This window comes from Amphiura filiformis, chromosome 6 (assembly GCF_039555335.1).
Source record: "Amphiura filiformis chromosome 6, Afil_fr2py, whole genome shotgun sequence".
NCBI lineage: Eukaryota > Metazoa > Echinodermata > Ophiuroidea > Amphilepidida > Amphiuridae > Amphiura > Amphiura filiformis.
Window position 1 is genome coordinate 73065232 of NC_092633.1, and position 72089 is coordinate 73137320.

At 35.0% G+C, this 72089-nt stretch overlaps 1 protein-coding gene across 1 annotated transcript; it reads right to left on the bottom strand.

Moving 5' to 3' along the window:
* Window positions 1-12634: 12634 nt before the first annotated feature.
* Window positions 12635-33430, bottom strand: LOC140155995 (uncharacterized). Its single transcript, XM_072179052.1, has 4 exons — window positions 33296-33430; window positions 31338-31555; window positions 22683-22885; window positions 12635-13611 (listed from the first exon to the last, which is right to left on the bottom strand). The coding sequence occupies exons 1-3, from the start codon at window positions 33392-33394 to the stop codon at window positions 22747-22749; spliced, it is 456 nt and encodes a 151-aa protein (XP_072035153.1). The 5' UTR covers window positions 33395-33430; the 3' UTR covers window positions 12635-13611; window positions 22683-22746.
* Between the last annotated feature and the right edge of the window lie 38659 nt (window positions 33431-72089).

Consider the following 72089-nt stretch of genomic DNA (forward strand, 5'->3'; position numbering starts at 1 on the left):
TCTTGAACTTGCATAGAAGGATTACAACTGTTGCTTTTAGACAAAAAGTAGTAGAGACCATATGTCACTGTCTGACACCAGTGACAATTTCAGTTAGAAAGGAAGTCTGTTGATCCCAATGATTGCTTACATGAATAAAAAGAATTTGGGTACATCCCACATTACTATTTGTTGCTTACTTGTACAAAGAGGAAACTAATTGGCTCTGAAAGACCCTGCACATGTTTAATCTCAAATCTCGAAGATATCTTTGCCCCACATATCCAAAAAGCAGACCTTACCCCTCTACAATTGATTTTTGGAGCCTACATGATTTGGGGCACATTTTATAGCCTATCTAAAATGTTGACCTTGTTGCAACAAGTTTACTATTTTTTGCAGCCTTCCTGATTTATGGGGTGCATTACCCCCACCCTACAGGCCAGAACAGCATCACTGAACCACCTACAGCTGAGTTTTCTAAGATATGAACATATAATTGAATACATGAATACAAAAGCCACCTAAGTCCATGCGAAGTTATTTTGAGAGAAAAACCTGTGTATCATTTTAATTCCTTCAGTTAGATTTACCTGGTCAATATGGTAAGTTTTACGTGCAAATGAGTGGATTAACCTGTATTAGGTATGACGATTAGCATTTCAGGGACTTCGTGGGGTTCATTTTAAATTTTGGACTTGGGTGGTTTTTTGAATCATATACAAAGACAACAATGTTAGAATGAGATTACCACTAGTAAGATAATACAAAATAAAGCACACAGGTATGTATAATGTTGATAAGCATTCTGCCATGTAATATAAACCACACACTTTCCTTTATTAAACCCATTTTTTGTTCAAAAGTCATTCTCCAGCAATGAATGTGTTACAAGACTGGAAATCATGGAATTGGGTGATTCTTTCATACATGCTATTTTTCACATGCCCAATAGACACAGAGGATGAATTTGAGTTGTTCTTTTATGCATATGACAGGCCTATGTATAGCAACAATTTCCCATGCTTAACTCAATTTGGCCAAAGTATGGACTTAGGTGGCTTTTGTATTCATATATTCAATTGTGAACGGTTCAATTTTGCTCTTACTCTCCTCCTCATATTTTCTTAGCCACAGTATACAGCATAAAGTGTCGGCATGAAGTACATGTCAGTTTTTTCAGGAGTATTAAATACAGTTCCAATGTGTTAATGCAGAAGCAATTAATTTACTTTAAATAGCGCTATTAATCAAATTATCATCAATTGATCGAATATATATTGACTTAGCAACTTAACAACAAGTTTGGGTTTTTTTTTGCTACCTTTGGCAGGAATTTATTTTTCGTCGCCTATGGCGGTGAATCTTTTTTTTTTTTAAATTTCAATGTATACCTTTATACAGATTTGGGTGGAGAATTTTTTTACTAATCAGGGAGGCAAATTTTTTTTTTTCATCTCACTAGTAGTAGGGATGACCATGAAAATTTGTAGTTTCTCCTGTATTGTAGAATCATACCTTATATTAAAGAGCTCATTAAATGGAGCATTTCAGTCTTTAAATGACCTCAATAGGATAAATGGTTCTGAAGTTATGGCCAATTTTATATGCGTGTTTTGAATAGGCAGTTTGGACAGATTATGGACACCAAGGAAAAATGGCACAAAATTTAATAATTTCCAGTTTCAAATTAAGTATTTTCAAAACACACCTTTTCAGTAACCCTTGAAAATGGATTACATGATTTATAAAAATACTCACAAGAAGAAATCGTTTATAAATACGGGTTTTCATGAATGCATTCGGAGATCTGGTCTTGTGAAATTGCCTTTTTGTTCTATATTATTTTCTTTGTACAAATCCAAGATGGCAGTCATGGAAGAAAAATTATGAACAAATTTGACGAAAATAATGTATCACCAAATTGTGACAACTTGTTATTTAAGTCACAAAACATGTAATAAAGTTGATTTGTAGTGACGATTTTTTTGTGCGAGGTGTCCGAATTTTGCATCCAAGGCCCAAGAATTATCAAAGTCCAAAAAGTGCAAAATTCGGAAACCTTGCATAAAAATTCGTCACTACAGATCAACTTAATTACATGTTTTTTTACTTAAATAAAAAGTTTTCAAAATTTGGGGATACATTTTTACATGAGACTCATCCATGCGCTCAGTTTCTCATGGAGTGTTAGACATATGAACTATGTGAATGTTAATGACCGCTAGCTGAAGTGAAATCTACAGTATATCTGCATCAAAATTTGATTTTACTGCAAATTTTCTCTAAATTCCAAGTTATATTGGATGAGTCAAGTTTTGTATATTATAATAATATTAAACCAATTTCATGTGCAATATTAAAATATTACCATGGTCATTGCAGAGTACATTGTGCATGTAGGCCTACGGTACTGCATAATTCTGAATCCGATTAAAGAGGGTCTAAATTTCATCATCCAATATGCACCCCTAAATAGTAATGAAATTTTATGAAATTGCACATGGAATTAGATAAATATATATAGTATAGTATACAAAAAGTTTACTCACCTAATATTTCTTGGAATTTGGAGAAAATTCACAGTAAAATCACTCTTTTATACAAATAACCTGTAGATTTCACTTTAGCTAGCTGTGGACGAAAAATTATGGGGAGTTGAAACCATAAACTCGGTTTTACCAGAGGGGGACTTCCTGTCAGCTGATTGGCCAAGTTATAGATATATTGATTGATATTTAGGGGTGCATATTTGGACTTTTTCAAAACATGTTTTTGCCTATCTGACAAACAGCCTGATAATAATAATACTGGATGCATTGTGTGTGCACTCAAGCGAGATCCATTGGTCAGTTCAGTAATATAGTCTCTGCATGGACAACCCCATTGAAATATGTGTGCGTCCAGTGCTGCATGGTAAACACAAAAGATGTCCAAATGAGTGGGCTGTTGTGCTGGTCATCCCTACTAGTACTAGTAGGCAAAATTTCAATTTTGTTTTCCTTCAAAAAACTCCCATGTCACCCCCTGGAAATCTAATGGTGCGCCCATTTGTATCAACAATACATCCTTGTAGCAATCATATAGGCCGGGAATATAGAATCTAAATGTACTACTCAAAGTATGTTTTAGATTAAAATACCAGGCAGGTATGTTAGTACTTGTCAGAACATTATACTCCACCTGCAAAATCTACGCAAAGTTTGTTTTTACAAAAATCGAAATTCTTGCGATAGATTTGTATGGAGTTAAATATTGTCTGCAACTTTCATCTTTCAGGAAAAACAGATCAGGATTCATCATCTGTGTGGCAGTGCAGCAGGTTGTGCCCATAGGGAGAATATTGCAACAACAAGGGATTCAAAGAACATGTCACCCTATTGGTGTGGAAAATTATAAAAATAGCAGGTATGACCTGGAGGCTACTTTACCTTGGTGTGTTAACTTAAAGGGTATAATAGATCAAAATATAGATGATTGATTTGAAGTATGAGCGAACATTTCACCACAGGCTATTGTAAGTATATTTACATGGTGATATACATATGTTAGGGTGAGGCAAGCAATGTGAAGCACTTTACATTTTATTTGAACCCATGGCCACAACCTACCTAACAAATACTAATTACACCCACCACCATGCCCTCAAAGATTAAACTCTGTCTGGATGGTATCGTATCAGAGGGGTACACCATCTTACTAAACCTTTGTGATATGACCAGAACAAGTAGATTGAGAAAAATGTCATGAAAAGCCCATTTTCATATATATTTGCATCAGAACTTTAATCAGCTTTTGTTTGATGACCATTTATATGCTACCGTGACAAAAAAGGAAAGGTTATAGTGTATATATATATACTGTCATGAGAGGTTTTTGCTTTAAATTAGGGTCCATCGGTGAGATCAATAATGAGTACTATTTACTTGAGGGGCGCAACCGTAAAGGCAAATAGTACTATTGATCTCACCGAGGGACCATAGCTTTAACCAGAACCTCAAATAAAGACAGTATACAGTAAGGAAAAGAATTATGGTACCAGTTGTATTCACCCCTGTATATCCTAAATAAAGACAAATATGTGACGTGTCATGTCAAAAGGAGACACTTTTGGGCAGGTTATCAATTTTGAGGTTTTTACATATCTTAAATATAGGATATTTTGCTCCACAACACCGTTTTCTCCAATGAAATCGGGCATTCCTAAGTGAAGATATTGAGTTCGTAAGTTATGGTATTATAAAATTGGAAATTGAGAAATCGGCCTTTAAAAAATGAGAGTAGGAATTACCTTGAAAAAAAAAACAAGATGCCAGTTATATTCCGGTCTGAAAATATCAGACAATATTGTAAACATTAATAACGTCACAAATTCGCAACAAACCCAAATTCTGAAAAAAATCAACCCGGGCAGATTTTTGGCTATTTCTCCATTTACGATCCTGCCCAAAAGTGTCTCCTTTTGACATGACACGTCACATATGTCAAAATTAAAACAAGCAGTCAATGCCTGTACTCTTTAGCTCTGATTTTTAAAAAGGTCTTAAAAGACCTTTTTTGTTGAAATTGGTTGAGTAAAGAAACGGTGATCCAAAACCTAATAAAGATACGAAATAAAAAGTTGCACTTTTCTGTTCTAATCAATGAAAGCACGACGCTAGTTTTTCGTGTTAATCAATGAAAACACGGCGTTTGTTCTCTTGTTCGCGAACGCTTTGTGTACAAATCAATAGGGCATGCAATGTGGCAAACTGTAACTTTTAAATTTGCATCTTCCTTGGGTTTTTGGATCGTCGTGTCTTTATTTCTTGAACAATTTCAACAAATGAGGTCTTAAATTCGAGTTCCAATTATGACATTATATGCCTTTGTTTATGGTATAGGCTACAGGTGGTGAATGAAACTGGCACCTTAATTATTTGGCTTACTGTATATTTGTTTCATATATACTTCATTAAGAGTGATATAGTTGACCTGTCTGGTTTATATTGTGTGTCTTAAATCAAGAAGATTAAGTATGGGACTTATGGGAATTATTAATTTGTGATGCTTCTGCCAAGATGTCACAAGACAATTCTCGAAATGAAATATATTGATATTAATCTGTGATGTTATACGGCCCATCGAATACAAGCCAAACTATATGTCCAAATACGGTAGTTGTGAGTGTGTGAACTCTTCCGCCACATAGAAAGCACACACACGCAAGTCATTGTTAAAAGTACTATTTACTTACGGTAACTATTTTTGGTTATATGATCCATTTTTAACCAATCGATGAACAAGAATATATTAATGAAGTATATCATTGAAAGTGATAGGAATTTAAGCAATAACAAACATCAAGATTTGAATGAGAAATCACCTCAGAACTCAAAAACAACTATTGTGACATTGTTCTCGCTTGGCTTGGTATCCTATAATGCCCATATCTCACTTCAAAGGGTGCAGTTTGTACATTCAAATCAAACCTGTGTTTTTCTTTTTAATCTTTAAATAAATATCAGACCAAACAGAGGATTTATGGCAGCAAATGCATTCAATATGATCTAGGAATGAATCTACTATGAATTGGAATAAACATTGGAGGTATAATCAATAAATATGCAAAACCAAGGGATCTTGGATTTTGACCAGGTTCACATGCATGTTTAAGGGTAGATGAGGTATTGTTGGTCGAAGCAACCTAAAAAATCTATATTCATTATCTAGATCAATATATTATTGAAAATTAACACCTGATGTTTTGCAAAAGTTCATTCTACAGAACGTATACTTTGCAAACTTGCTTAATTTATTGTTGTTAATGAGTTATGTACGTTTTACAAAAGTGTTGTTGTTTCAGCCCTCTTTAAAACGTACCTCAAGAACCGCAGCACCTTTAAAAGTATATCTGTCATATTTGAATTCTTCTACACGCTCGCTATGAATTGAGCAATGCAGTTTTTGCTATAGCTCACTACCATTGGTAATATGCTGTGAACTACCAAATCCCAACAGTTTAAAATAATTAATAACCTTAAATTTAGTACTGCTAGTTTTACTAGCAGTAAATGGTACAATCAGGTACCTGGAAGGATATCAAAATCAAAATTTGCTATATAAAAGCAATATGTAATATCATCAAGACTTTAGAACTTGAAAATCCAAGTGATTAGGATTTAGGATTAGGTTTAGGTTTTGTGGGTTAGGATTAGGATTTAGATTATTATTAGGGTTAGGGTAACAAGCATGCGCACACTGACACTGTTGTACGCACCCCTACACCACCACATACACAATAAAAAAGGCTGTACAATCATACATATTTTCATGGTTATTTATTTACTTATTTCCAGTGTTTCATGACTTTCATTGGTCTGTGTTTTTATTCAATTCAAAATATTATAATGATATTATCACATTTCATCATGATTCGGATTATCAATAACATTTATACTGATATATAATAAAAATCCAAGTGTATGACACCTGCCAACAATGTAAGAAATAAAGCAGTTCTGGGAATACAAGACTCGCCTATGTAAGTTTGAATGTTACGCAAGGAATTCTGATTATTATGGTTAAATATGAATAAAAGCATCGAAATCAAACCTAACACACTTACTCCTTTGACCACAGATAATCTATGATGACCTTGAATTCCAGCTTCAATTTGACTTGTGTTCAATTCTACTCAAAACATTGAAATTAAATCATGATTCTTGAAAGAAAACATTGAAGCTTTTTCTTTCAAAACATGCAGAGTGCAAATCGATGAGCTCGATATTTGTTTTTCCATACTTCTATTACAACAAAATCTTTGTCACCTACAGGTGATATTGTTTGTTATCTGAAACACCCGTAGACTATTTTTCTTTGGAAATATACCCATAGCAATTTCTATATAGCAAGTATTCGAATTATTGATAGATTTTGACAACACTAGCGGTTATTGCAAACTTCAGCAAAGCTGTAAATATCCTTCTGGCCTTCATAACTTCTAAAAATCGATAATAAAAACTCTAAATAATAAAGTTTTTTATTTCATACACTGCCTGCATATTTGTACAAGGATATCGTGCATAATTTAAGTAAATGGAAACAAACATTAAATTTCATAAATAATAAGACATAAATTTACCAATTTAAAATATTTCAGTTGACCATCACACATAAAGCAATTAAGGGATACCCAAACTTTGGTCAGGGAAGTGGTAATGTCATACTGTAGTATGTAGTTACTAGGGAGAACTTGAAATTAAAGCTACACCAGTAAAGTTGAGAACGATTAAATCTTTGTGGATGGGAGTCTCAAACATACGATGAGTGCACATTAAAGTTGGCATTTAAAGAGGATGATAGTAAATTCAACATAACTTGTTAAACAGTACCCTCTACACACCACTTATAACCTGCCCTGGACAGCTTTGAAAAGGTAAAACTAATCAGAACCAAATAAAGTGCATTACAATGACTGATTGTCCCTTATTTATGCTGGAGCTTGTGTCATTCCCTCATTTCAAATATATAGTTTTGGTTTCTCTATTGTTCAGAAACCAAAAATCAAGGGATTAAAATGTGGAGATGAACTGGTATGCAATCATAACACTATTGTGCTGGGAGGACACAAGAGGGTATATATAATCAAAAGTATAATGGCCTATAACCATACGTATATAATAGCCTATTGTGCTAACATTTTCATTATCGATATCTATTAACGCGGGCGACTTTTGCCGTAGGTGGCACACTTCCATGACACCATAAATTACACCGAGATTCCGTTTGTAAGTTATGGATATATATACGAGACCTAGGCCTACATGTAGAAACCATGTGCATATATTGAGGGGGGGGGGGGGGGTTTGTTTATTTGTCTGAAATATAAACGATGCATGATGATGCAGATGATTTGATTATGAATTAGATTATTTCCCGGAAAGCACAACCCATACCTCTTACCTATGTTCCCTCCGCCACCTATATATAACCACCTCCTCCCCCTCCCCACACTCGATATCGACTCTTCCCTATTATTCCACTAAACTCTTGAGCCTCCCTCTCCCCCTCTTTCCCCTCCCACCCCCAATCCCCTCCTCCCTCACTTTTTCTTCTCCCCTTACCCTTACCCTTACCCCCTCCCCTCACACACACACACATACCCTCTTTCCCTGGCGATCTCTTCTATCTCTCTCTCTCTCTCTATTCTCCAATAAATAAATTGAATAAAAGTTAGTTTAAACCAGCTTTCTATGTGGCTTTCTATGATATTGATCTTCCGTCATGCGACGTGCACATAAATAGAGTTGCGTATAATAGTGTTTATAACAATGAAGTCATAATCTGTCAAGTGGCTATTGTAATGTCTGTGGAAATATTTCGATGGTCTATATATTTTCACAGTGAAATCAGCTTAGGCTAATTCGTAGTCTCAAGTCAATGCTTTCAAACTAAATCAATCCTTTCAAATGTAGACTGCTTTGTTCGACTTCTCTGCTCGTGAATATTGCACTGCGAAATTTAAACATTTCTTTTGTATACTTAGAGTAGGTAACTTCAAATCAAATAATTTTACGATCCACACCACTTATAAGAAACTGAAACCAAAACCGAAACTGACTGACACAAATGTTCGGTTTTAAACAAAAGGTAGAAACAATGAGTTCGATATCTTATGATTCAAGTGGTTAGGCAGGACAATAGGAAACCACGTGACCAAAACCAAAACCAAAACTAAAACTATATATTTGAAATGAGGCATTCTATGCTTGAGAAACAAAAGAAATTAAATAGTGTGAAAGTTTGCATCATTTAATACAAATAGTTATAGTCACATCGTTGACACCTACATCTTACAATATATTGATTTATATTGTTCACTCGGTGTAGGTGATGCATATGGAAAAAATTGAATCAAATACAGGAACATACTTCAAAATGAAAAAGTATTTGCAAATAGTCGAGTCATATGGGAAGTCACACACTTACACCATTTCATCTGATTTCCAATGGTAGAGGATACAACATCTTCAAGTAAAGGTCTGTTCCAGTATTTGATTTAATTTGTCAATTTATATGTGTCATTATACTTACAATAAAAAAGTTTTACCATTTAACAATACAAATATTGAATGTTTATGAGTACAGTGGTAAGAATATTTCCACGAGGCGAAAAATTGAGTGTTCCATTCAACAAAGTACTTCAAACAAGTTTGAGCAGTTTAAGCACTTACCAATGAAAAATGAATAACTTGCACTTTATCCTGAACCTGTACTATACATGCTCAAACAAAACAATAGATTGTTGTACACTTTCACTGTGACATTTTACAGCTGCAGTTCCATTTACATGGTCCAAGGTTATTAGTTACAACAGAACATGATTTGTCTTGGGACAAACTTAATTTTTTCCAGTTACAGTACATTTAGTTTATATTAGATAAATGTAAATCATATTACTTCAATATCTTGTATCTTGCACACCGCCATATTCATAATTGAGTAAACACTACTGTTTCCTCACAGTATTAATTTACAAAGCTTTCTTTTATGGAACATGACTGGTTTTCAATAAATTGAGCTAGCTGTGGTGTTGTCCCAAGCATACAATGATACTAAAAGCATGACTAGTGATTTGAGGTTAAACAGGATAACAGTACAAATAGATCATGACCATAGACTGTAGTAATCATATATGCTGCCTTTTTGCAGCAAAACTATTTGCACAGGCAGATTGAGTTAATAATTTTCTGTTGAAAATTATTAATTAAATGATTGCTGGCTTTTCCTCCCAGCTACATACACTTTAAGTACATATCATTAGATTTATAAAGTTTACTTCGAGGAATGTTAAATATCAAAATATCAATCTTTAATAATTTGCCATAAAATTTGTATTATATCACAATTTTTTTTAAATCCAAAGTATTTGACATAAGAAGGACAGCCTTCGTATTCAGCATGCAATTCGATATGTCTGAGGTGCTCTCATGTCCCAAAAAAATACTGTGCAAACGTTGCTATCCGAGCCCTTAAGCATACTCTCCCTATCCAAACTGGTCTAACAGTTGAAAGAACATAAATTATACATCAACTTATCGACAACAAATTTAAATTACAATTTAACTAAACTTACAGTTAAACCCACATCCTTGAATGCTTTCAGAGTTGCTTAGCGAGACAAATGCATGTACGTACATAATATTAAAGCACCAACGCCTGATCTATATTGTCCAATTAATTGTCTCAGTTATACCCTTCCAGACAAGCAGACATCCCATAGTCACTACACAGAGATAACGGTTGGGTAATGAGACCATGTATCTGAATCAAGCTTACATTTTCATGTATTATGTTTTCTTAAAATGCAATACGGTATACCACAGCTTCACCCAATATCTGTTTGCTCCAGAAAACCATTTTGACCTTTTCCTGTATTGAGTCACCAATCAAGAAAATCAATATTACCACATGTAATGGATTATCTTCAAATGGTTTTCCGATCACATTACTTGCATAAGTCTAACTTAAATCTGTAACAACTAGACACGAATGTACATTGTAGTGTTTGTCACTCATCCAGAAGGTGATAACTCCATTGATATGGGAAACAAAGTCTTTGACAAACATCATAACATCAATTCAATAAAACAAGATACGTTACTCACACAGCTATTGATCCCCAATCATGAACTTCAATTTGCTATATATGTAGATAGAAGATAATATGACCACTGCTGGCCTTGAAATTTGCTTGAGATAACAAAAAACTTGTACGCAAAATCGCTACCTTCTACAAATTTACGACTGTCAATTTAGTATCAGAAATTGCCAAAATCTCCCAAGCCCTCCGATAACCAAAATTCCGTTTGCAGCCTGACAAACTAATTTACATTCAAGGAAGGGATTGTTAAATACCTGATTACTTTTACTTCTAAATGTAACCCTAAACACTTGTATATTTTAACATTTTAACAGTCAATTAGTAAAAACAAAGGGATTGAAAACAAATCACAGAACCAAACAACTTATAAAAACGATCTTCCACAATATTTCAGCACACAGCACTCCCAGCTGCTATTGCACTTACCACGTCCGTGCATGCAAGGTACAACTTATCTCAACAGCTCAAGCAGAGAATTTTGTTTCTGTAGGTCATGGAAGTGTAGAGACAGCTATGAATGATGAGATCCAAATTGTCCAATGGCCATCTGTCTGCCATCATGTAACATGATATACATGGCTTACATGCAACTCTTGCTCTAATTATATTCACTCTATTTGGACTGCTTTCTATGCAATATGGAAAAATCAGTTATGTTTGAATTTCAAATAAAATAAAGTCTATGCCACAATTGAATATATGAATACAAAAGCCACCTAAGTCCATACTTTGGTCAAATTGAGTTAAGCATGGGAAATTGTTGCTATACATAGGCCTGTCATATGCATGAAAGAACAACTCAAATTCATCCTCTGTGTCTATTGGGCATGTGAAAAATAGCATGTATGAAAGAATCACCCAATTCCATGATTTGAGTCTTGTAACACATTGATTGAAATCCAGTATGTATAAAAGTCCACTTGTAACACATTCATTGCTAGAGAATGACTTTTGAACAAAAATGGGTTTAATAAAGGAAAGTGTGTGGTTTATATTACATGGCAGAATGCTTATCAACATTATACATACCTGTGTGCTTTATTTTGTATTATCTTACTAGTGGTAATCTCATTCTAACATTGTTGTCTTTGTATATGATTCAAAAACCACCTAAGTCCAAAATTTAAAATGAACCCCACGAAGTCCCCTGAAATGCTAATCGTCATACCTAATACAGGTTAATCCACTCATTTGCACGTAAAACTTACCATATTGACCAGGTAAATCTAACTGAAGGAATTAAAATGATACACGGGTTTTTCTCTCAAAATAACTTCGCATGGACTTAGGTGGCTTTTGTATTCATGTATTCAATTGTCTAATCCATTTATTAAGCAAATATGCTCACAACTCTCTATAGCATTAATGAAGCACAAAATTAGGTCAAAGAAAACAGAAATGGACAAATGTTTGCACATTTACATGCCAGCTGAAACATTCACCTTTAAATTCAATGTTTGAAAAGACTTTCACAAGAATCAGGTTTTCTTTTAAATAATTTTAATTTAAACTTAAGCAAACATAATAGCAGTTACAATTTGTTCCCAAGTTGTTTTAACAACATAAAAGTGCACATTCATGAATTCCTGGATAGACAAAAAGGTACATTTTTCAATATGCATGCCATCCAAGTGTGTATGCATCACAATGGTGTGTTAATATTTTTACGGAAAAGCTTCTTATTAGTCTAAGTGCTACTTTTATTCTGGCATTCGCTCACCTCCTCAGACCCCAAAAGTATCGATGCTGTACAAAAACACTTGCTAAAAGCATATGAATAATAAAACAAGGGTAAAAACTAGTATCCATAAAGTTTCCAATAAAAATAACCTACTTTCCTTTCACTACACACATTCTGTAAACACTTCTGTATGCGCTTTTACAAGAAACAACAGACGAGGAGAGAGAACTAGTGGCAGAGACTTGATATATAATATTATGCAATCACGGATTCAATAGAGAATTAATAACTAGAATTTCACGATTCTTGGGTTGTGATTGATTATTATATTCACAGAATATTTGCAGGTGGGTTTTATTTCAAGAAGTTTCCATCCTCTCCAGGTTCGTGTCCCCGGTTCGTGTCCACAACTTGGAGCCCAATCGGAGCACTTTTAGGATTTGACCCCATACAACCTTTGACCTTGAATGGCCCCCTACTTAAGTTCGGTTGGCATAGGTTTGTTAGAAGCAGACATGGCCAATAATCTATCTGATTCTGTGGACCAATGAGCCTTTTACAATTTTGGAAAATGACCTCAAAATGACCTTTGACAAAAGAGTTGTTTCTTATGAAGTACTTTATCATTTGATACCCCAAATTATTGAGTTTCAGACAGAACCACTATAAAAGGTGTGTGTTTTTACCTGTGATGAAGATATCCAAAGACACTTATTGTAGCTAGGTACAGTAGTCTTGCATAGCAAATGACACTGAATGATTACTGTATATTTGTCATAAAGTTATTTGTTTGCTTGTTTGTGTTAATTCTTTTAATAAGTTGGTTATTCTCATCGTGTTATCAATATTGAAGTATAAGATGCATTATGTATATGGCAGATTATTTATTTAATATTCACACATACATGGGCAATAGTATATTGATCTTATAGTTTTACACCAATATATATATATAAAAGTTTCCTCCAATAATGTTCTTGTAAAACTGTGTAACAAACTGTCATTTCCCTAGAAAGCCAAGCACTTGCATTTCTATGACCCAAATATAAATAGGATAACAAAATGACACCTAGTAGTACTCCCGAAGAAGATATTCCTTCTTCATATTTAATAACATGCGTAGGTGCAAGTTTCTCATCTTACGATATTGTTTCTTTCTTTCCTGTTATATCATCAATTTTAGATTTAATACTGATATGGGTTGTGTTGAGGTGGTTGTGGTCCTGTTTGAAGGGACCCTGGACATCTGACTTTGTAGCTGACGAACCAAATCTGCTGTTTGCTGTTGCTGGTTATGTTGTTGTGCCTGTAGGGAAAAAAGAATAGCATAAAATTTAACAACTTTCTGATAACTACTTATAAACAATTGATTGTCTCCACTCATACTATATAGAGTCAAATGCTAAAAGAAAGCAATATTCAATAAATGCAGAAACATAATTCTTCGCAAAGTAGGCATGTAAAAAAAAGTATAAAAAGTGCTTTCCCTAAAAGTGTTTTAATGTGTTCCTCCCAAGGGGTATAAGATGTTATTGTTTTCTCGATATAAATCTAAAAGACAGTAATCAAGAAGTTAATTGATCAAGCACCAGGTGGTGGTCGGTCACAATATAGCACTTATAGCCAGCCCCAGTAGCTAGCTCATCAATTTGCCATCTATAGATGATGAGAATGTCTAATATCACATGAATATATTTAAATTATTGATGTTGAAAACACTCTTACAATTTCCTTATCAAAATATATAACTTGATTATAAAAAAAAAATACCATACTTAAAAAATCCACTCCAACCAAAGTAAAAAATTGAACTAGAAACATCGCGGTTTTCGACGCAAGGCGTCAATTGGGATGCTTCTACCATGGGGCGATTTGAATTCAGAAAAGGTGTTTTAACTCTCTTCACGCGGGTGTCGACTGCAGACGACAAGTTTAAAAAAAAATTCAAAATTCAAAAATTTCAGAAATGTAAATTTTCATGACCATATTTGGAATCAGCATGAAAATTGCATTAAAATGAGTACAAACAAGCCTATTATTGGTTGAGTAGTTCTTAAGATAGCTCTTGATATTTTGAGAAAAAAATTAAAAACTTGAACTTTTCCGTTGAAGCGCATGGCTAGCAGGCAGAGCATTAAAAAGGCAACTCAATGGAAAAGTATTATTAGCTCACTTTTCAGCACTTGTAGCTAGTCATTGATTTTTAACTTATATTTTTCCACATCATAAAGGCACACTTATGGTTTTCCCAATTGATATATGTCATATATCTCAAATATGTATACAAAACCAAGTAATATTGCAGACAAGTCTGGAAATAGGAACATTAATTAGGCTACACAGGAAAGTGTCTCCAAGGTAATTGTCTTGCTCTTTTTATTCATGAAAGAATGGTTTAGTACATTAGCCTATGAATCCATAGAGCTTCATATACCATGCATCTTATGCTATAAACTAAAGCAACAACTTGGGGTGTTAATTATTACAAGTAACATAGTTAATTACAAATATCTTCAACTCATCTATCAATCCAATTTATTTACCATCACCTGATTATAAGCACTAAATGAAGCAGAACCAAGCAGATCTATATCAGGTGCAATAATACAATCGGGTAGATTTACTGATATTAACAAACATTAATACACCTAGAATCAAGTATTTCTAGAGAGTATTGAAAGTGTCTAATTACACTCTCTATATTATGTAGCTAGTCATTGATTTTTAACTTATATTTTTCCACATCATGAAGGCACACTTTTCTATGGTTTTCCCAATTGATATATGTCATATATCTCAAATATGTATACAAAACCAAGTAATGTTGCAGACAAGTCTGGAAATAGGAACATTAATTAGGCTACACAGGAAAGTGTCTCCAAGGTAATTGTCTTTTTATTCATGAAAGAAAGTTACATGAAAATACTGTTTTACAGTGGTTTAGTACATTAACCTATGAATCCATAGAGCTTCATGCTATAAACTAAAGCAACAACTTGAGGTGTTAATTATCACAAGTAAAATAGTTAATTACTAATATCTTCAACTCCTCTATCAATCTAATTTATTTACCATCACTGATTATAAGCACTAAATGAAGCAGAACCAAGCAGATCTATATCAGGTGCAATAACACAATTGGGTAGATTTACTAACATTAATACACCTAGAATCAAGTCAAGTATTTCCAGAGAGTATTGAAAATGTCTAATTGCATTCTCTATATTATGTGGAGTGTTTTCAAAGTGTGCCCATGGCATACGATTGATTTATTTTCCTTAAAGTGGATGCATTTATATTGCTTTTATTTTCAAATATATTTTCAGTGATAATTTGGCAATAAAATTGACAGTGTATTTATTAACTAGGCTATTACTTATTGCTTGAGAAATAAATGCCTTGGTACTGAATGTTGACAGGCTGTATATGTTGATGATAAATGCACAAGCTCCACCCATGGTACACTACATGTGTATTTATATAATCAATTTCTTTCTCAACAAGCAAATGTGACACCATTTGTAACCTATAACTAATATTTGGAAGCAAACAATTCATGAAAAGCTTCTAAATGCGGTAATGGTGATTGATCTATTATTGCCATGCAATGATTTACCTATCAACTCACCTGGTTATTTGGATGTTGCCTTTGCATGCCCATATATCTCTGTTGTTGCAGTAACTGTCTGTGTCTATTCTGTTGTTGCTGGGGAGTTAGTTGATGGGTCATAATATGGCTGACCACCTTGAGGTCCACCTGGCATACGCGGTTGGTTCACTGTCTGCTGTACCTGCTGCATACTGGCTCGCTGCTGTAGCTGATGCTGTAGTCTGTAAACAGTTAGAAGACAGTTGCATGCTGATATATATTTTGAATTTGAAAAAGCATGTTAATGCAGAATGGAGACTCATATAATTTGCCATAAAATTGGTATTATAACGTGAATTTCAAAAAATCTAAATTATCTGATATCATCAGGACATTCCTCGCATTCAGAATGCAATTCAACATGTCTGATGTGCTCTCAGATCCCACAAAACTACTGTGCAAATGTTGTTTTCCAATTCCTTAATGTATCCCATCACATAATGCCATCATTATAAGATATCCATAACCTGCATTTGCATCTTTACAAATAAAAAAATATGATTGGATTGTATGCATTTAATTATTCACAAGGATATGAACTTAACAAATAATAAATACCGTAGCAAGACTCTAACTTCAAGGATCTTTCAAGGACTCAAAATTCACATTTCAATCCATTTTGAACAACATCACAATCAGCAATATCTGAATTGCATGAATATTACATTATGCAAGTAAAACATTCACACCTGAATATAACAAAAATTGAAAGTATGGTATATCAAACATCAAGATATAAAATATACATATTTGTGTCAGAAACAAACTATGCATAATTATAACATTAACAAAACTCGAAGTTAACCTTTTATAACACTTTTAATCTAACACACATTATACCCAGAATGGTACTCATTACTCAATACTATACCCAGAATGGTATTCAATACTACAATTTACAAAATGCTATCAAAACAAATGCCATCAAAACAAATACCTTATCAAAACGGCTCTGTGCTAACTTCTTACTACTTAATTCCTCATGGTATAATAAGAGTCATTGTATCTGAAAGGCTCTAGTAACTGTCATTCATCAGGATGTGTTATAATCTATAACACTTTTGAGAAACTTTGTGAAATTCTCATTGGTTCCTATTTGAGTTATATGAGCTGATTATAATCGACATGCTGCTTACAAAAAAGAGACTGACAGCTGAATCAATAGATTTAAAGTCAGGTAATTCCCTGCAAATGATATTTTGTATACATTTCATTTCCTTTACATTTATTTCATCTTTTTATCATTATCAGCAGCTCATTTAGGTGTAAAGGATGCACTCAGGATCGCATTTGTCAGGAAATTTAATTTTCACCATATCTTTTACAGTAATCAAGACAAGAATAATATGAAAGTACCATATTGATTTCATTATGTACCCAGAATCCTTTGCATCATTTCCCATCAGATTGGGAAGAAGATGGGTGTAAAAATACAAAGCATTGTGTTACGTCAAGCTAGATTTTTGTACAAATTGGAACTTCATAAAAGATTAAACTAGTATTTAGCAGTTTTCAGGATCATTATGGCCAATTACTAAATAGCCATAAATATAAACTTAAAAAATATAAACTCGTATAATAGTAGCTAGCACTATTATTTTTTTATTTAATCATTCTTTTTTTCTGATTTAAGCACATGTAACATGTATATATTATCCAAATTGGACATGCCAAAGCAGTTTTATTTAGTAGTTTCACCACATACAGAGGGTATTTTCCAGGCAGACCATAACACATACAAAATAGTGGTATTTGAACCCTGGGGACACTCAAGTTTGGTTTGGGTAGGGGTGTGCTGCTGAGAATTTGAAAGTGGACACATCAATATACAAATTTTTCAAGAAATTTGGACCCATCGATATAATAAAAAAAAAGTTTTCACCACAATTTTTGTCCCATCCGTACTAGAAAAAGGGGTCACTGGTATACCAAGAGGCCAAAAGTAAAACCCATGTTTGCGGCACGTCCCCGTATGGCCATTTATACTGAGTATCCCCCCCTGAATTTGAAAAAGTAATCCTGTATAAAATGTGTGAATAGCGTACTTCTATGAAAAAATATCTTGTAATATGCTTGCAATGGTTCTCAAAATTTTGTGTAGAAAATGTGCTGCTGTGCATGAATTAGAGTAAAAATCATTCAAATATATTAAAAAGAATAAGATGTGGTTCTTATTTTACGGTACTAAATAAAAGTTCACAATTGTTCATCAAAGTTCCAGGTATGCAATGGCGATCTTCAAGCACACAGTAGAGGTGACGTCTCTGTCCAGTCTGATCACTACAGTCCAACCCTACCTCATCTTCACGTCATGATTGTTGGTCACCCAATCAGTGTGATTGTTTATCATATCTACGTACACCCTGATATGCTTGACGTACGGCATATAACTCAAATTTACTTTTGCGCATACCCAGTAAGAACAATTGTACTGCACTTTCATATTAAATTGAAAGTGCAAAAACCTCTACTATGCTTCAAAGGTGAATTCAAATGGTATTGCATGACAAATATACCATACAATTGTTTTTGATTGCAGCCTTGGTGTGTATGTTGTTTCTAGAATTAAGTATTCTTGATAGGGACTTTTATAAAGTCATTGAAAATCTCAATAATCTCAATAATCTCTCAAATCTCAATAAGCAAAGCAGTTTATACAAGCTAAAATGGCTGAAATAATTATTTCGCTAAAAACTACTATCTATGAGCACATTTTCACAACACACTCTTTGACTTTACAAAAATATACTCAGTACAAATGACCATGCAGTGAAGTGCTGCAAACATAAGAAGCATTTTCGACCTTTTCTAGGTCAATTTTGGTATATGGATGGGTTTTTCAAAAATAAAATTGGGGAAAAAGTTGTTTAACTGAAAATTTTGATGGGACCATATTTCTTTCAAAATTATTGATTGGGTTCACTTTCAAATTCTCGGTGGCAGTCAACTTTCAAATAATCTCAGAGGCACACCCCTACCCCTACCCTACCCTACCCCCACCCTTCGAATAAACTAAATAAACAAATTTTTAAAATTGCAAAAGAGCTTTTAAGACCATTACTGACTGACTACCATGCTCTAGGCAAAAAAAAAAAGCACATCCAAGTTTACTGTAAGTTATGTCTGGATCACAATGTGTTCAGTGAAGGTTAACATGCACATCACTACCTCACCACAATATTACTTCTGAAGATCAGACGGGTTTATTTTTAGTATTGCTAATACACTTGCTTCCTATTTGATATCCAAAAGCTCAGGCAGTGCTCTGAGGCTATTATTAACACAAAAAAATCTTAACTACATAATTGAAAACATGTTATGACAGTTTATTAAAGCAACATTTGCTACAGAGGATGCCACCAGTTGTTTTTTAAATTCTAATTTTATACAATTGTAATGTATTTAAATGAAATAATAAACTTCGCAAAAATCAAGGCCTTACTTCAGTTGTTGTGTTTATGACAAAATCTGAGATTTTTAATTGAAACAACTGAACAAGTTGTTTAATTCATACCGTTGATTAGTCAAACTTGCTTATCGATGAAATATCTTGCAATCATTGAAGCATAAATGGACATTTATTATTTGGGATATACATCTTATTCAAACTTCCATACGTGAATCTTTGAAATGTCCATAGCATCTACCTTATTAACGATCGATGCATTGATGATATAGGTACTGGACTGAAATAGCAATTGTATTTGCTTACTTCATTTGTTTGGTTCATAATAAAAAGTGGATATATCTAATAGTGAAAACTAACATTTAGCAGAAAAAATGAAAATCTTATAATTTATGGAATAGTGCATCTCATCACAAACAGTGGTCTCAATAAGTCCTGAAAAAATTTCGACAAAATAAGAATTACACAGTACATAATTTAACAGACTAGAAAAAGCAAATGAATTAGTAGGCTTGCTTTCTACAAGGTGGGAAAAAAGATTACAACACATACTTTATGGTATGAGCCATTATATGTATTATTATTGTTGCATAGAGACAAGCAATTTGACTCTTCTTGAATAATTCCAGATTGATTTCTTAATGTGGATTTTTGTTCCAGAGGCAGAATGTTCACATCTGTAAACGTGTTTGTTCAATTCTAATAAATGGGGGTTTCTGCACCAAAATGGTAAGGTTTAAAAAATAATGTACAGTAAGTAAATTGAAACTTAAGTTGATTGATTGTGCCTGATGACAGGGAAACTCCTTCATCACACCATCCAGATGGAAAGATTATTTTAATAAAAGGCTGCCTTTTGTATCTTGTTTAAATATTGATATTTACTGTATGATACCATTGATATTAATTTATGATACCATTGATATTTATTGTATGATATACCTTTACAATAGCTAATTCACTTTTTCTGTGATTCCCAGAATCATGTGCATATCGGCACTGTGCAGTATCAATATGTACCATCAATGTGGCATAGTTACTGCGTATGTTGTTTGTATGTTATCTTTTCCACTGCGATACCATATTCTTGGTTTAAGTTGCAAAGTTGCTTTTGGGAATTACTGATACAGTCTATTATGGAGGACAATAGCCTAAATCTACACTACTAATAAAAATAGAATAGAATTACGCGGTTCAAAATTAAGGTGGCCCCCATATAAAAATGTGTAAATAACAAAGGTTTGTAAATACAAACAATATGCAATTGAAGTCCAACACTACTAAAATAAATTAAAAAGGATCAGCCCTGCATTGTATTCATTAGCATAAAATAGCATTAACATTTATATCAGATGAGTGTCTAATATCACATGAATATATTTAAATTATTGATGTTGAAAACACTCTTACAATTTACTTATCAAAATATATAACTTGATTATAAAAAAAAATACCATACTTAAAAATCCACTCCAACCAAAGTAAAAATTGAACTAGAAACATCGCGGTTTTCGACGCAAGGCGTCAATTGGGATGCCTCTTCCATGGGGCGATTTGAATTCAGAAAAGGTGTTTTAACTCTCTTCACGCGGGTGTCGACTGCAGACGACAAGTTTAAAAAAAAATTCAAAATTCAAAAATTTCAGAAATGTGAATTTTTATGACCATATTTGGAATCAGCATGAAAATTGCATTAAAATAAGTACAAACAAGCCTATTATTGGTTGAGTAGTTCTTAAGATAGCTCTTGATATTTTGAGAAAAAAATTAAAAACTTGAACTTTTCCGTTGAAGCGCATGGCTAGCAGGCAGAGCATTAAAAAGGCAACTCAATGGAAAAGTATTATTAGCTCACTTTTCAGCACTTGTAGCTAGTCATTGATTTTTAACTTATATTTTTCCACATCATAAAGGCACACTTATGGTTTTCTCAATTGATATATGTCATATATCTCAAATATGTATACAAAACCAAGTAATATTGCAGACAAGTCTGGAAATAGGAACATTAATTAGGCTACACAGGAAAGTGTCTCCAAGGTAATTGTCTTGCTCTTTTTATTCATGAAAGAATGGTTTAGTACATTAGCCTATGAATCCATAGAGCTTCATATACCATGCATCTTATGCTATAAACTAAAGCAACAACTTGGGGTGTTAATTATTACAAGTAACATAGTTAATTACAAATATCTTCAACTCATCTATCAATCCAATTTATTTACCATCACCTGATTATAAGCACTAAATGAAGCAGAACCAAGCAGATCTATATCAGGTGCAATAATACAATCGGGTAGATTTACTGATATTAACAAACATTAATACACCTAGAATCAATTATATTCTAGAGAGTATTGAAAGTGTCTAATTACACTCTCTATATTATGTAGCTAGTCATTGATTTTTAACTTATATTTTTCCACATCATGAAGGCACACTTTTCTATGGTTTTCCCAATTGATATATGTCATATATCTCAAATATGTATACAAAACCAAGTAATGTTGCAGACAAGTCTGGAAATAGGAACATTAATTAGGCTACACAGGAAAGTGTCTCCAAGGTAATTGTCTTTTATTCATGAAAGAAAGTTACATGAAAATACTGTTTTACAGTGGTTTAGTACATTAACCTATGAATCCATAGAGCTTCATGCTATAAACTAAAGCAACAACTTGAGGTGTTAATTATCACAAGTAAAATAGTTAATTACTAATATCTTCAACTCCTCTATCAATCTAATTTATTTACCATCACTGATTATAAGCACTAAATGAAGCAGAACCAAGCAGATCTATATCAGGTGCAATAACACAATTGGGTAGATTTACTAACATTAATACACCTAGAATCAAGTCAAGTATTTCCAGAGAGTATTGAAAATGTCTAATTGCATTCTCTATATTATGTGGAGTGTTTTCAAAGTGTGCCCATGGCATACGATCGATTCCACTTTAAAAAGTGGATGCATTTATATTGCTTTTATTTTCAAATATATTTTCAGTGATAATTTGGCAATAAAATTGACAGTGTGTTTTTCTGTGGTATTTATTAACTAGGCTATTACTTATTGCTTGAGAAATAAATGCCTTGGTACTGAATGTTGACAGGCTGTATATGTTGATGATAAATGCACAAGCTCCACCCATGGTACACTACATGTGTATTTATATAATCAATTTCTTTCTCAACAAGCAAATGTGACACCATTTGTAACCTATAACTAATATTTGGAAGCAAACAATTTATGAAAAGCTTCTAAATGCGGTAATGGTGATTGATCTATTATTGCCATGCAATGATTTACCTATCAACTCACCTGGTTATTTGGATGTTGTCTTTGCATGCCCATATATCTCTGTTGTTGCAGTAACTGTCTGTGTCTATTCTGTTGTTGCTGGGGAGTTAGTTGATGGGTCATAATATGGCTGACCACCTTGAGGTCCACCTGGCATACCCGGTTGGTTCACTGTCTGCTGTACCTGCTGCATACTGGCTCGCTGCTGTAGCTGATGCTGTAGTCTGTAAACAGTTAGAAGACAGTTGCATGCTGATATATATTTTGAATTTGAAAAAGCATGTTAATGCAGAATGGAGACTCATATAATTTGCCATAAAATTGGTATTATAACGTGAATTTCAAAAAATCTAAATTATCTGATATCATCAGGACATTCCTCGCATTCTGAATGCAATTCAACATGTCTGATGTGCTCTCAGATCCCACAAAACTACTGTGCAAATGTTGCTTTCCAATTCCTTAATGTATCCCATCACATAATGCCATCATTATAAGATATCCATAACCTGCATTTGCATCTTTACAAATAAAAAAATATGATTGGATTGTATGCATTTAATTATTCACAAGGATATGAACTTAACAAATAATAAATACCGTAGCAAGACTCTAACTTCAAGGATCTTTCAAGGACTAAAAATTCAAATTTCAATCCATTTTGAACAAAATCACAATCAGCAATATCTGAATTGCATGAATATTACATTATGCAAGTAAAACATTCACACCTGAATATAACAAAAATTGAAAGTATGGTATATCAAACATCAAGATATAAAATATACATATTTGTGTCAGAAACAAACTATGCATAATTATAACATTAACAAAACTCGAAGTTAACCTTTATAACACTTTTAATCTAACACACATTATACCCAGAATGGTACTCATTACTCAATACTATACCCAGAATGGTATTCAATACTACAATTTACAAAATGCTATCAAAACAAATGCCATCAAAACAAATACCTTATCAAAACAGCTCTGTGCTAACTTCTTACTACTTAATTGCTCATGGTATAATAAGAGTCATTGTATCTGAAAGGCTCTAGTAACTGTCATTCATCAGGATGTGTTATAATCTATAACACTTTTGAGAAACTTTGTGAAATTCTCATTGGTTCCTATTTGAGTTATATGAGCTGATTATAATCGACATGCTGCTTACAAAAAAGAGACTGACAGCTGAATCAATAGATTTAAAGTCAGGTAATTCCCTGCAAATGATATTTTGTATACATTTCATTTCCTTTACATTTATTTCATCTTTTATCATTATCAGCAGCTCATTTAGGTGTAAAGGATGCACTCAGGATCGCATTTGTCAGGAAATTTAATTTTCACCATATCTTTTACAGTAATCAAGACAAGAATAATATGAAAGTACCATATTGATTTCATTATGTACCCAGAATCCTTTGCATCATTTCCCATCAGATCGGGAAGAAGATGGGTGTAAAAATACAAAGCATTGTGTTACGTCAAGCTAGATTTTTGTACAAATTGGAACTTCATAAAAGATTAAACTAGTATTTAGCAGTTTTCAGGATCATTATGGCCAATTACTAAATAGCCATAAATATAAACTTAAAAAAATATAAACTCGTATAATAGTAGCTAGCACTATTATTTTTTTATTTAATCATTCTTTTTTCTGATTTAAGCACATGTAACATGTATATATTATCCAAATTGGACATGCCAAAGCAGTTCTATTTAGTAGTTTCAGATTTCACACCACCAAATAGTATATATGGTTGTGCGCCCTTGAATTTCACTTCTCAGAAAAACCCATTGATTCTGAATTTAAGCATTAAAATGAGCAGAAATTTGCATAATTTTAGCCAAATTTGGATTGGTCATGATTAGTAATATTAATTCCTGCAAGTGTACCACAGATGGGAGAGATCGAATAACTTTTAATGATTTTAAGCAGCCTTTTCTTTACAGAAACACCGGCATGGTTTTGCCTGAAAAATAGGAAATTCCCATACATCGTAGACTTTGAGGGCCAGTCGTAAAAAATAATGACGGTCAACCTATATTTTTTCCCAGCCAGAGGGATCAGGCAAGGGCTGATTTCAACCATCATAGCTGTCGCTTAAAACTGAGTCGCTCCTGTGAAGAAAAAATGACGTTTTCTTAAGGCAAATTTAGCACATATCTCTATGGGACTCTGATTTGGTGGTGTGAGATCTGAATGGAGCTGTGTGTGTGAGTCTCAACTTTTGATTGAGCAAGTTAGCCCTGTGCCTAATTCGTGTTTGGATTCACCGAAGAAGTGCATTGACTGAATTTATGTAATTAAAGGCTAAAATTGAAGAGAACTGCAACATTTGCTACTAATATACCAGTGCTAAGGTGAGTTTATGACCCAAAATGTGTGTTTGAGTGAAAGATTCCATTTCGTAGAGTGACTTAGGCCCATGCAATGTAATCATAATATTTTGTAAGCTTACATCATCAATGGCATGCAATGACTCAGTGCCAGATAGAGAAGACATTGCAGTATGGTGCTAGGGTACTGGTCGGAACTCATGAAATAGGCGCCTGGATCAGGTAAGCTTACGGTTTATGTGTTGGTGGGGGGGTACGGGTAAGCTTATGATTCCACTACTGGTAACCCAGGTAATGTTTACAATCATGATGGTATGCAATGACTCAGTGCCAGATGTAGAAGACATCAGTATATGGTGGCACGTGGGCTAGGGCACTGGTTGGAGCTCATAAAATGTGTCCATGGATCAGGTAAGCTTATGGGGGGGGTAGACGTAAGATTTCACTAATAGGCCATATAATTCAACACTTATAATTCAGACATTGTGGTCATGTTCTTCTTTGTTTTTGTGTGTCTGCCTGGTTACTTGCCCCTCTTGACTGTAAATTGCTGAAAGCCTAAGTCTTGGTGAATTTTTAACATGGTAATCACAATGCTATCTTCAGTAGATAGCAGATGTCACAGACACAATGATTCTGCTTGAAAACAATTTTTTAACCAGCTTCTTGCTCAAATTATGCTAAAAATAAGTTAATTAGATTAAAATAGTCTGAAATTAAGGATAATCAGAAACATGTTGCATCATTCATGGAGCTGTGTGTGTGAGTCTCAACTTGTGATTGAGCAAGTTAGCCCTGTGCCTAATTCGTGTTTGGATTCACCGAAGAAGTGCATTGACTGAATTTATGTAATTAAAGGCTAAAATTGAAGAGAACTGCAACATTTGCTACTAATATACCAGTGCTAAGGTGAGTTTATGACCCAAAATGTGTGTTTGAGTGAAAGATTCCATTTCGTAGAGTGACTTAGGCCCATGCAATGTAATCATAATATTTTGTAAGCTTACATCATCAATGGCATGCAATGACTCAGTGCCAGATAGAGAAGACATTGCAGTATGGTGCTAGGGTACTGGTCGGAACTCATGAAATAGGCGCCTGGATCAGGTAAGCTTACGGTTTATGTGTTGGTGGGGGGGCACGGGTAAGTTTATGATTCCACTACTGGTAACCCAGGTAATGTTTACAATCATGATGGTATGCAATGACTCAGTGCCAGATGTAGAAGACATCAGTATATGGTGGCACGTGGGCTAGGGCACTGGTTGGAGCTCATAAAATGTGTCCATGGATCAGGTAAGCTTATGGGGGGGGGGGGGTAGACGTAAGATTTCACTAATAGGCCATATAATTCAACACTTATAATTCAGACATTGTGGTCATGTTCTTCTTTGTTTTTGTGTGTCTGCCTGGTTACTTTGGTCCCTCTTGACTGTAAATTGCTGAAAGCCTAAGTCTTGGTGAATTTTTAACATGGTAATCACAATGCTATCTTCAGTAGATAGCAGATGTCACAGACACAATGATTCTGCTTGAAAACAATTTTTTAACCAGCTTCTTGCTCAAATTATGCTAAAATAAGTTAATTAGATTAAAATAGTCTGAAATTAAGGATAATCAGAAACATGTTGCATCATTCAGATTTCACACCACCAAATAGTATATATGGTTGTGCGCCCTTGAATTTCACTTCTCAGAAAAACCCATTGATTCTGAATTTAAGCATTAAAATGAGCAGAAATTTGCATAATTTTAGCCAAATTTGGATTGGTCATGATTAGTAATATTAATTCCTGCAAGTGTACCACAGATGGGAGAGATCGAATAACTTTTAATGATTTTAAGCAGCCTTTTCTTTACAGAAACACCGGCATGGTTTTGCCTGAAAAATAGGAAATTCCCATACATCGTAGACTTTGAGGGCCAGTCGTAAAAAATAATGACGGTCAACCTATATTTTTTCCCAGCCAGAGGGATCAGGCAAGGGCTGATTTCAACCATCATAGCTGTCGCTTAAAACTGAGTCGCTCCTGTGAAGAAAAAATGACGTTTTCTTAAGGCAAATTTAGCACATATCTCTATGGGACTCTGATTTGGTGGTGTGAGATCTTTCACCACATACAGAGGGTATTTTCCCAGGCAGACCATAACACATACAAAATAATGGTATTTGAACCCTGGGGACACTCAAGTTTGGTTTGGGTAGGGGTGTGCTGCTGAGAATTTGAAAGTGGACACATCAATATACAAATTTTTCAAGAAATTTGGACCCATCGATATAATAAAAAAAGTTTTCAACACAATTTTGTCCCATCCGTACTAGAAAAAGGGGTCACTGGTATACCAAGAGGCCAAAAGTAAAACCCATGTTTGCGGCACGTCCCCGTATGGCCATTTATACTGAGTATCCCCCCCCTGAATTTGAAAAAGTAATCCTGTATAAAATGTGTGAATAGCGTACTTCTATGAAAAAATATCTTGTAATATGCTTGCAATGGTTCTCAAAATTTTGTGTAGAAAATGTGCTGCTGTGCATGAATTAGAGTAAAAATCATTCAAATATATTAAAAAGTATAAGATGTGGTTCTTATTTTACGGTACTAAATAAAAGTTCACAATTGTTCATCAAAGTTCCAGGTATGCAATGGCGATCTTCAAGCACACAGTAGAGGTGACGTCTCTGTCCAGTCTGATCACTACAGTCCAACCCTACCTCATCTTCACGTCATGATTGTTGGTCACCCAATCAGTGTGATTGTTTATCATATCTACGTACACCCTGATATGCTTGACGTACGGCATATAACTCAAATTTACTTTTGCGCATACCCAGTAAGAACAATTGTACTGCACTTTCATATTAAATTGAAAGTGCAAAAACCTCTACTATGCTTCAAAGGTGAATTCAAATGGTATTGCATGACAAATATACCATACAATTGTTTTTGATTGCAGCCTTGGTGTGTATGTTGTTTCTAGAATTAAGTATTCTTGAAAGGGACTTTTATAAAGTCATTGAAAATCTCAATAATCTCAATAATCTCTCAAATCTCAATAAGCAAAGCAGTTTATACAAGCTAAAATGGCTGAAATAATTATTTCGCTAAAAACTACTATCTATGAGCACATTTTCACAACACACTCTTTGACTTTACAAAAATATACTCAGTACAAATGACCATGCAGTGAAGTGCTGCAAACATAAGAAGCATTTTCGACCTTTTCTAGGTCAATTTTGGTATATGGATGGGTTTTTCAAAAATAAAATTGGGGAAAAAGTTGTTTAACTGAAAATTTTGATGGGACCATATTTCTTTCAAAATTATTGATTGGGTTCACTTTCAAATTCTCGGTGGCAGTCAACTTTCAAATAATCTCAGAGGCACACCCCTACCCCTACCCTACCCTACCCCCACCCTTCGAATAAACTAAATAAACAAATTTTAAAATTGCAAAAGAGCTTTTAAGACCATTACTGACTGACTACCATGCTCTAGGCAAAAAAAAGCACATCCAAGTTTACTGTAAGTTATGTCTGGATCACAATGTGTTCAGTGAAGGTTAACATGCACATCACTACCTCACCACAATATTACTTCTGAAGATCAGACGGGTTTATTTTAGTATTGCTAATACACTTGCTTCCTATTTGATATCCAAAAGCTCAGGCAGTGCTCTGAGGCTATTATTACACAAAAAATCTTAGCTACATAATTGAAAACATGTTATGACAGTTTATTAAAGCAACATTTGCTACAGAGGATGCCACCAGTTGTTTTTTAAATTCTAATTTTATACAATTGTAATGTATTTAAATGAAATAATAAACTTCGCAAAAATCAAGGCCTTACTTCAGTTGTTGTGTTTATGACAAAATCTGAGATTTTTAATTGAAACAACTGAACAAGTTGTTTAATTCATACCGTTGATTAGTCAAACTTGCTTATCGATGAAATATCTTGCAATCATTGAAGCATAAATGGACATTTATTATTTATTTATTTATTATTCAAACTTCCATACGTGAATCTTTGAAATGTCCATAGCATCTACCTCATTAACGATCGATGCATTGATGATATAGGTACTGGACTGAAATAGCAATTGTATTTGCTTACTTCATTTGTTTGGTTCATAATAAAAAGTGGACATATCTAATAGTGAAAACTAACATTTAGCAGAAAAATGAAAATCTTATAATTTATGGAATAGTGCATCTCATCACAAACAGTGTTCTCAATAAGTCCTGAAAAAATTTCGACAAAATAAGAATTACACAGTACATAATTTAACAGACTAGAAAAAGCAAATGAATTAGTAGGCTTGCTTTCTACAAGGTGGGAAAAAGATTACAACACATACTTTATGGTATGAGCCATTATATGTATTATTATTGTTGCATAGAGACAAGCAATTTGACTCTTCTTGAATAATTCCAGATTGATTTCTTAATGTGGATTTTTTTGTTCCAGAGGCAGAATGTTCACATCTGTAAACGTGTTTGTTCAATTCTAATAAATGGGGGTTTCGGCACCAAAATGGTAAGGTTTAAAAAATAATGTACAGTAAGTAAATTGAAACTTAAGTTGAAATTGATTGTGCCTGATGACAGGGAAACTCCTTCATCACACCATCCAGATGGAAAGATTATTTTAATAAAAGGCTGCCTTTATTGATATTTACTGTATGATACCATTGATATTAATTTATGATACCATTGATATTTATTGTATGATATACCTTTACAATAGCTAATTCACTTTTTCTGTGATTCCCAGAATCATGTGCATATCGACACTGTGCAGTATCAATATGTACCATCAATGTGGCATAGTTACTGCGTATGTTGTTTGTATGTTATCTTTTCCACTGCGATACCATATTCTTGGTTTAAGTTGCAAAGTTGCTTTTGGGAATTACTGATACAGTCTATTATGGAGGACAATAGCCTAAATCTACACTACTAATAAAAATAGAATAGAATTACGCGGTTCAAAATTAAGGTGGCCCCCATATAAAAATGTGTAAATAACAAAGGTTTGTAAATACAAACAATATGCAATTGAAGTCCTACACTACTAAAATAAATTAAAAAGGATCAGCCCTGCATTGTATTTATTAGCATAAAATAGCATTAACGTTTATATCAGATGAGTGTCATTTCCTTCAGTAATGTTCAGGCAACAGAACACTTGTACTACTAAGTACTGAAGTCCCATGATATTGAACAGAAAAGATAGAATGCAAATTAGGATTGTCAGATTCAGATCCTTTCTTTATTTGGAGCCTAGTGTATATCAAGATAACATACGTACAAAACACTACATAATAAGCAAGAATTATAACACTTGTACTACTAAGTACTGAAGTCCCATGACATTGAAAGACGCTTTGTATCAACACCATCAGAACAGAAAAGAAAGATTGTGAATCAGGATTGTTGGTGTCTAATCCTTTAATTTTGTCGAGTCGAGTATACAGACTGACATATTGAATGGTGATATCCATTCAGAAAAATGGGTACAGTTAAATGGGCTATTCCAGTTTAAATCCATACACCCCCCATTGAAGATATGACCTTAATCTCCAACACAGGGAGTGTGAATTTCAAATAGAATCATCCATTCAGGTAACCCATTTGAAATTCACAGTATGAATTTCACACCCCATGTGTGGAAGCCTTGTCTTCCATAGGGGTGTATTTTCAACCGAAATAGCCCAATATAAAATAAGACTACCAATAACATAATATTAGTGGAAATAACACAAGGCAGTAGTCACACCCAACTCTTCCTCCTTGTTGTACCTAGTATATGCCCCATTCATTGGCTTTCCTTAGGCTACCTAACAAAATACCATTAATAATTTAAGGATAGGTAAGATTGGAGTTGTAGCAAGTTTGTCCTTGCTGGTACAACTATAGTTGTAGCAACTTCTGAATAGTGATCACTACCGCAACAATTATCCTACCCTTAATAGCTTACTCGAAATCCTAATCCTTAAACCTAACCTTACACCTGAAAATCATGTCATATAAGATGACCTGGACCCCACGAAATTTTACTAAGAAACAATAAAGCAAAGATTATAGTGCATCTTCTGAAGAAGAGAGAGGTACTTTAATCAATATCGATATCAAAGCCCTCTAGTGTTGAGCCTGCTGTACATCACTGTCAGCTGGCAGTAACTTGAAGTTGATCAGTACGTCAACAGAGTGGCTGAGGAAGCGAGCCGACCTGTTAGCTCCTGAAATGTCCCCATATTGTAAGTGTTTCAACTGAACTTGGCTTGAAGAAATATTTGATTAAGAATAAGGGATGAATATCCTACCTTGCCGAAGCAGCCATAGGTCTATGTTGTTGTGATTGCATATATCCTGGTTGGGGTTGGCCTGCCATTGGCTGCATCATGCCCCCTTGTCCTCCCTGTGGATGGCTGGCATAATGTTGGTTGTAGTTAGAAGACATCATTGCACCACTTGGTTCTTGCATTGGAGGCTGCTGCTGCATCATCTGCTGGTTGCCATAGCCACTGTAACCGCTTGACGTCTATGATATTAAGAAATAAACCAATGATTGTGGATTTTATTAAGATAATTTGGGGGTAGGAGGATAGAGTTAGCCTGGTACAGGAACACTGGTGGTGCTCACAGTTGTTTGATGGCATGTAAAACTGAGTCATTTTTAAGAAAAGTTGAACAATGGTGGCACTATTTATCTAAAATTTTGTTTGCATCTTTACAAGGGGTAGACACTTGTAAAATGGTATTAGAACATTAGCAAACAGACTAACAAATGACAAGGGAATTTTCAAAAAAACTTTTTATCATGAAACGTACAGTACAACTCATATTATTTGGCTAATTCAAATTGAAAATATATGTAAATAGCGCCCTCAATTTTCACACAAAGGTATGGTTTATAGAATAAATTTACCACAAAAAAGCAGAAAAAGATGAATAATTTGATATAGAAACAAAAATATATGTTAAAAATTGCTTCCTAATATATGTGCATATACAGTTTATTAGTGTGATAGTTGTTGGTATTATTCAAGTCTAGAATTGAACATTATAATGTTTTGTTAGAAAAAATTAATAAATGATCACATCAAACAACTGTGTGCATACTGTGGTATATTCTTAGGGTTGGTAAGAGGTGATGAATTGAGTCTTGGGATCCATAAGGCAGAGCCCCTTGTTGGTGGGGAGAGGCGGAAGAACCCTTGGTGGGAGACTTCTGAAGCTATTGGTTCTGTGCACTTTTCTTTGGGCTGTCAAAAGCTATCTTTAACAACAAAAATTACTAACACTAGTAAACGGTTCCAAAATAATAAGGCCCCCAGACATTTTGGTGTAATCCACAATTCTCTTATTTTAAAGATTGGAATATAGACTGGTTAGTTATGCATCAAGTGGGTGGGTTTTGTTGCTATGTTTTACCATCTTCACTGAGAAATACAGCCATTTATGAAATTTTCGGCCAAAAAAAGTTGCACTTTTCTACATAAGCTTTTTCTACACACAACCCTGGAATATTCAACAACTAATCAGTTATAAATATGTGGGTCTTCAGTAATGATTGGAATGAAGTTACTGTAGTAAACTCTACAACTGACTACTCAAGTAACCACTAAAAAAATAAACAAAATGAGGCCTTTGCACACCTGTTGACAACTTGTATGTAACTCAAGTAATCTCCCTGGGTTGGCAGGGTATGCATAAAGAAAAATAAGCTTTAAATAGATACTAGTTATGAATAAAATATGATCTTAAATGTCTTATATTTCCTTTCAATATTTCATATGAATTAAGCCATTAGTATCTGACATCCCTCCTTTCAATGTGGCAACAAGCATCGTCAATAAACTCTACATCCTGGCTCTACACCATCACTTCCATTTCCCCATCAAAATAGGGCCTTTTTTTTATTTTTTCTTATTATTCATGTTACATAGTGGAAATGAAATTATGTTTTGTTTGCTACAGTTGTACTAAACCAACAGGGCTGTCTCAGCATATTAATAGGGAGTTAAAGATCATAAACATGAGTGGGGAAAACTCAAGTAGTTTTTCACAAGCTTAGAATGGGAATCCACATCATCGAGGTGATGGCATGAAATGAAATCAGACCATTTTCTGTAACTGATAAATGACGAGGTCCATTATACATAATAAGCGATACCATTCCTATAATGAAAACAGCAGCTATTGCTTGTTTATGCACACTAAGATGTTCTTGCACTCAAACAACAGCCCTCATAATAAAACCCCTTGAATAGCTACGTACTGGAGGTTGTCCACCAGGCTGCATGTGATTCATTGGTGGTCCTTCCTGTTGTCTTGGGTTATAACCACCTTGAAACATTCCTGGATTACCGCCTTCCATATTGGCTGTACGCTGTCTCAGGTGCTCCTTTATTAACCGTTTTGCATCAATTGGTACTGGAATGACAAAGAATAAAATGAAAAGAACATAATGGTAAGTAAATTATCATGTGTATGGTGGATTTATTAATACATCACGAGTCAAAAGCATAGAATGTACAATACAAATGAAACAAAGCAATACAAAATTGGTTGACCATTGTTGAAAAGGAAATTGCTTGTTTTTAATGCAACAAAATAAATAAGTGAGCTCCGGCAAACCGACTTATGTGGCACGGTCTGATTCAATCAGGCTTTAGGCAACAATTGTGAGACTGAGATACAGACAAAAATATGGGGCAAATAAAAACAAAAGATACGAAATTGGAATGAAAAAACCTTTTAACTTTGCCTCCAAGTATGCTGAATAATACACATGGTTGCTGGGCATGTTGGTCATGATAACTCAATCTTCTAAATGACCTCATTTGGACTGATTGGATCAGATTGTGTCATATATAACAAATTGAGTGAAAAAAATATCACAACCGCAAGGGATTTCACCCAGGCACTCAATAAAAAATAATTAGGAAAGAGACTGGTGAAATGAAATGTCCTTCTACCAGTGGACTTCGGTTGTATATATAAATGCGCATATATAAATGCGCACGTGACCAGATGGCCAGTGCCATGTTCGTGTTACCTCACTGTCAATCACTGAAATTGCGACCACAGTTCCAGGTGGTGGCCGCATTGCATTCTAAATTCAGTAAATTTTCATCGTCAACCGTGTAATTGAATGGGATTATTTTGAAATTTTAAAACGCTTGAAATATCACAAACAAATAGGCCTATGTTGATAAATAATATAAATACAAGTTAAAACCGTTGGGGTTCGATAATGAACCCCACAAAATTAACCGACTATAGAGTGTATGCACTATGCAATAAACCCAAGCGGAACGAGAGTTGCTAAGTAACCGCTAACCGAACCATAAACACATGCATGATGATCAGAGAGCGAGTCTTCAATTTCCCCATAGCTTCCCACGTTGTACAACGTCAGTCGAATTTGGCGGTGTTCGTTTGTTTGTCCTCCAAGTTATAGCATTGTTCACTTTGTGTTGAACATTGTAAGTGGGCCTCACTAATGACATAAAGGTTACTGTTATATCATGTCAAGAGGCCACTTTCATGAATAAGCTAAACAGCCTATGTGGAGGAATTGTATGCATGAACAATCACACCAATGACGTAGTAATGAATACCCTCTATATTGGAAAATGCCATACGGCCGGGCGGTTTCACAAGTTGCCGGCTCGATCATGTCATCCGCCGCCTGCACAGTTCTGACCTTGTCCCCTTTCATACTTTCATGCCGTTGCGACAAGAGGCATGACTTATCAGCCATTCACAAGTCTTGATTGTGTCTGTTTGTCTACAATGCGCGTGTGTCACGCCGCTCTGCGGCAAGCAGCATGATAGTATGAAACCAGCACTACGTCATAGATATGGCCAATTGGCACGCCCATTTAGCACGGAAATTATGAAATATAACTTTGTAAGTCAGCTATATCTAGCTTTTCCGTAGTTAATTTTTTTTCCGTGATGGAAAACGTTAATAAAGAGTTTATCTTTCGGGTCAAGTTATTTTACCCTTTGCAATCAATGCCACTATTTTGCAAAAGCAATTTTCCTTGCGACCTGTCATTTTCCCCTATACTTTTGCACGGGGAGTTTATGTACATCCGGGTACCTTATATCGTTTAATACGGTATGGCAACTTGTAGATGTCACGTGCGCATTTATATATGCGCATTTATATATACAACCGAAGTCCACTGTCTACCTAGGATTATCGGGATTTATATTGAATCTTCAAGCAAAATATAGATATGTCTGTAAATAAGACTATATATCACTATACTTTAGTACACCTCAAGTTTGGTAGTGAAGATAATACTCTTTGGATGCATGAATGTAAGCTCTGTGCAGTTAACTTTATGGGCACAATTCCATACTGTGACCAGCAAAAATACACACCTACATTACTATATTGAAGGCGATCTATAAACAAAAGAAAACTATAAGGTTAAAATTGACATATTTATTTCCTGTTGCAGGTGTTTCAAAACAAGATGCCTGCTACATTAGGCACAGCAAAATTTAAGAGAGTGAGCACTGGAGCACATGCAAGCATGTGACATAGCATTTGAAAATAAAAACATCATCTTGAAATCTAAGTTTTTCTGTATCATTGCATATGGATCTATATCCATGATCAATTCAGTGATTCCCTGCTGTGCTTGAGATCTCATCTCTCACTAATTTAGCCATGCAGAGTTGATTTTCCTTGGCTTGTAGTGAGCATGGCTGCTGATCCATATAAACCTGTCTAGTCTGGTTTTTCTCCATGCTGGTACTCTAGTTTTGTCCTACTATAGGGCACTATCTGTAATTCACCAAATCATAAAATCTAAAAAATCATCAAAAGAGTAAGGAGTGCCGACATACTCTGTAATTGAAAACACTCAAGTCGAACCAATAAGGGTGTAATTTGCCATTGTAGTCACCATTGAAGGTGTTTGTCTGAACGAACACTTATAGCTAAAGAGCTACTTTGAATCACTTGAATCAAGCTTTTCGGCCCTTGTCCATCTTTTTTACAAATGTAAAAAAGATGGACAAGGGCCGAAAAACGTCCATAGTTTAATAGTAAGCTAATTGACTTCACATTTGTATCATGTAAAATTGCATGTTTTGTAAAGAATACATTTGATAAAAGAAATCATTTTAAAACTAGGGCCATAAACTTAGGAATTGGCGATTGCCATAACCATATTGTCATTTTGTTACAAGTAACTGTGATTTGATTTGCAATGGCTGTGAAAGGTGTGTTTTTCTAAGGGCTTTGCGGTGCATACAATCATGTTTTGAAAGTGCCAGCAAACTGTCGCTGTGTATAACCGCAAATTTCCAATATCTTTTCCACTTTATATCACTATTATATTTTGATAAAGCTTACAGATTGACATTGGCAATGTCAGAGCACTTAAAAATCAATTTATACAGTAATATAGATTTATAGACAAATTTTGCAGCAGGGACATCTTACCATCTTTGTAGAAGCACCTGGAGCATTCTTTTTAGATTCTTTCAAGATAGAATTATGAGAATATTTATGAGAAGAAACTTATTTAAACTTAATTTAGACCCATATGTGTGTTAAATCTTGCTAGATGAAGTCACAGATGAAGCAAATGTTAGTTCTGTTTAAAGCATCAATTGGGCCATTCTCCAAGATGTCAAACAGTAACCAAGGTAACATTGAATTCTGCTGTAGACTAGAAGATTGTTCAGAAATGTTACTTATCCATGTGATTTGATTTGACCAGATTCATTAATATTCTTAAAAATGCTAAAAACATGCTTTAGTTTTATGCAAGGCTTCACTGTCACCAAGGCAAAATGTCCCAATTATTTTTCACTGACTTAGCTTTTTGTAAAACCAGGCCAATAATAATGCAAACTTGTATGAGGCAGCATAAACAGATTGTCAATGCAAGATAAATCACCACCAATCAGCACACAATGAAGATCATTTGAAACATATTTGGTAGTCTTACACACAAATATATATGTTGCAGCCCCCCCAGGTGTACACTGCTTCAAGGAGTACCATTTCTCATAATTATGTTCTATAATGATGCATTAAGCCACATGTTCTTGACTGAACATGTAGCAATCACTGAACAACACAATGGCATCAGCATTGGTGGAGTGAAAATGAAGATGACCTACAGATGCTGCTGCAAGACGTCTGCAAGGAAAGTCAAACATACCACCTCCAAATGAATGTAAAGAAAACCAAACTCCTGGTATGTTCCAAGCAGCAAATAAATATGGACATGCAGCTAAATGGTGAACCAGTGGAACAAGTTAACGATTTCACATATTTAGGTACTACCTGCTCTTGATAGTAACACCCTTAATATCTTGTACAAGTCATTGATTCAACCCTGTTTTGACTATTGCTGTGTTGTATGGTTTGGTCGATATGAAAATGATGTACACAAACTCAATGTCTTACAAAAACGATGTGCTAGAATTATTTTGAGCGTTAATTCCCAAACCTCGTCTAATGTTATGTTTCCAGTATTAGGATGGAATTCACTGTATGATCGTTGTAAATATTTTAAAGCACTGCTGATGTTTAAATCTTTAAATGGCCTGGCGCCATCATATCTTTCTTCCAAATGTAAATATGTATCTGATAATCATGGCATTCATACAAGACAAGCTGCAGCTGGTCTGCTAGCGTTGCCACCTTGCTCTAATGGTAATGATACCGAATATTTTAAATTTTCTTTCTCGTACAGTGGTGTTGAGGTATGGAACAAAATTGATTATGATGTTAGGAATGCCTCAAATGTACAATGTTTTAAGAATATGTATAAGTTTAAGCAATGAAGTACTTCCATGGTTTAAGCCGGGGGTTTAAGCTATAATATGATGTTATTAGTGGTTTCATATGTATTTTACAGTGTATTTATATAATAGAGATGTTCAATTGTTTGGGTTTTTTTTTGGTCAAATAATTGTTCCTCTAGTTGGTGCTATATTATTTTGTCATGCTGGTTTGATTTGATATGTGTTAATAATTTTTGTTGTATTATATGTAATTTTAAATTTCTGTTGTGCAATTGTTATATGATGCAGGGCCCCGTGTAAGAACAGCATTTTTGCTGATCGGGTTACCCTGGGTAAATATGATGTAATAAATAAATAAATAAACAACAATGATACCTCAAAGGAGATCCGACGACGGCTTGCAATAGCAAGAAACAAATTCAGTCAAATCCAAAACCTACTAAAAGACCGGTCACTCACAGTCAAAACCACACTGCTTCAGGCACTCATATTCCCCATAGCAACCTACGGATGTGAAGCCTGGACGCTGAAGAAGGCAGACACCAAAATGATCTCAGCCTTTGAACTGTGGTGCTACCGTCGTATCTTGTGTGACACTTGGCAAGACAAACACACCAATGAATGGGTTCTTGCCCAGATTGATCCAAAAGTAAAACTCCTGACACAGTGAGAAAACACAAGCTACAGTACTTTGGTCACGTAGCAAGAGGCAGTGCAGGAAATCTTGCTAGAACCCTGTTGCAAGGAAAAACATAAGGTAACCGAGGCAGAGGACGTCCACATACATCATGGGAATCAAATATCAAATCCTGGACGGGAATGACCACATACACTGCGACCCAAGCCGCACAAGACAGATGCAAATGGAGGCTCATCACAAGACTGGCTGCAACCCACCCCCATGATGAGGATGGTACCTGAGGTGGAAGTGAGGTGAGGTTCTTGACTGATAACATCTTTGTTCATACAGATTTATGTCTACTTTGCGCTCTTTTTAAATTCATTTTCTCCTTCTTTATACCTAAAAAGCCAGAAACTTTCAGCCAAAGGGATGCCATTTCTAATGAATTAATGCAGACACCCCGTGCAGACATCAGGGACATTCTATTTTACAGGATAAACTAAGTCTTTATATGTGACCGTACAGCACGAATGAGCCGTAAATTCCCTAAATTGTATTCTGAGTTACAGGGTAAAATGTGCATGCGGGTCGTATTCATCGGTATCTCTAGCTGGCGCGACATCTATCTCATTTTGATAGTCAAACACCAATCAATAATCCTATTGTTGAAGAGGCTAATAAGCTTCTACCTTAGATGGCAATAGAATTTTTAATAGCTCTGGTCTTTGTTTGCTTTGGCTAAATCCTGTTCAAGTGGTGGGTTACCATGCATTGTATTGTGTATAGGTGTGTATAACCAACAATTAACAATGAGAGAACTTTCTTGAACCTCGTTGACTTGGGGATGATTTGATATGACAGCCAATTATGGCTGTTTGATATTTATTACCAGAAATGTGGAAAAAGAGACACACGTAGAAACGAAAAAAGCTACCATTTTTTGGAAAGAGCAAAGTTCAACAAAGCATAACCCCGCTACAGGATATCGTTTGAAGTCAAATAATATACCATTTTAAAGCTTATGATGTATATTCTCTAAACACGAAATAAAACAATTTTGACCGGGGGAGGAATTTAAGGCTCATTCGCCGTGACAGGTCACATATGTGCAAAATCTCTGGTTTCATAAAAAAATTAGCATATCCTACGACATGTATATGCTCGGAGTAGAGACTATATTAAACTACTTCGTGAACATTAAACCTATGCCATATGACGCATTACTATCATTATGAAAACATTTGCACTCTTTCAGTTGAGCTCCCTCTGATAGACAAAGTTAATTATATACTTAGATTACAACTTGTACAAAATGTGCTTCCGGGTACATGTATCTTTTCAAGGGCTGCAAGTGGGTTAGTATTTCTCTGAAACAGTTTTTTGGGTTATCTGCAAACATTTTGAATGTAACTGGTAAGTGTAAAATTCTCTGGAGTAAATTAAGAGATTGGAAAGTGCTTTTTATGAGCTCTAGGGCCGGGCTCTAGGGTGATTGAAAATGTTTTTTCAGTGCTGCCTGAGAGTATATATCCTTTTTTCAATGAATGTTACAAGTGTTAAGACCTTGAAGGAAGTGATATTGACATGATGACAAAAGAGTTGCCCACATCATAAAATCTTTGTCATGTTAGGCGTCATACAGGAGGGTAAACCCATGTAACAAAATTACATACAACAGATCTCATACACGATTACCATACCACCAATTTGGAAGCCCAATTGGGTGACTTTTGATGCTTTTTCCTACTACTTTAGACCATTTTCTTGTCCCAAAGTTAAGAAAGAAAAAGCTGCGGCTTTTAGAAATTGGCCCCACAATTTTGCCATTTTCTATACCATAGAACAATGATTAACCCTAACCACACTAAATCTAACTAGGAAAACCACTGTGCATGCATGCATCACATGAGATGTCATGACGCAATCAGATCAGATTAAGTCATATATACCCACGGAAAACAACCATGGGTTCGGTTATTGGGTGAATTGTTGGCAATTGGTGCTGAAATTGTGTTGGCAACCCTGATCTCATACAACCACTGGCATTGCATAACTCCTAACTTTCATTTGTATTGACTTGTATACATGGTACCAGTCGTACAAGTCACTTTAAAAGGGAACATCTACAACATTATGTAACATCAAAGAAGATATATTACCCGTCCCAGAATCCTCAGCAACATGACACATCACCTCATTTCATCAAATGAGACGTACCCACTTTCTTTTCATTTTGAGAATATACTGGCTAAATGGCAGTTGAGTTTGGAAAGTTTCCTTTCTCTTGACCCAGAGGCTGACAGTAAAAGTGTTCACTTGATTGTTGGGAGTGGCCGTCTTTTCCCTGATCTTTTTATTCAAATCTGTTTTTCTTTTCTTTCCACATAGGCCAACACATGCTTATAGGCTTTTTAGCCTGGCTTGAGTATTTTGTTTGAGCCTGGTCCCATCAGGACCTAAGTGTGTCTCCACACGAAGCGACCGTTTAAACAAACAAACAAACATGAGTAGATAGTCAAGAAATAAACATTGCAAGATCTGGATGTGCTCTTTTCATTGAGGTACATTTCACTGCTGTCGACCCATGTCACATCAAATATCACTTCAGTCATGCATGAGAATGGCCTTTTGAAAAAGCATGTGAATTTGGCCTTAGAAAGCCAAAAACAGGCTGAAAAATTAAATATGTTAATTTGGATAACAAAACTTCCTGAATTCAGGCAAAAGCCTGAGAATTCTCATGCCTGCTTCAGTACAGAAATTTGAAATGGGAGAAATGCATTATAGGAAGTATAAGATATCTTCTTGATCAAGGGAAAAATTACTCCCCAGGAATGAGTTGAATATCGAAAGAGTTTAATCTTTCAAAATGCTACATTTGGATGCAAATAACATGGATAATGTATTTTTCTCTACCATGTTATAAGAAATTTATCAGTTGCAGAAATCTTAGCATCTTTTTATCTATAATTCAAAATCAGTATTAAAAAACATCAGACTTAGTTCCCTTGATTGTGTCACGTATATAAACTGTCATTCCACATTATGACATACAAAGCAGGATTCCGTAGTCATGTTTCATGTACAAGAATATGTGGTATGTGCAACAGAATACATAGTCACATGAAAGTGTTTGAACATATTATTATTCAATATTGAACAATAAAACGTGCTCAAAACAAAAGTGCCGCTATTGATTTATCAATCTTGCACTTATTTTATGTTTTATCTTCTCAGTTTTCAGAAAAAACTAGGTTTGTTCTTTGAAAAGTCACAAATCTTTTGAACCTAAAATAGTACTGAATTTCCACAACTATAGCAACACACTTACAGCTGTAAGTAGCATATTGATCTAGCCACAAATTAAGCAGTGGTAAATAGTAACTAGAGGGGAAAGGTGTTCTTGCATCCATACATTTTAATGAACTACACACCAAACAAAAAGAAAGTTCACTCTTTTTGAGTGGTAAAAATTTGTACATGACTGATTAAAAACATTTAACTTGAATGTGCATAGAGTTTTATTAGCTGTGGCTTGATACATTCAATGAATTCCAAATCGTCCAGACAGTACTAATTTTTGTCAAAATTGGTGTGATCTGAAAAGTTCAATCAGATCATCAGGGTGCCAGTGTAGATTACAATTGTTTTGCCAAAGATGTTTTACTCACTTGAAATGAGTCACCATTAACCTGTCATCATTAGTTAAGAACCTGCGCTGGCCAAGGTATTCAGCAATGTGTGGCTCATACCCATCAAATCGCATCTTATACGCAGTAATAAACAGTGACAAATTCCATTCAAACTTTAAAATCTTATCTTTCATAATAATATTTTTACACAAGTGACGTATCATATACTAAAAAACAAGCAATACCGCCTGTTCATATCAATTTTACTGCTTGTTTATCAATTCTGTTAAATATTTTGACCACTGAAACAAGTGTGGACTTGGAGAAGATACAAATTTCACCCCACTTTAACACTTCATTTGCACTACCTCTATTGCATAAGTCTATAAGTCCATCTCTATTGCATAAGTCTATAAGCCCACCTCTATTGCATAAGTCTATAAGCCCAGCTCTATTGCATAAGTCTATAATTTTATAATCCACTGAAAACATCAAAACAAATCAAATACAATTAATCTGTACGAATATGTTCTTTTATGTAAAGCTCTACGTAAGATTACATGCACCAAAATAAACACTTTAATAGTAGTGTGTTTTCAAACTTCGTGTATCTGGACAATCCCATGTAGATTTACCAGTTCACCTGCTACCACTTTCTGTAATTCTACGTTACATCCATTCCGGTCATAGTTCCAACCATAATCAATCACTTACAAATATAAATCTTACTTATCTTCATATCAGATACCTGCATCTGGGGTATCAAAATCTAGCTGAGCACATTTCCTATAGATGAACAATTTTATCCATGACACGGAAAGGATTAATGTTTTGCCATGAATTGAAGGAAGGCTTGAAATTACAAAAAAACTTATCCCCTATTACAAATGAAATGTCCATAACACCAGCTTCCTGTGGCATGGTTGTTGATGTTTTTGCCGCATCATTTGGCCATTTCCTATCCTTTGTATTACAGATATTATCAGTGATTTGCCAAACAAGACCACCGTAAAATTCATCAAAATTCACACTTTACATTTTCATTGTGAAAGCAATCTGATGAAGACAAAATCTGATATCAACAAACATTAAGTATGTGTACTTTTATTATTGTGTGAGGGAGGCTGTCGAACTTCAAAACCATGGTATAACCTACATACACTATAGTATTATCAGCTTGTATTAAATTGGCGGGAATTGTTAGGCTGTTACCACCACGCCGAAAAGTAGACTCACATCAAGAGTGATATAGTTGGCCTATCTGCTCTATATTGTGCATGTTTCAGACAGTAGACAAAGTATAGGACTTATTGGCAATGTTTTATGAAATAAGCATGAGATACGAGGGGTATCAAAAAGTTTTAGAAATCGCCCAGAAGTGAAAGAGCTATATCAATGAAATTTTGTCAGTGCAATCACTGATCCTTATGTACACTATGGTGCAAATATGGTCTCATAAGTATGTTTACTTTTTTTACAGGCGACGCTAGATGCTAATAACCTGCTGCCCCAGTTACTGCGCATAAACTGCAAGTTTGAGAAAATTGAGGCAAGCAGCGTTATTAAGATCCTGCATTTGAAGGGTTGCAGTGCCTAGAAAATCAATGATGAAATGAAAGTTATCTTCGGTGGTGATTGTGATATTGTCACTGTTGCTTTTTGGAAAATGAATTTTATTTCATCACAGATTTTTGGGCACTGTAACCCTTAAAATGGAACTTAATCATGCTACATGCCTCAATTTTCTCCATTTTGCTGGTTATGCCGTTACATAGGCAGGTACTGACATCTAGCGTCTGTAAAAAAAGTAAACATTCTTATGAGACCATTTTTTGCATTATAGTGTACATAAGGACCAGTGATTGCACTGACAAAATTTCATTGATATAGCTCTTTCACTTCTGGGCGATTTCTAAAACTTTTTGATACCCCCTCGTATTATGACCAAATTGGAATATACATAATTATTGATCATTTCAGTTAGACAAACTTTGTACAAAATATCCCAGAGACATGAGATTTGCTTTAACATATTATGATGGTGGTTTTTTCAGGCCTTCTGGTCATGTCCATTACATTTCTTTTTGTGTGGGTTTTTGTCATGTATCTGTATTACATTTTGAGAAATAAAGAATTGAATAGTGTATAATGTGAGTGTTTAAGAATTCAATAGTTCTCCTCGAGTGGTTTAAATTGCACGGGTGTATTCGATTTGGGCATTGGTAATCTAGAAACTTAGATTACATCGAGTTAGTGCTATGAATTTATGAATACAAATCCCATCATTCAGTTACATTATGAAATGTTGAAGCTAGTAAATAAAATAATTTTCGAGAGTCTTCACACAGTGCGCCTTAGATATTTAATCTGACAATTAACACTGAATGTAACTTGGTTCAAACTTACACATTCATGGATTATACTCAAGAAAGTAAGGAAACTAAAGGTCACATAAATCTTCTTCATATTATATCAATTTGAATACCAAAATGTGAGATGACAATTCTGCCAAAATAACTTTTCGGTTGGAAATCAATTCCTTGGATTCTGAATTACATGTTGAAACTCTTATTCACAACTTCAAATAGTGGGAAATCCAGGAAGCTTGATCCTCGCTAAGAAATGTGTGCTTTTCCAAATAAAGAAAATAAAAAAGAATATTTGCGAACATTTTTCAAGTTCTGCAAAACTATGACCTATGGAATAGGTAGGTCTATATAATGAAGTGTGGTACTTTGTACAGATTTCTCATACCACAAAAACAGAGAAAAATCAAGACTAACTGCCACCTATATTCAGGAATAATTGGACGTATTTGGAATGGGCTCACCTAAATTGTATTCAGATCTAATCATTGCTACTGAACAACATTCACAGTCATAAATGCAAAGATTTGACAACGGATTTTGTTTTTCTTTCTGCATGTTGTCGGCAAGGACCTGATTGCTTGCAATTATTCCCCAATAGCTGGCAGCATTCATGGGCAGTATACGGAGCTTCGATTCTCTCCTTGTCTATACAACCCGCCTACTTCCACACGTAAGTAAGCTGCAATCTCTCCACATATCCTTAATATATAGAAAGTATATTGCGCCATGAGCTTTGTATACTGGCAGCGCTATATGAAGGCAAATTCAATCCCAGGACTATATCCAATAACTTTTACAGGTTAGTTTGAATAGCAAGCTATGCATTAATCAGAATTAGAGTATTGGCATGGGTTTTTGGATGCGAGTGGTTATGTCCCTGGGTTTCTTTGATGCATGTCATTGCCCTTCGGGAAGTTAATTACAGTATTTGTTGGTCAAATTTCAGGATTTCATTTCCCATTTCACAAGCAACAATTACAGAAAATACAATATCGCCAAACTTTGGGTGTTTACTGGGCTCAATCATCACAAACTGACTGACCTGATGTTGATGAAAGTACTGCTGGTGTCTTGGAACATAAATTGAAAACATCAAAGTGTAGAAAGGAAGGAAGATTGTATCACAACTCAGAATTAGTTGAAATAGTCTGATAGCAGTGTGGATTTCTATGTATTACCAAGTATAGCAGTTGCTTTTTATTTTTCTGAGACTTCTGAGTCAATGCATTGTTAAACTTGTTAGAAAGTGACACAAATTGTTTTTGTATTTCTGAAAGAGTAAAGAAGAAACATGAGCAAGAAGACGGTAAGGAGTTCCAATGTATCGCAAATCATGACAATTCATGTTATTTTTAGCTAATGCATTCAAACTTGTCAATATTCAAGTTTAAAGAGAACAAAAACACAGCAGGAAGGCAGTGAGGAGTTTGTATATATCACAAATCATGACAACTCTGCAATTTATACTTCCTTTCAACTTGAATTTGGTAGCAATGTTGATGCTTTTACGTGTTTGCGCCGCTAGCAGGCCGACTAATCAACCGTTGTATGTGTGTGCATAGTCTTTGTGGGATTAGGTTAACATGATTTGATAGTGCAACCAGCGAAATTATGCTACTATTATTAACACTGAATTGGGAACATCATATGTTATACTGTATAAAAGGAGAAAATCAGATTTGTATGAGAATGACTGATTGCAAGCAATGCTGTGAACAACATTTTTTCATATTTATCCCTGATAGACTAAGTGCTTCCACAATACAACATGTTTTTCTAACCACCATAACACTTTCATTTAGTATCCGTTATTCATTGGAAAGTTCTTGTAAAATAGAAATCAGAAAATGAAATGGTTTTAAACTGCTGACTGATTGAAAAAATAAAAAATAAACATATATCATTCATTGAAATGGTTAAAATCACGCATAGTTTTTATCATTAAAATTCAGATTTCGGTAGTATTGGCACAAGTATACATATGCTGGCACACTCTGTAAATGATACACATGAAAGCAATCTAATAAGACAAAAACAGCCATTTCATCTGACAATAGTATACACTTTCATCTTTGCAGCAGCAAAAAACACCTTAGGTGTCTATTCTGGGATTGACATAATAGAAATGAAAGTGTAAAGTCATAAGTACGTCACATGCAAAGAAAACTAATATTTGTTCGTAAACTAACTTCCATGCTTGGTTTCAATTGTTTTATTGAAACGGGCTTTTTATTTAAAATATCTTGAAAGAAAAGCGTTAATTTATGCCAAACCATTTAGCTATTTTTTTCCCTTGACAGCAGTAAAATTTCTATTTAATTTCACCCTGCTGTATTTTAGTTTGAAAACATTAAACCCAGTGCAGAACATTGAGGAGCTAATCTCTTGCACAATTTATCAAATAATGAATCAATTGAAACATTTATATTCAAATTTAGACTTCATTTTAGACCTATTAGAATTAGTATTTTTTCATGGTTATCGGGAAAATCAAATTTTAGCTTTTAAAAAATCAATAAAAGCTAGGGTAATTTGTTATGGTGGACGAAAAAAATTGGCATGGAATATCAAATTTGAAGCTCATTTTAGCAAAAATCTGCCATACTACTTGTCCTGTCTTTTACAAACCATAATGATTGTACTTGAAAGCAGCTGACTTCATATCTTCACCCCTTGGAGATTTGAAGATTTCCCACACAAAAACCTCTATGGGATCAACCTCTGTTATCAAAATACCTTGTATAACCAAAGACTAAAATGTATTGCTAAAGTCTTGGGCAACAAGGGCACAAGGAATCGGCATTGCCAGGGAGTAGTAAATGACTATCTCAAGTAGAGAAAAATTTTACCACATCCAAAAAAGCAGCCAAAATGGATTTTGAGAGGTTTTACTAAATCCAGCAAAGGAATTATACCAACACTTAAATGAATAAAATTCAGGTGATTAGTGAGCAATAAAGAGCTTAAAATTCTGATTTAATTAATTTGTGCGAATAAACTGGTAGATTCCAAAATCAGAATTGTTCAGTATTAAAGTGAGCCATTATTCAAGATATATGTTTCATTCAATAACATAAGTATACTTACCTTTTTTGTCACTAATTATATAAACTCTTTATGACCATTTGACTATTAATTATAATACACATCAGTATAATTTTGAGCTCCAACAGGATGCGTTCATCATGATTAATAATAACATATTTTAATTTAAATCAAAATTCGACTATGGCATAGTCTAATTCAACTGCAAATCAAATTTAAAGCGGAGGTGATCAATGTATCTAAACCAGGTAGTCTTATTAAGTACTTAAAAAGATGTGATTTGGGAGATTGTTCCAGGTACACAGATAGCGAATGCTCTTTAACCAAATGAGTTGTGAGATATGGGTTCATGAAGCAAGTGGATATTGGCAGAGCTGAGTCTAGAGCTTTGAGGATTGTAAATTTGAACGAGATCAGACAAATATGCTGGGCAAGTCCATGGTGAGATTTAAAACGAAAAAAAATAGCTTCATAAGAAAGGATTCTCCGAGCCATTTGGCACCCAAGGCGTGGCATTGGTTAGGTTTTTTGCACCACTAAACTAACAGCTTCAGCACAAGATATATATCATGATATAAAGTAAGCCAAGTTTCCTTGCCCTATGTTATAAGAAATTGTGTTCTTTATCTCTTTGTCAATATTTCGGTATAAGCTGTTTTACCGATACCTAAATGGATGCTTTTCTTAAAATAACATGCAGCCAAACAGAAAAGACTTAGAAAAATATAGGGAGTGTATCATTGATCTGGATTTGCATGACAAAGTTCACAGTAATTGTAGTACTGAAATTGTAGTCACAAGTACTGAATGTAACTTACGAATATGACCTGGTGATATTTAACTATATATCTTTGTGCATCCACTCTTGGTGCACTTATTGTCTATCTTAAAGATGGTACAAATAAAACTCACCGGTGTGTATTACAAAGTGTCTAAGCGTCTGAACAGGCCGCGTCTTGGCTCCGTAACCACCCGTTCTAGTCACGGTCTGAACTTTCAGACGTAAGTAAATGTGCTTGAGACAGCCTTTTCAGTGGATGGCCTTAGGTTATGGAACATTCTCCCAAGTCACATATGCAGTGTTTCCACTGTGGTAAGCTTCAAGACATTTCTTAAAAGCATACAATTGTTTGTTTGCCGTGTATTTATTTCTTTTATAGCGCTTTGAAACCCCAGGAAAAGGCATTTTATCAAGGGTAAATTAATGTAAACTGAAGAAATAACATTAGAAACCCCTATGGACAAATCCCCCTATTCCTTTAAAATAATACTATGCGTCCAGATGCAATGACATGCCATTGAATATTTCAAGGTTTATTTAACAGGATTCTTGTAGATGCATTCCATCATTTGTTTTGACAACTTCTACTCTCACACAAACAAAGATGAATCAAACTACATGTTTTTCTACCTGGCAGTCTTTCACTATGAAAACCCAATACTCAAAAGATGCATCAAACATTCATTTTACATTAAAAAAGACAGCAAGAATTCAAAATTGATGTATGGTTATCTTCATACAACCTAATCAGAACATGAATCTCTATATACATTTTAAACGGTACTCATCTAAACTTGGCCTTTTAGGTGTTCAATAAATGGTAGCAGAGCTTTGAATGCTTGCCCATAGCAAACAAAACAATCTGTAGCTATTATCCATACCTCATACTTCGGGCATTGCACTTAGAAAAATATCTCACAACACTGTGACGGACATTTTCAAACACAAAAACTATAATGTACTATATATATATATATAAGTATAATGTACTATATATATATATATATATATATAGTTGAGAGAAATGATGGACAATGATGTTGCAAATACTCGAGTTTGTATATCCAACGTTTCGGCCTGGGGCCTTTATCAAGGAATCTACAACAAATGAATTAAAATAAAGTATAAATAAATAATATAAATAAATAATAACGAAAAAAATATAACAAATAAAATTAAACATAGGCATAAAATCAAACAGAGATAACAGGACCGGGGTCCAAGCATTAATGCTCTGTACCACATAGGCCCTATAAGGAGCATAAACATGATAAATGAAATTAAACATGTGAGATAATGAAACATTTTGAGAAAAAAGTTGTTACCGAAAGATGAGCAATGACTTACCATATTCTTATATATATATATATAAGAATATTCATAAAAGTTCATCTGTGTTGGTATAAATCATGATTTTGATTTAAACTTTTGATCCAAACACAAGGAATTAATTCCTACCTCGGAATTTTCAGATGGTACTCCATCTTTCATCAGCGAGTGAGTGACTGTATCAGGTCGTGTATCAGTGCAATGAAGCCTATATTAGCTTATATTGGTGAAACTGAACGCTCCTTAAAAACACGGTTTCAAGAACATAGGAGACCCAGTAGTACAGCATCAGAGGTCTCAAACCACATTCACATTGAGTTTCCTGGACATTTCGTGGACTTAGATAAAGTTCACATACTCGATAGGGACAGCAGGTGGTTCCAACGTGGAGTCAAGGAAGCAGTTCACATCAAAGCCAACCAACCATCTCTCAACAAAGACGGGGTCGGTTCAAACTCTCAGGAGTCTACGATTCTGGTATCAGGTCAAAGGTCAAAAAGATCACGACCTGACACAGTCACTCACTCGCTGATGAAAGATGGACTACCATCTGAAAATTCCGAAGTAGGAATTAATTTGGATCAAAAGTTTAAATCAAAATCATATAAGAATATTGTTTTCACCATACTTTTATTTTTACAACTTCTTTGAATGACATCCCTGCAGGTTGTCCTCTATCATGGTGTCTTTTCTTTCCATGACGTAGGTGAGTTTCCAAAGATATCCATTGTTAACAGATGGCTAAGCCTTTCTAAATGATGGGTTTTTTGTCTTTGACCTGATGCAATAGTAATGTAGTCATGTGATGAAAGCATCAATATGATCTCATCTAAGAGTCCATCATTCAGAGGCATAATGGAGGGTATATATCCAAAGAGCAGATCTTTTTCATACCTAAAAATGACACCCAACACAAGAGCAGATTTGCACTGTGCTTATTATGATTCTGGTGCATATCAACATCAAAAAGATACAACATCAGCCCCGTAACCAGGATTGTTTCATGTGGGTTTCCAAATGCAGGACTTTCCCAGAAATATCTTTATTCTAGCCAAAAGCAAACCTTAAACCCCTGTGCAATTGATTGTTGGAGCCTATATTTTCGACAACTTTCACAAAAAGTTTATGGTTTGGGGTACAATTTATATTAGAGCCTAAAATGTTGACTTTGTTGCAACAAGTTAGATACTATTCTTGAAGCCTTCCAGAGTTATGGGGGTCCATTACCCCCACCCCACAGGCCAGAACAGCATCACTGAACCACCTACAGCTGAGTTTTCTAACATATATTATTGTGAACGGCTCAATTTTGCTCTTTCTCTTCCTCTCCTATTTTCTTAGCCACAGTATACAGCAAAATTGTCGGCAGGACGTACAAGTCAGTTTTAGTAGTATTAAATACAGTTCTAGTGAGTTAAAGCAGAAGCAATAATTTCATTTTAAATAATGCTGCTAATCAAATTATCATCTTGTCATTTAAGCTTATACATAATTGATGGAATATATTGACTTAGCAACTTAACAACAAGTCAATATTTGCAATCATTTCCATCTGTTTTCCTGGACTGGTTTTGACATATGCAATGGGCCATTATGATCAACAATACATCCTTGTAGCAATCATATTCATGCCGGTAGCAAGGATTTTTTGTGGGGGTGCTGATTTTGAAAAAGGGGACTTTTTTCCAGGGCAGGGGGGGGGCAATTTTGTGAAAAGTGGACTTTCTTCCCCAAATTTGGACCTCTTTTGGCCAAAAAAGCTTTAAAAATGCTTGCTACGCTCGCAGATTCGTATATTTTGGGACTTTTGTTTACTTTTGCAAAATGGGGGGAGGGTTTGTCGCACCCTCCGCACCCCCTGGCTACAGCTCTGATCATATAGGATCTAAATGTACTACGGTACTCAAAGCATTTTTTTAGACTGAAATACAAGGTAAGTATAGCAGTACTTGTCAGAACATTATCCACCCGCAAAAGTTTGTTTTTACAAAAATCGATTTTCTTACGATAGATTTGTATGGAAAGGGTTAAAGACTGTCTGCAACTTTCATCTTTCAGGAAAAACAGATCAGGATTCATCATCTGTGTGGCAGTGCAGCAGGTAGTGCCCATAGGGTGAATATTGCAACAACAAGGGATTCAAAGAACATGTCACCCTATTGGTGTGGAAAATTATAAAAAAATAGCAGGTATGACCTGGAGACTACTTTACCATGGTGTGTTAACTTAAAGGGTATAATAGATCAAAATAAAGATGATTGATTTGAAGTATTGAGTGAACATTTCCCCACAGGCTATTGTAAGTATATTTACATGGTGATATACATGTTAGAACATATAGTAAGACTATTAGAACATAGGATTATGTCTATATATGAAACAACAGAAAACTATGGGCCATGTATACCAGCTATATTCCAATATACCTGAAAACCCAAATATAATTCAGGGTACACCTGGTCCACGCACCAAGTATCATGATGACGCATCATTTTATTGATATTTTCGTAGCACCCCCTAGAAAATTTCGACTTACAAGTAAACATACCAAGTATGTTTTTCTTATTTTTGGAAACAAAACAAAAACATTTATTTTGGACTCAATTAATCAAATTTTGATAAATCACCCCAGCATTTTTTTCCATATCAACATCAGATTAAAAGTTCCAACAGTTCCATGTATAAATGTGCTGTGGGATATTCTTTCTAGTCTATATTCCTGGCATAATGCTCTTTCCACAAAAGTAATAATTATGCTATTAAGAAACCCAGAGGGCCTGCTTGATTGAATTGAGCAGTGTTACAACTATTCAAACCGTAATTTTCCTTTGTCTGCATTTAACACAGGAATTCATCTGGGGTAGAATGGAACAGGTGAAAATGATGCAAAACAACAACAACAACAACAACAACAAGGATTACAACAAGTCAACTCTGATGATATCTTGAAACTAAGGAATTATCCAATGTTAACAAGTAGATTGAGGACAATGTCATGAAAAGCCCATTTTCATATTTTTGCATCAGAACTTTAATCCGCTTTAGTTTGATGAACATTTACATGCCACCGTGACAAAAAAGAAGGCAAAGTTATAGTGTGTGTATATATATACTGTCATGAGAGGTTTTTGGTTTAAATTATGGGTCCTCTGTGAGATCAATAGTACTATTTACTTGAGGGGCGCAACCGTAAAGGCAAATAGTACTATTGATCTCACCGAGGGACCATAGCTTTAGCCAGAACCTCATTCAATTCAACAAAGGGCACCACTGTAGCACAGTTCTTATCTACACTTAGATTGTAATTACCCCCCCCCCCAAATAAACTGCTCCCCAGTCCTTATTATACCCGGGTCGGGTGAGGCAAGTAAGGTGAAGCACTTTATATTTGATTTGAACCCATGGCCACAACCTACCTCACAAATACCCATTACACCCACCACCATGCCCTCAAAGATTTAGCTCTGGGTGGTATCGTATCAGAGGAGTACACCATCTTACTTAACCTTTGTGACTTTTCTTAAGACATGTTGCGTATAAAAATATTTGACCTGAACAAGTAGATTGAGGACAATGTCACGAAAAGCCCATTTTCATATTTTTGCATCAGAACTTTAATCGGCTTTAGTTTGATGAACATTTATATGCCACCGTAACAAAAAAGAAGTTTAAGTTATAGTGTATATATACACGCGTATATACTGTCATGAGAGGTTTTTGGTTTAAATTATGGGTCCTCTGTGAGATCAATAGTACTATTTACTTGAGTGGTGCAACTGTAACGGAAAATAGAACTATTGATCTCACCGAGGGACCATAGCTTTAACCAGAACCTCAAATAAAGACAGTATATATTTATTTCATATACTTCATTAACAGTGATATAGTTGACCTGTCTGGCTTATATTGTGTGTCTTAAATAAAGTAGATAAAGTATGGGACTTGAATTATTAATTTGTGATGCTTCTGCCAAGATGTCACAAGACAATTCTCGAAATGAAATATATTGATATTAATCTGTGATGTTATACGGTCCATTGAATACAAGCCAAACTATATGTCTTCATATGGTCCATCGAATACAAGCCAAACTATATGTCCTTATATGGCCCATCGAATACAGGCCAAACTATATGTCCAAATACGGTAGTTGCGCGTGCGTGAATTCTTCCACCACATCACATAGAAAGCACACACACGGAAGTCATTGTTAAAAGTACTATTTATGGCTTGGAACTCCATATTAACAGCTCATCTAGGAGTACTTACGGTAACTATTTTGGTTATGTGATCCATTTTTAAACAATCGATGAACAAGACTATATTAATGAAGAATATCATTGAAAGTGATAAGAATTGTACATTCAAATCAAACCTGTGTTTTTCTTTTTAACCTTTAAATACGTATCAGATAAAACAGAGGATTTATGGCAGAAAATTGCATTCAATGTGATCTAGGAATGCTACTGCTATGAATTAGAATTGGAGATTCAATAAATATGCAAAATAACTAGGGATCTTGGATTTTGGCCAGGTTCACATGCATGTTTACAAGTAGTACTAGTTTTACTAGCAGTAAACTGGTACAATCTGATACGGGGAAGGATAGCAAAATCAAAATTATAATATAAATCAAAGGTTTGAAAAGGACATCAAATTTGCTGGTAAAAATCCTGAAAAGGTTATCAAAAAATAAACAGTTTCTTTCAGCACAAATTTAGGAATTAGGGGGAAATCGGGGTCATTTTATTTCATCTTTATAGGTCCTGCAAAGGCATTATTTCCTTTACTTTCATAATAATAATAACAATTTAAATTTTGACCTGTCTACCTTTAGCTGTCGGAAAAGCAATATGAAATATCATCAAGACTTTAGAACCTTCCAATCCAAGTGATTAGCATTTAGGATTAGGTTCAGGTTTTATGGGTTAGGATTAGAATTTAGGTTAGTATTAGGGTTAGGGTAAAAACCCTATGTACACTGACACTGTCACACGCACCCCTACACCACCACATACACAATAAAAAGGCTGTACAATCATGGTTACATATTTTCATGTTTATTTATTTACTTATTTTCAGTGTTTCATTGGTCTGTTTTTATACAATTCAAAATATTATAATGATATCATCACATTTCATCATGATTCGGATTATCAATAACATTTATACTGATATAGCAAAATATCTACTGATATAATAAAATTCCAAGTGTATGACGCTTGCCAACAATGTAAGAAATAAAACTTGTTAAACAGTACCCCTATACACACCACTTATAACCTGCCCTGGACAGCTTTGAAAAGGTGAAACTAATCAGAACCAAATAAAGCACTTTACAATGACTGATTGTCACTTATTTATGCTGGAGCTTGTGCCATTCTTTACTTGAGAAACAAAATAAATTAAATGGTGTGATAGTTTGCATCATTTAATACAAATAGTTATAGTCACAATGTTGACACCTATATCTTGCAAGATCTTGGTTTATATTGTTCACTCGGTATAGGTGATGCATATGGAAAAAATGAATCAAATACAAGAACAAACTTCACAATGATCGGTCCACTACTGGGCATCTTCAGGTAACTGCAAATTGTCATATGGGAAGTCACACACATACACTGTTTCATCTGATTTCCAATGGTGGAGGATGCAACATCATCAAGTAAAGGTTTGCTTCAGTATTTGATTTAATTTGTCAATTTATATATGTCATTATACTTATGATAATTTCTTTTAACATTTAACAATATACAAATATTGAATGTTTATGAGTACAATGATAAGAATATTTCCACAGGGTGAAAAATTGAGTGTTCCATTCAACAAAGTATTTCAAACAAGTTTGAGCAGTTTAACACTTACCAATGAAAAATGAATAACTTGCACAAATAAAACAACATAGATTGTTGTACACGTTTACTGTGACATTTTACAGCAACAGTTCCATTTACATGGTCCAAGGTTATTAGTTACAACAGAACATGATTTGTCTTGGGACAAACTTAATTTTTCAGCTACAGTACATTTAGCTTACATTAGATAAATGTAAATCATATTACTTCCATATCTTGTATCTTACACACCACCATATTCATAATTGAGTAAGGCTAGCTTCAGACTCCGTATTGTACGTACAATATTGTATGTACAATACTTTTCGTGACGTCAAAAAGTATTACACGTGCAATAAATATACGTGCCACGACGAGTTGAATCAGATTAAATAACGCGCTATAACCCTGACGGTTCATTGTTTGCTAAATCCAAGCGAGGTCACCAGAAAATCTATGCAAGAGAAATTTCTACTGCTGCTGATGAAAAAATCCTACATGTAGAGTGCGTTTGGAGGTTTTTTCTGCACTTTACCAGTAGCCCTAATAAATTCATAAAACAATAAAAATATACTCACTGCTCATCTGATCCACTTTCCCAGGAAACTAAATACCGATACTCCTTAGTTTTTCCCTGACTTTCCAGACATAATTATGAGTAAACATCAAATTTAATGTTTACAAAACAATCAAATATATATACATTCTTTTGCATTTTGCACATAAATATTGATATCAATAATGTAGGCCTACAAACATTAAAAAAGGGGGGCCTAAGAGTATGTCTATTTTTAATCATATACTAATTCCGCCATGCCCAAACATATCTTATTATGAAATCGTGTAATGGAACCCAAATTCCAATCAAAAATAAAAACAAATTTGTTATCAAATACACTAGGCATATACATTGTATTATAGGTATTTAATATATGGTTCATTTTAATAAATAAATAGATTAACACGGGTAATGGACAAGAAATATTTGGCAATACCGGATTTACCAGAGAGCCAGTGGATAAAGAAATTAATTAAAATTAAAACAAATTAAATGAGAAAATGAAAGCAAGGACATTTGGCGAAGTATTGTTTTAGAATTCGAAGGAGTCCTAAATGTTATCCTGGCCCCAGGACACTGATTAATGTAAATTCGACCCATAGTTATTTTATCTACTTTTGCCAGCATTCAACCTGTTCAATGTGATTTATGCCTATTTTTAATAAAATTCCGAAATCTGACGTAGCAACGTTGTATCGTGCACAAATTATGATTCGAGACTATTTCATTTGACACGGTTGTATGGATTTCAGAAGATCGGTCCTATAATAGATATCGATTAGAGAATTACAGCAAGAGGCTTTGAGGATGCCGTAATCCTCTTGACCATCAACCAATCAGAGAGACATATTTCAGAATTATGTTCGTATATTTGAAACTCTTTCAACTCTGAAATATATATTTCAAGTAATCTCGTTTCACATTAACACGTTTATGGATGTATTGGGATGATCATAAGTAGGTCTATAACATACACCATCATAACATGCCTCAACGATATCAACATGTAAAAAGCTGTTGCAAATTCATAACACAACGTGTTATAATGTATAATGTTACATGCCAAAACTTTAAAAAACAATGAAAATATCAGTATCAATCAAATCAAAACCAGAATAAATACATAGGCCTACAAATAATACTTAAGAAACTGACTAAATCAATATATGACTAAATGTCAGTATAAATGAATCGCTAAATCAATTAATCAATCAGTAATCAATCAATCAATCAATCAATAAATAAATAAACAAATAAATAAATAAACAAATAGGCCTAAATAAATAAATCTATAAATAAATAAATAAATAAGAACTGAATGTGCCATTTATATTATTATTACAATTTTAATATTATTAATATCGTTAGTATTAATAGGCCTTTTAATATTAAGTACAGTTGAATACAAAAAGACATGAAAAGATGTTCATCATTCCGTGCACGAACACTCACTAAATTTACCACTCTTAGAAATTTGGCAACTACGTATCAATTAAGCAACCAATGATTGTAGCACAATATATATTTCCCGGTACATACTATTTATTGCACGTGTAATACTTTTTGACGTCACGAAAAGCATTGTACATACAATATTGTACGTACAATATGGAGTCTGAAGCGCGCTTAACAGTACAAATAGATCATGACTATAGACTGTGGTAATTTTGTAGCAAAACCATTTACATCGCGACGGATTGAGTTAATAATAAGTTTCTGTTAAAACTTAATAATTTTAGGTCTTTTTGGGAAAAAATGAGTATCTTTAATACGAATTGTTTAAATGATTGTCGGCTGTTCCTCCCAGCTACATACACTTTAAGTACATATCAGTAGATTTATAAAGTTGGCAAAGAGTTATATGGTGTTATATATTTTGAATTTGAAAAATCACGTTAATGCAGAATGGAGACTCATAGAGGTTAATGTGTGCACACCTGCTGTTTTGAAGGTACTGTGAAATACCTAAACATTTTGGTTTGCAACCTAGGGATATTCAAGGAATATGCCAAGTTATAAATGTTTCATGATACCTGTAAGATAATTGTTGCAAATCATTAATCTCATTTTCACTTTTTTTTATTCCATCTGCATCACATTTCTACTTTTAAAATTAAACAAAATACAAGTTAAACATGCTTTTTCAGTTTCCATGTAAAAATATTGAATAGCCGATGAGGAGGGACATACCCCTAGCGATCAATTATACTAGCACAATCATAAAAAGTCCATACATGGCTACCAGTATGTATGTAAATGGTTAGAGCACATCAATAATACCACATAAGTCACAAGCAGAGGTCATTATAAAGCACATTTATGTATCACATAACGCCATCATTATAAGAGATTAATAAACTGCATGTGCATCTTTACCAATAATAAAATATGATTGGATTGTATGCATTTCTTACTTCACAAGGAAATAATGAATACTGTAGCACGACTCTACCTTAAGGTTAAATACCACTAATTATGTATTACACGAGTTTCAATGGGAAAATGCCTAATTTCGGGTGGAATTTTCTCATATTCAGAACTCTCACAGTTCAATGCCACCAATATCAGGTGAAACTATATGATTTAGATGCCAAATGATCAAAAATTCAACATAGGTTGACCTGAGACTTTTCTTGTTTTAACGCACTGAACCGTAAACACCTTAAAATGACAGTGCGCCCTCGAAGCTGAAAGTTACAATATGATAGGGCGACTATTTCCTAAAAACCGAAGCCGTGCGTATGAATTTTGGTACTATTACATCAAAAATGTCATATAATGAGAGAAAATGTACCATTGAAGCATCAAACTCTAAAAAGTATTTTTTTGGCTATATAACTTGATCAATTTCAGTGATTTTAATGCAGTCTTTTCGAATGCCATGAAAACAAATAGTTCCTCATCGTATTTCAATGTATCACCCAGGCCTATTAGTGGTATTTATCCTATATAAGCACAAAGGTGCTCCAATTTCGGGTAAAATGCCATGAATGTAAACATTGACATTTGCAATACATGTTTTAACAAGAAAATTTCTGGAAAACAGTATGACGAGTAAAATATCAATGATTTTCGGACACCCTGTATGATGACTGTTTCGCTGTTTTTGCTTCAACCTAGGACTATATCTGGAGATTCGTATCTGTAGCCTGTCCTAGCACGATCAGATCAGATTAAGATTGATTTAGGGTTAGTGTTGCGATTTAGGCTTGCTGTTTTAGTGTTAGAATTGAATACATGAATTCAAAACCCACCCAAGTCCATGGGATGTGATTTTGAGAAAAAAAAACCTATGTATCATTTTAATTCCTTCAGTTAGATTTACCTGGTCAATATGGTACGTTTTACGTGCAAATAAGTAAGTTAAACTGTATTAAGTATGACGATTAGCATTTCAGGGACTTCGTGGGGGTGCTGGACTTGGGTGGTTTTTGAATCATATACAAAGACAATGATGTTGGAATGAGATTACCACTAGTAAGATAATACAAACTAAAGCACACAGGTATGTGTAATGTTGATAAGCATTCTGCCATGTAATATAAACCACACACTTTCCTTGATTAAACCCATATTTTTTTCTCAAAAGTCACTCTCCAGTAATGAATGTGTTACAAGTGGACTTTTATACATACTGGATTTCAATCAATGTGTTACAATACTCAAATCATGGACTTTGGTGGTTCTTTCATACATGCTTTTTTCACATGTTCAATAGACGTAGAGGATGAATTTGAGTTGTTCTTTCGTACATATGACAGGCCTATGTATAGCAACAATTTCCCATGCTTAACTCAATTTAGGCAAAGTATGGACTTGGGTGGGTTTTGTATTCATATATTCAATTGGTGATTAGGGTCAGGTTCGCATTAGGAATAGGGTTTTTATAGGGCTAGGCTCATGGATAGGGATAGAGATACGACTACAATCCCGGAAAAAATGTGTTCGAACACCCACTGTAATTCCCATGTTCTTCTTAGCATAGTGCGCACGCTATATGAGTCACTGAAAAATAAGAATTATAATAGTGTTGTCTGAACGTTAATCTTAAGAATGCCCCCTCCTCTTTCCCCACCAAACAATGTTGGGAGAAGATATGGTGACGATGAGCATATTGGGCATGCCAACATTGTACGGGGGTAGAAGGGGGACTATTTCCAATAAGGCCTTTAAAGTGTTCGAACAATATTTTCTGAGATTGTCTGAGGGATTTCAAAAACAGTGTTTGGTACTTCACATTTGAGATCATATCTTCAGATCCAGTCAAGCGATTGCAACGCAACTTGCATATGTTATTACATATATGATATGTTATACAGCCAATTAACTAAAGTACATTATATCTATACATATTTTAGGAATCAGTCACTTAATACACACATTTTCATTAAATTTGTGTAAATTTTCATTAAATTTGTACTAAGTTTAATCGAATAACAGGTAGAATACTTTATAAATAGGCCCAAATATTTTTAAAGATAGCAATTTGAATAGTTAAAAAGTTGACAATCTTTTTGGGAAATCATGGACTATCTTTTACATTTGCTATGGCACTAAAGGGCACGGTCAATGAAACATCACAGGGGTGTGGGATGCATATCGCTGCTATCTGTAGTAGATAGCAAAATAATGCAATGCACATCCCACAGAGCACAATGACGTGCAATCATTCAAAGGTTTCCATCACTGTCATAATCAACGCCATACATCAATATCATGGACATCATCACCATAATCAACATCATCACCATCATCATCATCATCAACATCATCATCATCATCATCATCATCATCATCATCATCATCATCATCATCATCATCATCATCATGTTTATGAGTGTTTGTGTTAAGGAAACTTTATAGGCTCGGTAGTATGCTTAAAGATCCTGGAGGGGGCAATGATAATGCTTATCATTTTGATATTTAATATTTAGTAAAATGGAAATGTTTTAAGAAAATAAGAGGAAACAAACATTAAATTGCAATATGAAACTTTATTTTTATTTTTCCTTCAAATCTATAATAGCAGATCGAGCAGGTGAAACTGTTCAAATGGGCGATTGAACATGCTGAATAGCGGGTTATGGATTTCTAGCTTGTGTGTATTTTGCGTCTGTCAGTGCTTGACCAAGATAAAGTAAGTTTATAATACTGAAACGGAAAGCGTACATTGTTACTTTGAAAACACGCAACAGTAATAGGAACATTGGTTATCATTACGCCAATATTTCTTCATCATGGCAGAGTTAAATACTCGTCAAGCTCGCTCAGTGTATCTAATAACATACAGCAGTGCGAATTTAGATATCTTTCCAACTCGTGAGAGTTTCTCTGACGCGGTTTTACAAGCGTTCAGTCAGACTCCGGCTACATCCCTTAGATGGGTATGTAGCCTGGAAGATCATCAGGATGGTAGCAAACACTACCATATGGCCATAAAATTGGATCGCGTACAGCGTTGGCTGGCCGTGAAAAATAGACTACATAGCACTCACGGTATTCAGGTCCATTTTAGTGATCTTCATCACAATTACTATTCGGCTTGGCAGTACACTACCAAGGAAGACACTACCCCACTGCAAAGCAAAGATCATCCCGATCTTACCAACGATGCGCCACAGACTGAAGAAGCCAGCCTCATGCGAGCTCACAGCCGCGGTAAACGCAAGAGAGAGCGTCTGTCAGCATTTGATGTATCAGAAATAATCATCAACAAGAATATCAAGACGCGTTTGGAGTTATTTGCTCTTGCAAATGCCCAAAGACTTGAAGGGACGGCGGACATTGCAGAGTTCCTCTGCAACCGCGGCAACAGGGCTATAGATGAAGTACTTTCCCTTGCCTGGGAATTAGTCGGGGCCCAAGCCAAATTAGAAAGATCAAAAATGGCGCGTCTTCAGCTTTTAGACCAAGCACTTGAGAGTGATTGTGGGCAAGAATGCGGCGGACGGTGGCTAATGCAAGCTCGCGATATATTGGAACGCAATCAGATTGCAGAGGACACTTTCAGGGAGGCTATCCTAACCCTTTTGAAAGAAGGGAGGGGGAAGTACCGCAACATATTTTTGACTGGCCCTGCAAATTGTGGGAAATCATTCCTGTTACAGCCACTTACCGGTATTTACAAGGCATTCTCCAATCCAGCAACCACGTCATATGCCTGGATTGGAGTTGATGAGGCAGAAATCATCTTGCTGAATGATTTCAGATGGAGTCCACAGGTTATTACCATTTTATTAGTTTGCAAAGATCTTAATATAATGCCATTTATGCTTAGAGAGTATAGAATATGGGGGATTTGTTGGTTGATGTGTAGTTTTGTTTGTTATTCACAGGTGATTGCATGGTCTGAGTTTCTTCTTCTTTTGGAAGGTGCAAGCGTCCATTTACCAGCCCCTAAAACTCACTATAACAAAGACATTCTGCTGGACAAAGACACGCCTGTATTTTGCACGAGCAGTCAAGAGATTAGATTTGTAAGGGGCGGAGTTGGAGTGGAGCGTGAGTCGGAGATGATGAGTGTTAGATGGAAGAAATTCAGTCTTCATAGTCAGATCCCAGCCGACCAGCAACGACATCTACCCCCCTGTGACCATTGCTTTGCCAAACTTCTCCTTCCAAACCAGTGATTCTTGAACCCACAAAAGTAGACCTCAAAGAATTACAGCAAAAGCAAAGAAAAAGAACAAGAAATCATTAAAAAAAAAAATGAAAGAAAGAAAGAAAACAAAAAGAAAAACAAAAGCAAAGAACATGCTAAAAAGAAATAAAAGAAGAAAATATAAAACTAAAAAGAAAATTAAAAATTAAAAAAGAAGAATGAAGTATTAACAAGTACAAAGGTCACTTGCTGGTCAAAATGTTTCAAGTTCAAGTTCACTTTCACATTAAAAGACACATGCGCAATGCATAAGAAACATAAATCAATTTAAACTGACATGATCAATGATTAGTGTGTGTGTGATCGCTGGCTATAGCACTGTGACAAGTTCAGGGATATTTGATGATTGTCATTATATTTGATTGCAATAAAATCAAATATAAACGCATCAAAAATGCTGCTTCCAATTAAATAAACACCGATCATTAATTAGCATTATGATACTGACCATTATAAATAGGCCTATATACAATCTCACGTGGACACAGTTCATTAAGCATCATGAGCGTTGTCTCTACAGTGTGTATTATAACTGTGTACACTGAAAGTGCGAAAGCCTATTCATGGTAAAGGTAAACCATTGCGCATCTCCCTATTGAAACACACAGTGTGGACGGTTGACCACAAAACATAAAGAATAAGAGGATTTACTTTTCTATTATATGGTGAATCGTTGGAAATACGTGCTTTTCTATGTATGTAAACCGTAATGATTCACCATTTGACCATCCTGACCATGGTGTATTTAAAATGTTTAATGAACACAATTTCACACATTAGGATGATTTTCTTAAATATTGCTCAAGTAATGTTTTATTATAAACTATTTTCTCTCTATATATACCTCTCTCTCTCTCGCTCTCTCTCTTGAGCCTAAAATTACCCTAAAATATCACCGAAAGCTGGAAATTTTGGCGAAAATGTTAAGAATGCTTTGGCAAACATATTTTGAAAATTTTGAAAATTTTGTGATTTTTTTATAAAAATTCAGTCCAAATTTATAAATTTAGGCCCCAAAACGTTATTTTTTTTTTGTCGCCTTACGAGTAAAATGTATTTTTTGTTAAATAGAATATTTTAACATCAGAAAATGTCTGTTCAACCTCCATGATATTCATAATTACTGTCATGTTCACATCAATATTTTGTTCTCTCCCCTCCGCTTTGGACAATACTTTGAAGACGACTGTGGGTGCTGGCGATAGTTCTATCAATAATGTCTGTTGATACTCCGCGAATTGTTGAAATGATCCTAATTTCAAAATCTTCAAAACTTTCATATTTCAATCTCCTGGATACGGCATCTTTTCGCAATTGTTCCGACGCTAAATGGAAAATGTTTTCAATGGGGTTCAGATCAGGGCTTCTTGCCGGAATTTTCAGAAGATCAGCGTTCACTCGTGCTAAAGCACGCTTTGCAGCGGCGCTGTTTTGTGATGGATCACCATCCTGCACAAACACTCTTGATCTTTTCCCCGAAGCTTCAAACATATTGTCAAAGTTACGATCAATGAACTCTTCAAAAAAGTCACCAGTCATTTTCTCGTATGGTTCACAAATTATAACCCCTTCTTGATGCGATATTGCAACTACAAAGCGGGCATGTTTACCCCCACTTCCTTCTTTTTGTCCCTTAGCTGTACAATACCGACGCAGTCCTTCACATCGTCTACGATAGACTCGGCTCCTTGGTGCTTTTGCCTGATCCAGAGGGTTAGTTTTATACGCAAAGGAGACAGCATCCAAGTAGAAAGCAACCTCTTTGCTCCAAAAGTCGGGGCATTTCTTCAAGTTTTCTCGAGCAAATGTGGCGCGTATTTTGAAGTCCTGCAGAGAAAGAACGCCTTTTTTTCGTGCCTGATACATGCGAATGCCATTCCTGTAAAGCACGTTTGACACAGTGCGAATGCTGACATCAGATTCAGAAAGTCCAGTTGCCATCATTAATCGTTTTATAGTAAATGTCCCTTCTTCTCTCCTAAGTGTCTCCACTTGACGTAGGATATACCTTTCTGTGCGCTCAGATATTTTTCTTGGTCTTCCAACAGAACTTGGTTTTGCTGATGAAAGTCGCCCTTTTTGAGATGGCGATTTCAAAGAAGATTCCGCTATTTCTTTTACGGTGCTATGTGCAATACCACATTCTCTTGCCACTTCTCTCAACGACATTCCGGCGACATTTCGTAGAAATCTGGCGTAGGCCCTTGTTTCTTCTGGAATTGTACCACTAAATACCATATTTAGAAATTATAATAGTTAATTTCAAGTTCGTAATGTGAGCAGATATAGAAAACGTTACTTAGCACCTTCATATGTCTGAATGAGATGTGGAAATGTAGCTCTCTGTACTTTGATGAAGAGTTTAAACTTAACCGGCAGAGGTCACTTACTGGTCAAAATGTTTCGAGTACAATTTCACATTAAAAGACGCACATGCGCAATGTGTATGGAAGGTGAACATAAAACAATTTCATTTGATATTATAGTTAAGCGTATCTAATTTTAAGTAGCTTTTAATTAATCATGCCTTATGCACATATACTCAAATAACTTTGTTTTTGCGTACAAAACGCCATATTAAATCTCAACTAATTGAAAACTCCATAAAAATTCATCCCCCCTCCTCCATATTTTGTGAGATGATGGCAAATCATGTTTCTGACATCTGTGCCAAATTTTATTAAAATCAATGACGTCACTGCAGAGTTATTAACCAAAAACTAAAATCAGATGATTTTCCTAAGCAATTTTGTAGACAATCCGGAAAAATGTGTTCGAACACCCACTGTAATTCCCATGTTCTTCTTAGCATAGTGCGCACGCTATATGAGTCACTGAAAAATAAGAATTATAATAGTGTTGTCTGAACGTTCATCTTAAGCATGCCCCCTCCCCTTTCCCCACCAAACAATGTTGGGAGAAGATATGGTGACGATGAGCATATTGGGCATGCCAACATTGTACGGGGGTAGAAGGGGGACCTATTTCCAATAAGGCCTTTAAAGTGTTCGAACAATATTTTCTGAGATTGTCTGAGGGATTTCACAAACGGTGTTTGGTACTTCACATTTGAGATCATATCTTCAGATCCAGTCAAGCGATTGCAACGCAACTTGCATATGTTATTACATATATGATATGTTATACAGCCAATTAAAAAAAGTACATTATATCTATACATATTTTAGGAATCAGTCACTTAATACACACATTTTCATTAAATTTGTGTAAATTTTCATTAAATTTGTACTAAGTTTAATCGAATAACAGGTAGAATACTTTATAAATAGGCCCAAATATTTTAAAGATAGCAATTTGAATAGTTAAAAGTTGACAATCTTTTTGGGAAATCATGGACTATCTTTTACATTTGCTATGGCACTAAAGGGCACGGTCAATGAAACATCACAGGGGTGTGGGATGCATATCGCTGCTATCTGTAGTAGATAGCAAAATAATGCAATGCACATCCCACAGAGCACAATGACGTGCAATCATTCAAAGGTTTCCATCACTGTCATAATCAACGCCATACATCAATATCATGGACATCATCACCATAATCAACATCATCACCATCATCATCATCATCAACATCATCATCATCATCATCATCATCATCATCATCATCATCATCATCATCATCATCATCATCATGTTTATGAGTGTTTGTGTTAAGGAAACTTTATAGGCTCGGTAGTATGCTTAAAGATCCTGGAGGGGCAATGATAATGCTTATCATTTTGATATTTAATATTTAGTAAAATGGAAATGTTTTAAGAAAATAAGAGGAAACAAACATTAAATTGCAATATGAAACTTTATTTTTATTTTTCCTTCAAATCTATAATAGCAGATCGAGCAGGTGAAACTGTTCAAATGGGCGATTGAACATGCTGAATAGCGGGTTATGGATTTCTAGCTTGTGTGTATTTTGCGTCTGTCAGTGCTTGACCAAGATAAAGTAAGTTTATAATACTGAAACGGAAAGCGTACATTGTTACTTTGAAAACACGCAACAGTAATAGGAACATTGGTTATCATTACGCCAATATTTCTTCATCATGGCAGAGTTAAATACTCGTCAAGCTCGCTCAGTGTATCTAATAACATACAGCAGTGCGAATTTAGATATCTTTCCAACTCGTGAGAGTTTCTCTGACGCGGTTTTACAAGCGTTCAGTCAGACTCCGGCTACATCCCTTAGATGGGTATGTAGCCTGGAAGATCATCAGGATGGTAGCAAACACTACCATATGGCCATAAAATTGGATCGCGTACAGCGTTGGCTGGCCGTGAAAAATAGACTACATAGCACTCACGGTATTCAGGTCCATTTTAGTGATCTTCATCACAATTACTATTCGGCTTGGCAGTACACTACCAAGGAAGACACTACCCCACTGCAAAGCAAAGATCATCCCGATCTTACCAACGATGCGCCACAGACTGAAGAAGCCAGCCTCATGCGAGCTCACAGCCGCGGTAAACGCAAGAGAGAGCGTCTGTCAGCATTTGATGTATCAGAAATAATCATCAACAAGAATATCAAGACGCGTTTGGAGTTATTTGCTCTTGCAAATGCCCAAAGACTTGAAGGGAAGACGGACATTGCAGAGTTCCTCTGCAACCGCGGCAACAGGGCTATAGATGAAGTACTTTCCCTTGCCTGGGAATTAGTCGGGGCCCAAGCCAAATTAGAAAGATCAAAAATGGCGCGTCTTCAGCTTTTAGACCAAGCACTTGAGAGTGATTGTGGGCAAGAATGCGGCGGACGGTGGCTAATGCAAGCTCGCGATATATTGGAACGCAATCAGATTGCAGAGGACACTTTCAGGGAGGCTATCCTAACCCTTTTGAAAGAAGGGAGGGGAAGTTCCGCAACATATTTTTGGCTGGCCCTGCAAATTGTGGGAAATCATTCCTGTTCCAGCCACTTACCGGTATTTACAAGGCATTCTCCAATCCAGCAACCACGTCATATGCCTGGATTGGAGTTGATGAGGCAGAAATCATCTTGCTGAATGATTTCAGATGGAGTCCACAGGTTATTACCATTTTATTAGTTTGCAAAGATCTTAATATAATGCCATTTATGCTTAGAGAGTATAGAATATGGGGGTTTTGTTGGTTGATGTGTAGTTTTGTTTGTTATTCACAGGTGATTGCATGGTCTGAGTTTCTTCTTCTTTTGGAAGGTGCAAGCGTCCATTTACCAGCCCTAAAACTCACTATAACAAAGACATTCTGCTGGACAAAGACACGCCTGTATTTTGCACGAGCAGTCAAGAGATTAGATTTGTAAGGGGCGGAGTTGGAGTGGAGCGTGAGTCGGAGATGATGAGTGTTAGATGGAAGAAATTCAGTCTTCATAGTCAGATCCCAGCCGACCAGCAACGACATCTACCCCCCTGTGACCATTGCTTTGCCAAACTTCTCCTTCCAAACCAGTGATTCTTGAACCCACAAAAGTAGACCTCAAAGAATTACAGCAAAAGCAAAGAAAAGAACAAGAAATCATTAAAGAAAAAAATGAAAGAAAGAAAGAAAACAAAAAGAAAAACAAAAGCAAAGAACATGCTAAAAAGAAATAAAAGAAGAAAATATAAAACTAAAAAGAAGAATGAAGTATTAACAAGTACAAAGGTCACTTGCTGGTCAAAATGTTTCAAGTTCAAGTTCACTTTCACATTAAAAGACACATGCGCAATGCATAAGAAACATAAATCAATTTAAACTGACATGATCAATGATTAGTGTGTGTGTGATCGCTGGCTATAGCACTGTGACAAGTTCAGGGATATTTGATGATTGTCATTATATTTGATTGCAATAAAATCAAATATAAACGCATCAAAAATGCTGCTTCCAATTAAATAAACACCGATCATTAATTAGCATTATGATACTGACCATTATAAATAGGCCTATATACAATCTCACGTGGACACAGTTCATTAAGCATCATGAGCGTTGTCTCTACAGTGTGTATTATAACTGTGTACACTGAAAGTGCGAAAGCCTATTCATGGTAAAGGTAAACCATTGCGCATCTCCCTATTGAAACACACAGTGTGGACGGTTGACCACAAAACATAAAGAATAAGAGGATTTACTTTTCTATTATATGGTGAATCGTTGGAAATACGTGCTTTTCTATGTATGTAAACCGTAATGATTCACCATTTGACCATCCTGACCATGGTGTATTTAAAATGTTTAATGAACACAATTTCACACATTAGGATGATTTTCTTAAATATTGCTCAAGTAATGTTTTATTATAAACTATTTTCTCTCTATATATACCTCTCTCTCTCTCGCTCTCTCTCTTGAGCCTAAAATTACCCTAAAATATCACCGAAAGCTGGAAATTTTGGCGAAAATGTTAAGAATGCTTTGGCAAACATATTTTGAAAATTTTGAAAATTTTGTGATTTTTTATAAAAATTCAGTCCAAATTTATAAATTTAGGCCCCAAAACGTTATTTTTTTTTTGTCGCCTTACGAGTAAAATGTATTTTTGGCTAAATAGAATATTTTAACATCAGAAAATGTCTGTTCAACCTCCATGATATTCATAATTACTGTCATGTTCACATCAATATTTTGTTCTCTCCCCGCCGCTTTGGACAATACTTTGAAGACGACTGTGGGTGCTGGCGATAGTTCTATCAATAATGTCTGTTGATACTCCGCGAATTGTTGAAATGATCCTAATTTCAAAATCTTCAAAACTTTCATATTTCAATCTCCTGGATACGGCATCTTTTCGCAATTGTTCCGACGCTAAATGGAAAATGTTTTCAATGGGGTTCAGATCAGGGCTTCTTGCCGGAATTTTCAGAAGATCAGCGTTCACCCGTGCTAAAGCACGCTTTGCAGCGGCGCTGTTTTGTGATGGATCACCATCCTGCACAAACACTCTTGATCTTTTCCCCGAAGCTTCAAACATATTGTCAAAGTTACGATCAATGAAGTCTTCAAAAAAGTCACCAGTCATTTTCTCGTATGGTTCACAAATTATAACCCCTTCTTGATGCGATATTGCAACTACAAAGCGGGCATGTTTACCCCCACTTCCTTCTTTTTGTCCCTTAGCTGTACAATACCGACGCAGTCCTTCACATCGTCTACGATAGACTCGGCTCCTTGGTGCTTTTGCCTGATCCAGAGGGTTAGTTTTATACGCAAAGGAGACAGCATCCAAGTAGAAAGCAACCTCTTTGCTCCAAAAGTCGGGGCATTTCTTCAAGTTTTCTCGAGCAAATGTGGCGCGTATTTTGAAGTCCTGCAGAGAAAGAACGCCTTTTTTTCGTGCCTGATACATGCGAATGCCATTCCTGTAAAGCACGTTTGACACAGTGCGAATGCTGACATCAGATTCAGAAAGTCCAGTTGCCATCATTAATCGTTTTATAGTAAATGTCCTTCTTCTCTCCTAAGTGTCTCCACTTGACGTAGGATATACCTTTCTGTGCGCTCAGATATTTTTCTTGGTCTTCCAACAGAACTTGGTTTTGCTGATGAAAGTCGCCCTTTTTGAGATGGCGATTTCAAAGAAGATTCCGCTATTTCTTTTACGGTGCTATGTGCAATACCACATTCTCTTGCCACTTCTCTCAACGACATTCCGGCGACATTTCGTAGAAATCTGGCGTAGGCCCTTGTTTCTTCTGGAATTGTACCACTAAATACCATATTTAGAAATTATAATAGTTAATTTCAAGTTCGTAATGTGAGCAGATATAGAAAACGTTACTTAGCACCTTCATATGTCTGAATGAGATGTGGAAATGTAGCTCTCTGTACTTTGATGAAGAGTTTAAACTTAACCGGCAGAGGTCACTTACTGGTCAAAATGTTTCGAGTACAATTTCACATTAAAAGACGCACATGCGCAATGTGTATGGAAGGTGAACATAAAACAATTTCATTTGATATTATAGTTAAGCGTATCTAATTTTAAGTAGCTTTTAATTAATCATGCCTTATGCACATATACTCAAATAACTTTGTTTTTGCGTACAAAACGCCATATTAAATCTCAACTAATTGAAAACTCCATAAAAATTCATCCCCCCTCCTCCATATTTTGTGAGATGATGGCAAATCATGTTTCTGACATCTGTGCCAAATTTTATTAAAATCAATGACGTCACTGCAGAGTTATTAACCAAAAACTAAAATCAGATGATTTTCCTAAGCAATTTTGTAGACAATCCCGGAAAAAATGTGTTCGAACACCCACTGTAATTCCCATGTTCTTCTTAGCATAGTGCGCACGCTATATGAGTCACTGAAAAATAAGAATTATAATAGTGTTGTCTGAACGTTCATCTTAAGCATGCCCCTCCCTTTCCCCACCAAACAATGTTGGGAGAAGATATGGTGACGATGAGCATATTGGGCATGCCAACATTGTACGGGGGTAGAAGGGGGACTATTTCCAATAAGGCCTTTAAAGTGTTCGAACAATATTTTCTGAGATTGTCTGAGGGATTTCAAAAACAGTGTTTGGTACTTCACATTTGAGATCATATCTTCAGATCCAGTCAAGCGATTGCAACGCAACTTGCATATGTTATTACATATATGATATGTTATACAGCCAATTAAAAAAAGTACATTATATCTATACATATTTTAGGAATCAGTCACTTAATACACACATTTTCATTAAATTTGTGTAAATTTTCATTAAATTTGTACTAAGTTTAATCGAATAACAGGTAGAATACTTTATAAATAGGCCCAAATATTTTTAAAGATAGCAATTTGAATAGTTAAAAAGTTGACAATCTTTTTGGGAAATCATGGACTATCTTTTACATTTGCTATGGCACTAAAGGGCACGGTCAATGAAACATCACAGGGGTGTGGGATGCATATCGCTGCTATCTGTAGTAGATAGCAAAATAATGCAATGCACATCCCACAGAGCACAATGACGTGCAATCATTCAAAGGTTTCCATCACTGTCATAATCAACGCCATACATCAATATCATGGACATCATCACCATAATCAACATCATCACCATCATCATCATCATCAACATCATCATCATCATCATCATCATCATCATCATCATCATCATCATCATCATCATCATCATCATCATGTTTATGAGTGTTTGTGTTAAGGAAACTTTATAGGCTCGGTAGTATGCTTAAAGATCCTGGAGGGGGCAATGATAATGCTTATCATTTTGATATTTAATATTTAGTAAAATGGAAATGTTTTAAGAAAATAAGAGGAAACAAACATTAAATTGCAATATGAAACTTTATTTTTATTTTTCCTTCAAATCTATAATAGCAGATCGAGCAGGTGAAACTGTTCAAATGGGCGATTGAACATGCTGAATAGCGGGTTATGGATTTCTAGCTTGTGTGTATTTTGCGTCTGTCAGTGCTTGACCAAGATAAAGTAAGTTTATAATACTGAA

What these genes read in the sequence shown, in the direction of transcription:
- LOC140155995 (XM_072179052.1), bottom strand. Translation starts at nt 33,394, where the DNA reads ATGGAAGGCGGTAATCCAGGAATGTTTCAAGGTGGTTATAACCCAAGA. An exon ending in AGCCTGGTGGACAACCTCCA is followed by an intron (nt 31,556 to 33,295) that starts GTACGTAGCTAT and finishes TTAATATCATAG; the next exon opens with ACGTCAAGCGGTTACAGTGG. An exon ending in CCTATGGCTGCTTCGGCAAG is followed by an intron (nt 22,886 to 31,337) that starts GTAGGATATTCA and finishes AACTGTTTACAG; the next exon opens with ACTACAGCATCAGCTACAGC.